Below are 72,089 nucleotides of genomic sequence, written 5' to 3'. Positions count from 1 at the left end.
TCTGTGTCTGCATGTTATTTTTATTGCATTTCTGTTATCACGTTTAATTTCTGTATGCATTGTTGTTCATTTTTTATAAAATTCAAAAATCTCACAAAAATCAAAAAATTTATAAATTCAAAAATATCACGTTTATTTTAGCATATAGTCGAGTCGAGTCAGAACGATGGATTTCTATGATGAAATTGCACTACATTTGTCCTTTTGCTTAAGCCTTGCACAAATTAATATCTTTTAGCATTGTCTTATTGCATATCTACGAGTTAATGTTAAAATTTAGCTGAACAAATAGACTTGACCTGAAATTTTAGCAAACTACTTATAATTTCTAAGATTTAGAGCCCTATAAACTGGTGATATTCATGACCGGTTCATGTAGGAATTGAGAGTAGTACTCCTTGCAAAACATGTTTCATCACTTTTGCACTTTTATGAAATTCGATTGATGTCACTTGCATACATTCGGGTTTGTGGTCGGTGTCACATGCAGGGAGGCGCTTACAATTTCCCTCTTCTTTGATTTTTACCCATTGAACTCCACATTAGCCAAATTTGCCTTTTTGACCCTTAACTACATCCAAATTTTAGCCTGCCTTGTCAAGCTAGTTTTGTGTATGTTTTTGCGGTATATTATTTATTGAGCCGAGTTTGGTTTATATTAGATTAACGGAGTTGGTAATTTATGAAGAAGAAGGAGAGTTGAAATGGAAAAAAAAAAAAAAAAAAAAAAAAAAAAAAAAAAAAAAACCATGAAAAAAAAGGAAAAAAAATCAGAAAAAGAACAAGAAACCGTGAAAAAGGAAAGGAGAAAAAAAATGGTTGGTTGTTGACGGTTTCACTCCCATGCTTTATTTATATCTATTGAGGAGTATGTTTGGTGAGTTTGAATGCCAAATATGGGCGTTGTGCTATTTTGATGGATTAGAAATGGATATGTTTCATTTGGTTCTGTTCAGGTGCTAGCTTGGCCGCCTATACCCTCATATTTCCAAAAATGTTTTGCCTTTTCTTACCCATTACCTCACTTTACCACACTTTTGTAAGCCCTCGGCTGTGACAGACATTGATTGGTTGGAATGTATGTGTGGTGATTAGAATTGTCTATCATATTAGCTGCATGCATGTTTATGTGGGTCGTAGTTTAGGTGAGCGGCTATTTTCTTTCTCTCTTACATTTAATTGCTTACCCTTTGCTTCATGAGAGAAGAGTGACCCGTGAGAGTCCATCATTAAAGGTCTTGCAAGGTCGACGGTTCAGCTTTATTATAAATATCTTACAACTCGTTTGCATTTGACAGTTTTTGCTATAAGTGTTAGTTTGTTGCATTAAATGGTTTAAGTAGACAATTTGTAGCTAGCTCTGAGTTTTCTTTTCTGTTCCATTAGTTTTACATATAGATTGCTTGGGGACAAGCAAATGTTTGGTTTGGGAAAGTTTGATGCGTACATTTTGTATAGACATTTTGTACCATATTTGTACGCATCTTTATGCATTTTGTGTAGTGTTTACCTACAAATGTCCCTCGAATTGGCTACTTGGGTTTGTCTTGTATTATTTGCAGGTATGAACTGAAAAGGAGTATAATCAAGCCTAAAACATGTCCCTATGCATGCATTTAGGAGATGAGTTGAGTCGGAGCTTGGAAATTATTAATTGCGATGCGCAAAGAAGTAAGATAGTTAGGCGAGCAAAGGAAGAACTTCAAATTACTAGTGCCTACTTTGAAGAGCCATATCTCGAGTTCTACAACTGATTTTCAGGTGATTCCAATTGGAGATGAAAGCTTGTCCTCTTAAATTTCCAACACCACCGAAACGCTCTGTTTGCCCAAGTAACGAAGAAATGGCAGCCGTTTGAAGTTCAGTGCGCGAAGCAGGAATTGTGCGATGGAAAGTACTCGATCAAGTACTATAGTGTTCGATCGACTCCTTTTTCTACTCGATCGAAAGTGCCTTTTTGATAAGTGTTCGATCGAGTATCTAAAGTACTCGATCGAGAGGTTTTAGCTTGGTTTGTTCGATCGAGTGATATAAAGTTACTCGATCGAGTGAATAGCTTATATACTCGGGATTTCTATTCCGTGTTAGGTTTATTTTATGTTAATAATGACTTCCCTATATAAAGGAAGTCGGGATTAGGTCATAAACACACTTTTTACATCTCTTATCACTTCTTAATTACGTTTTGCACACTCTTAATCTCTGGATCTTTTCTCTCCGGATTCAAACCTTGTAATCATTCTTTTCCCTTTAATCTTAATTCTTTGTTTGCTCCTATTAATTGTTCACTTAATTTAGTTTATGCTTTGTTCTTATTCCTTTATCATGTCTCTTATTAGCACGTCTTTTGTTGTTATTGTTAGCAGCCTTAATAACATGAGTAGCTAATTCTCTTTATGTTAGGACTAGGGAATCCTTGGGAGAATTGTGACGATGTAGTGAATAGACTAGACGATTTACATGTGAGAATCTGTCCCCATAGCAATATAACTGTAACACCAACTTAGTTGAATGCATGCTTCTAAATTATATTAATTTGGTTAACTTTGTTCATGGATCGGAAGATTGGAATAAACAGACCTGCTATGAATAGTAGACTACCCTAATGAGGACGAAAGTTAAGTTAGTGGAATTCTAGGGTGGATAGCGGACCGAAAGGACCTTTCCCATGCCCTTCTCACAGTAGATTATCTAGACTATTTACAACTAAGTCGATAAACTGCCATGGTGAACCGAAATCCTGACATACTCTATTTTATCTGATCGCTTATATCTTATTTTCTCACTTTACTGCTCTTACTTTATTTCTCTTGCCCTTAAACTTTTAGTAGTTTAGGAAACTAAACTAAAACCCCCATTTGTGACTTAGATAGACGGACTTCAAATAGATACCTTGCCTCCCTGTGGAGATCGACCCTACTTACTGCTAACTTCTGTTAGTAATACTTAGGTATTTATTTTTGGTACTGAAACGACGGTATCAGGTGAGGTGGTGATAGGGGTGGTCGGCATCGGGGTTAACGGAGGGTGGCTGTGAATGCTGCGTTGGTTTTTTTTTAAAAAAAAAAAATAATTTGTTTCTTCTTCATAAATTATAATAATTAGTTTGGAATTTTTTTCTGGCTATAATATTGCCGGAGTTGGTGAACGGAGGTGGTAAACGGAGTACGTGGTTGGTTGGTGTTAGTGACTTGGTGGTTAAGGGGGAATGAAGGAAGGGAGAGAAAACAAAATCAAATTGGGCGAGTGATGAAAAAAATGACAAGAGTAGTATGGTAAAAATCGTATGTGAAAGAGTAAAATTCGTATGTGAAAAAGTACGTCCCACAAATAAATGAAGTAAGAGGATTATCTTATGGGGTTATTTAATGACAATACTCCAGACTATTACCGTGCTTATTAAAATACTCCAAACTTTATTTTAACTATAAATATACCCAACTTTTACACCCTTTCTCTTGTATTAGAATAGGCAGACCGGTTACCTGCTAGGCAGGTAAAAATGTTTTAATCCCTCATTAACACCTGTTTTTTTCCTTTTTACTGTCATCTTTATTCTATCAACTCCATCAATACTCCCTCTCTCTTCTTCAACACCATTGTTGCTCCTTACCCACACGCCCAATTAATCTTCTCCTAATCTAATCTTCAGATTAATTCTTTACCTTGTCCTTCAATATTTTTCCCTAAGAAAAATCCAAAAACCTTATAAAAAATTAGCCGACAAAGAAAATCAATATTAGAGGCTACATATCAAAAACTGAAAGTGCGACCAATACTTAATTCATATTGAAATCAATTCCTAGCAATCCGATGAAATTTTGCCGTTAAAATCCAAAACCTTATCAAAAACTTGTTGAACAATGAAAATAATAAAGTTTACTCATTGAAACTGCGATTAATGCCTAATTCATATTAAAACCAATGAAAAGCAATATTAGTATGATGCTGAAAAACACTTGTTTATGAAGAAGAAAGAGGAGGGGATGATCTATATACAAATATAATACAAGAACCACTATACATGTAACTTGACACGTGTCAACTCCTCAGCAAATGTTTTCCCGCCCACCTACAAAACCCTAAAAAGTAAAAATACAATTTTCTACTGCCGTCATCAGTCCTCAATCGTCATTGTACTTCCCTTAACTGTTTTCTCACATCTTGCTCCATTTTCAATCAAAATTAAAATTATTGATTAAAATTATTGCATCATAATATACTCTATTAAACTAAACAACGAATTTTTCTATTGAATTGAAAACTCCTATCTTAATTTCTCACATATCCTTATAAAATTCTAGATAGTTCTCTCACGTATCTTGATCTATGCTTTTTTGTCTAATCTAAAGAAGATAGCAGGATGTACATGTGAAGAAAATCAGAAATTACTTCCTTGATTGAGATAGTGTAAGTCTATAGATCTTCTTCTTATGCTATCTATTTATATTTTTCTGCTATTTTTTACGTTTAAAAATAGATTTAAGTTTGATTATTGTTTAGATTTATGGCTTGCGGGATGAATATTGTTTGGATATGTATTTATGGGATGAATATTGTTTAGATTTATGGAATTCCGGATGAATATTGTTTCGATATGAGTATTGTTTGATGGAATGCAAGTCAATTTTGAAGTCATCTTTATCTTGCGATTCCTTCGTCTTGGGTTTGGTTCGATCTTGGAATGCAGTTGTTTGTTTTAGTTTTTATTGGTTCATCCTGAATCCGTATGTTGAAATTTTTCCAGAATCATTTTGTTTTTTTTTCTCTTAATTTTTGATTGGTCATAAAATTCTATTAATGATATTATTTACATTGCCTTTTAATTTTTTTAGAGGTGTTTTTTAAAATTAGAACTAATATTTTTAGGATGCAAACATATTATGAGTCCATGGAAAATGTTGACAATAAGTGGTGTCTTAAGATGGTTTACCGTTTCCATGGATTAGTGATTAGTGATGTACATGTATTTGTGCTGAATATACAATTTTTTATTGCTCTCAAAAGGGTTCTGATGCTTGTATTTATTTTGAATTATGAGTGAAGTTGGTAACAAAATGTTTATATGATACTATTCCCCGTCCCAATCATTTGTTTGTCTTTAATTAAATAGAAATTTTTATTATAGACAGGAGATATCTGTTTATTGTTATAAACGGGCCAAATATTCACCCACTCTAAGCGTAAGACAAGCAACAAGTTGCATGGTGGGGCCGAAAAATGTCTCCCTTTAAGTATATTTGACTCGCCTTTCACTTTAGACGGATATATTAATCTATAATGAGACTAATTGTTGATTAAAATAATCTCACAATGAACAAAAAAAAGCAAACAAATGAGACAAGGGTGAAATTTGTGTAGTCTCAGTTCAAACTTAGTTTGTCATTATGGCTGATCATGGTTATCGTGTTTGGAATGTGTTCGTACTGCTTCAAAATTCGGTTGTGATGTAATAATCCCAATCTCGATGGACCCTTGGCTAGAACAAACTCATAATCTTTCTGATTTATTTATTAACTATGCATTCTTCTTCTCATTTTCCTATAAAATAAATATTGTCGTATCTTAAGCTTCTCTTCTTTGGTATGCAGGTAACATACAAGTTTCATCTAGACTTTTGGTCTATGATTTAAGAGTCATCCTCAGCCGTATTCCTTTCATATGTTTGATTATTTGTAATTGGAAGGACGCATCACCATTAAGTGCGCAAACAAACGGGAAACACCTTTATTCAAGCTGTCCCGACTGAAAATTTTCAGTCCAATTGATCAGAATAAGATTGAGTTTAGCGACGCGGTTACCCGCTGGCAAATCCAAATCAATCCTCATACATTGATCAACAAAGTTACTTCCTGTTCGAGCAGATTCATTTTAATGTTCGTGATGAAAAGGTTGGCTGCTTTCATTAACTTCGTGGATAATTAGATTACGCGAGTCTGGTATCTTGGCTATCCACTTGCTTATTCTCGGCTTCTTGCTAATTGCCGACGCATCTTTTAATTTTAAAGTTCTTGCTGATTTGCTCAACAGAGTTTTGTATATCAACTTACATTTGATCTGGATAATTTTTTTCTTGATATGGAGTAATCGAGTATGAACATATATGGTTTATAATTCCAACTTTTTTTGTTCTATTCAAGTTGGTCTTCTTTTGGGGAAGGTTACTTGTGCTATCATTCAAAACCAATTTGCATGAGGAATAGCTATATGGGGTATTCACAAACCATTAATCCACATATATGTATATGTACGACTTGATTTTATGATAAGATTATCTTGATACGAAGTAATTATCTAACAATGATAATGAAAAACTGTGATTTATACCAATTGAGAATAAAGGATTAATTAGTCACGAAAGAATGCAACTGGCTATAAAAGTTACGAGTAATTTGTAATTTATTTATTTGGGTGCAAATTGGAGCGTCTACGGTCTTATAACAGTGAGCAACCCCTCATTACGGTCTTATAACAGTGAGCACCTCTAACTCTCTAAGTCAAGGGATGGGATAAGCAACTATCACAATCTAATCCAATTGATTTCAAATTTATAATTATCAGTAATTCAGCATGTTAGAACACATGTTATGTAATAAATCTGAGAAGAGTAAACGTGTCTTCATATGGCCGAGAGTGATGTACAAATTACAATAATAATAGTGTAATCATTTAAATATTTTAGTTATTATAGTTATTAAAGAAAATCATTTGCTTTTCACAATTAAAGCAATATTATGTTACATAAGTATTACGGAGTATGAATTTACTTTGCATTTATCCGCTACAGTTTGGGTCATTTGAGTACTTGGTTTCCATTCTCATGAGGTTGATTTAATAACAAGAGGTTGTACATAAAATTAATACAGTCTTTTCACTATAAGAATTAAAAAATTATTTATATCTACTATTTATATATACCCGTGCAATTTTGCACGGGTTCTAAACTAGTTGAGCAATATAGGAGCGTGAAAGCGAAGAAGCTTCGTTGCGGCGTCGATATCGCCAACCTCAATGAGTTGTTGGGGATATTTGCAGAAAGATTGAAAACGATAAGCGTGATTTAGGGCTCTTTATAATTTGTTTTTAAAGTAGTTGTTCCGATTTGATATTTTGGATTAGGTTAATTAGGGTTTTTGTGTGTTTTTGATTGATTTGTTGGTAATTAGAAGTGGGTTTTCTGGGTTTTTCTGGATTTTTAAGGGTAAGGAAGAGGAAGGAGATGAAGATCATCTATAAGGAGAAAAGGGTGATCTTGTTACCTGCTATTATAGGTTTAATAAAAGCCAATTCTATGAAGGGGTGCAATAGTTGATAATATTGGTAGTTAACTTATAGTTTGAAGTATTTTGAGAAGGACCCCAATAGTTTGGAGCATTCTCATTAAATAGTCATATCTTATACTCATGATTATATCTTTTAATCTGCGATCTTTTTAAAAGCCAACTTTGATAAGAAAAAAAAAAAGATGTTTGCATATGAGTGATCTTTATTTTTACTCAAATAAACATATTTTGTATCGTTTTCATAATTACACTTTAATCAAATCTTTTTCATTCACATACTATTTATTTGATTGAATATATAATATAATTATGTAATACCGTCGTTTATAGTAAAAAAAAAATCTTCCCATCTTTCATATATACTAGTTTGAAAGCCCGTACTTCGTACAGGTTAATGATCTTGATTATTTTAAAACTAAGTTATAGAACATTATCGAATAGGTGTTTCGAAGTTCAAATCCGGGTGTCACATAATTCTAAAAAAATGAAATATCCTAATCCTTTATGGTATCTTGATACGTAAATGATTCTAAGCATTACGTAGCCTCTAAAGTTTTGTTATCTCAAATTCTAGCAAAATTTATTAAAATAATCATCATAGGTGTAAGCCAATCGGGGCTCTTTGATAGCCCTTATGATTAATATAAAGATAGGTGTTTCGAAGTTCAAATCCGGGTGTCACATAATTCTAAAAAAAAATGAATTATCCTAATCTCTTATGGTCTCTTGATACGTACTTGATTCTAAGCATTAAGTAGCGCCTCTAAAGCTTTGCTATCTCGAATTATAGCAAAATTTATTAAGTACTAATCATCATAAGTGTAAGCCAATGGGGTCGCTTTTTTTTTTTGGGTGTTGACCAGGAGTATCCCCTACCGACAGCTGGGGCAATCTCCTTCGGGGTACTGAAGGCAATTTAATGGGTTGACCCCTCCCAAGTTTGGCTTTTTCATTCGCAAGAGTCAGGAATCGAACCCCTGACCAATTGTTTAAGAGATTAGAGCCCTTACCACTCACACCAGCCAACTTTGGTCCAATGGGGGCGCTTTGATAACCCTTATGATTAATACAAAGACATGTGTGAAATTAATGAATAGTTTACATTTGCTATATTTTGGTAGGGAGAATAAAGCAAAAGTAAACTATTGACTGGACGGAGGGAGTATATATTTTGTTTGAACCATATACCTACCCTTCAAATATAGACAATTTACTTACACATGTCATTCTTATAAGTTAGTCATTTCAAAATTTTTTGTTCAATTAATAAGACCGTCTCACATAATATATTAATAATAATTAATCTTCTAATTACTGATACATAGAGTTCATTTTATGTTCTTCTTTTACAAAGCACGTGTAATGTATACTCCTATGATCGTCTAATTAAGAAGACCATCTTACATAATAATAATAAGACCGCCTATGTTTTTGGCCACTACAAGCAAACATACAATTTAGTGACAACAAAATTATAGTTTGTTAAATTTTAATTTTAACCGTTAATAATATAAACTCTTAAAAGCTCTCTTTCACAATAGTTAAGTGACCCTCAAAATATTTTGGGTTGATTCCCAAGTTTCAAAGATGGCTTCTATTTATAATCATAAGTTCACCCTATCTTTTGCATGCTAATCTTTCAATGTGGGACAAATCTACTATTTATACGTAGTATATTCACAACACCTCAATTATTTTTCAATGTGGAACAAATAACGTACTAATAAATACACCATATTTCTCACACCTAGCTCGACATCCAACCCGAGTCCCGAAATATGGACAATTGCTACTCATTATATCTAATATTTGTTATATTTAATATTTAATAATATGAGCAAATACTATATGTTAATATTCGTACATTCAACATCCAATCCGATTAATAATGAGCAAATACCAACAAACTAATCTTATCTAGAGTCTAAAGTTTTTCTCACGTATAACATTTGTGCAATTTTATCTTATTGCGAACAAACTAATCTTATCTAAATTCCAAAGTTTTTCTTACGTATAAAATTAACATTTTTTCCTTATAAATATTAAGTAGTTTTTAAGGGTAGGACTCTTTTGATAATGAAAAAAATGTTAAAACTTGAAAAATTAACATTATGTAACGTTACTTTTAAAGTTCTTATATAATAAGAATACTACTAATGTATGTTCGTTATTTAAAAATTCAGCTTAAAAATTAAAAAATAAATAACTTGTTGCTAAACTACTAAATTTGAGTAGAAAAGGAGATGATATAACAATATATAATTATATAATTGTGAAACCACCAAAATCTAAAGTATAATACAAATAAATTTCACTATTGTGCAGGTAATGTTCCGGGTGTAATTCCAGAGCAGTTATTTGTTACCACCCGTGCTTGTAGAATGACGTCTTTGGTTGAATCCTCCTTTCGGTCTCCTGAAACAGTGAACAAACTGAGGGCTCGGCTTTGGACCGAGCGAACTCACTCCGACGCTCAAGTCAGTAAACTTAGAGAGATAAGTTGTTGTTACTTGGCGAAGTATATATTGTAGAGAGATAAGGAAGATATTACCAGATGAATAGTGATTCTTAGGTTAAATTGTGGATCGTTTCCTCAATGAGAGTTGAGGAGTATTTATAGACTTTCACCTTTTGTCACGTAGTGGCCAAGTGGCTAGCAGGTGGAAAGACTGATCTACCCTCGGCCGAGGGACCCATGGCAGGCCGGCGGGCCCTGTTGACTCGCCGCCGAGGGGTCTTGGATATGAGTTCGCGGATATGTGCCCTGGCTGGCTAGTTGCCGTGGCCGAGACCCAAGAGACAGGCCGACAGGCTGCGTCGGTTAGGCTGTCTAAGTTGTTGACTTGTTGTGGATATCTTTGACCTTGCTCAATGTGTTGACTTGGTCAGCGGGTGCAGAATATGCCCCATCAATTTGCCCCCAGCGTAGTCTATGCCGTGGTATGGGCTCCGATGTATGCTGAGCGTATATTCTACGCAAGTAAAAATTTTCAGCGGAGGGCTCGTCGGCCTCATACCGGCCCTCAACCAGGGTGAGTAGGGTCGGTGTGAGGCCCATCTTTGCCTGTTATGCTCCTGTTTTTAGAGCTTTGTTTTACTTCTTTCATGTAACCCTTGTTTGGTTTCTTGCAGACCGGTTTGGCCAGGATCTGTCTGAGAGGACCTTGAAGAGGTTAGGGCTTGACAAGGACGGGGAGGTCGTTCAGCGGCATCCTCAGGCTGACGCGCGTGATCGTAGACTAGCTCCCAACGAGCTCATGGACAAGCAGCTGAAGGCACTGGATCCGGCGGTGGCTCAAGCACGGGTTCTCGGAGGCGTGCCAAAAAGAAAACCAAAGGCAGCGTCCAGGTCGGCGACGGCGTCGATCCCAACTCCCTCTTCAACCCCAACGGTTCAGAAGGAGCATGTGGAGGTCATCGATGTCTCCGAGGAGGTGGTGACCGTTGCGAAGGGCCCTCCTCCTCCAAAGAAGAGAAAAGAGCCACGCTGCCGGCTTCTCTACCGTTCCGGGGAAAAGAATGATTCACCCGGTCCTCCATCTAAGAGGGTCCAGACTGGTACGGACCTAACTCGTGGTTCGAGACTTAGCTGGTTCATTATGCATTCCCGATGTGAGACTCTCGATGTGTCAATGAATGTTGACATGGATGCGTTGTGTGAATTTTTTGTAGATCCGCCGTCGGCAGCCGCCGTTCTCACCGAGCGGCGAGTTAGAGAAGCGACCTAAGAAGGCGGGTGATAGAAATGTCACCGTTGACTCCTTACTCAGAAGGTTCCCCCCGCCGAGCTTGTGGCAGAGGGGACGAGAATATACAAGAGGCTGGCGAAGTGGACTCAACTAGCCGGCTCCCACATTATGGAGCAAGAAAAGACCATGGCCCAGGCTGCGCCACTGATCGAACGGCTTAAGCTTGATCTTTCCGCTGCAAAGGGGGAAGCCGGGAAGGCTAAGCTGGACCTCCTTAACGCGCGAAAGCGTGCGGAGGAAGCCGAGAAGCGCTATTGGCCGAGAGGGCCAAAGTTGAGGCCGCTTGATGCCACCGCCGCCAAGTTCTTTGGAGGAGCGGGACAGTATAAGGCGATTCTGACGTCGTTGTTGCCAAGAGGGAAGAATGGAAGGAGCTGTACTTGTCTCAGTCGGAGGCACATAGGGACACAAGGGCTATCCTTGCCCAAAGGGAGAAAGATATTGAGATGCTTCAAACTGAGATCATCCCTAACATGTGCGCCCAATTCCGGGACCAGGCCGAGGAAGCGACCAGGGAGGCGATCAAGAAGCTCATTCCTGAAGGCTCCTTCCCGTGGCAAGAATTTGAGCAGACTTCGGATGAGATGGCCGATGCCGCGGAAAAAGCGGCTGCGGAGAAGGCGGAGGCGGCGAAGGCGGCTCAGATAGCTGAGGCAAAGGCGGCCTACGATGCAAAGGTGAAGGAGGCCAGAGAGGAGGCTGAGAGGCTAAAGGCACGTGAAAATGACGAGCCCTCCTCTGGCCCGGCCACCTGGAAGATGATCTTTGCTGCGATGATCTGCTGCTGCCGATGGAGGGCAGCAACAAGCATAGGGAGACGGGCGATCGTCACCAGACTCACCCGGCATCTCGGATAGCTGTAGTTGTTCGGGGGCCAACTATTGAGCCTTTCCTCCCTGCCATCTTTTGGCGCTTCAAATGATATGTCTGTAACCTTTTGCTTTTCTTTTCCTTGTTTTTGTAAAACTTTGGTAGGTTGCGTTTTGGCTTATCCCTATGGGGACGGCCGTCGTCTGTATTCTTCTCATTTGTAACCTGTTATCATTTTTAATAAGAGTTTGCTTATTTCGCCTCTGGCTTGGCCGAGGTCTTCTCTTGTCTTCTTGCGTTATTAATTGAGCGCTTTTTCATTTTCGCCTTCGGCTTGGCCGAGGCAGCTAGAATGCGTATCTCAACTGTGTTTAACGTCTTTTTCTTGAACATGTTAGCGTGTTGGTCGCTTCCTCTTTCACTCTCGGTCTAGCCGAGGCGTCGGAATTGCGCTTCCCAACCGCCGTTGTGGACATGTTAGCGTATCGACCGTTGTGTCCTCTGCCAGGCCTTCGGTTGGCCGAGGCGACTAGAGGTTACGGCGCGACAGCGTATGTTGGCGTATCGACCGTTGTGTCCCCTGCCAGGCCTTCGGTTGGCCGAGGCGACTAGGGGTTACGGCGCGACAGCGTATGTTGGCGTATCGACCGTTGTGTCCCCTGCCAGGCCTTCGGTTGGCCGAGGCGACTAGGGGTTACGGCGCGACAGCGTATGTTGGCGTATCGATCGTTGTGTCCCCAGCCAGGCCTTCGGTTGGCCGAGGCGACTAGGGGTTACTGGCGCGACAAGCGTATGTTGGCGTATCGACCGTTGTGTCCCCCGCCAGGCCTTCGGTTGGCCGAGGCGACTAGGGGTTACGGCGCGACAGCGTTCTTGGGGTATTTGCCGGCTTGGGCCGTGGCGTCTACCTCGATATGACTGCGGAGGGGATAAACACTTTGATGGAAAAATTGGGTGATTCTTCATTAGATGTAAACATGCGTCGGGGTGCCAACAATTGTTTTGGACACCTCCGCCGCTACACAAAGTATTTCCTGAGATTGTCAGTGTTCCAATGGCTCATCAAAGGCACACCTTCCATGTCGGTCAGCCGGTATGTACCCGGCCTCATTTCTTCAACCACTTTGTAGGGACCCTCCCAGTTGGCCGTTAGTTTACCATGAATGTTTCCTTTGTTGGTGGCAGCCGACTTTCTTAGGACTAGATCCCCTACTTTCAAATCCCTTTTGTGGACTCTCCGGTTATAAGCTCTTCTCATTCGGTTTTGGTATACTGCCAAGTTGAGGCGTGCTGTATCTCGGCTTTCTTCGACCAGGTCTAGGGAGGTTCTTAAGCCTTCCTCATTTTCAACCGGGTTAAAGGTGGCCGTTCTGAATGTCGGCATCGTTGCTTCAATTGGCAGGACTGCTTCGGACCCGTAGACTAAGTGGAATGGACTGTACCCCGTCGCTTATTTCTCCGTGGTTCGCAGGGACCACAGGACGCCGGGTAGTTCATCGGCCCATCTTCCCTTTAGGTCTTCAACTGTCTTCTTCAAACCGTTGAGGATTGTTTTATTGGCTGCCTCCACCTGTCCATTGCTCTGTGGGTGGCAGACAGAGGAGTATGCAAATTTGATACCAAGTTCCTCCAGCCAGCTCATTATTGTGTCACTCCAAAACTCTCGGCCGTGGTCGAATACCATGACTTGGGGTAACCCAAAACGAGTTATGACATTTTCCCAGATTACCTTTCTTACGGCCGCCGTCGTCTTCGCAGGTACTGCTACAGCTTCAACCCATTTGGTGAAGTAGTCCACGGCGACAATCAAGAACTTTCTTCACGGATGCCGTTGGAAATGGCCCTAGTAGATCCATCCCCCACTTGTGCAAAAGGAAGGGGACTAAGTACCGGCTGCGAGGTCTCGGGATGGCGCATGTATCACCGGAGCATGCATTTGACAATTGTTGCACTTTTTGGTTTTGGCTCTGGAATCCTCAAGCATGGTGGGCCGAAGTAGCCGGCCTCGGAGAGCTTTGTGGGCTAGTGTTCTTGCCCCCATGTGGTGGCCGCAGATGCCTTCGTGAATTTGTCGATATTAGCTCCGCGTCGGGGGCCGACACATTTCAAGAGTGGCCTCGTCACGGACCTCCTGTACAATTCCCCTTCAAACACCAAGTACCTTCTTTGCGATCCTCTTTATCTTCTGCGAGAGACTGCGGTCCTCCGGTAATTCATTTGTCAATTTGTATTTCATTATCGGAGTCATCCACGTCGTCTCGGTCTCTATGTTACCCACCATGCCGACGGCCTCAGTAATGCTCTTGGCATTCCTGATGTCCACCAAACACGGTTGGTGACATTCTTGATGGTTGAACTGGCAAGTTTCGAGAGAGCGTCGGCTCGGTTGTTCTCAGACCTGGGAATGCATTGTATCTGAAAAGATTTCAACTTTGAGGTGTCAGCTTTTACCCTTTCCAGGTATCTTACCATTCCGTCGTCTCGAGTCTCGTACTCTCCTCTGATTTGATTAGCCACTAAAAGTGAATCTGTTTTCAAAATGATGTGCTCCGCCCCGGCAGCCCTAGCTAGCTCGACTCCGGTTATCACCGCCTCGTATTCGGATTCGTTGTTTGAGGCCGAGAAGGTAAGTTTCAAGGCGTACTCAAACTCGTCCCCGTTTGGGCTGATGATAAGTATCTTGCGGCTCGATTTGTTTGCCGTGGAGGACCCGTCGGTGTACACTTCCCATACCCCGGGGTTTTGCTCTTCTTGATATGTGCACTCGGCTAGGAAATCTGCAAGTGCTTGTCCCTTTATCGAGGGCCTCGGCTTGTATTGAATGCCGGCGGATAGCTCTCTTGCCCATTTGATGAGCCTGCCGGATTGCTCAAATTTTTCCAATGCTTTCTCCAATGGTTGATCGGTTAAGACCGTCACGGGATGTGCGTCGAAGTAGGGTTTAAGTTTCCTTGCGGCGACGATGATGACAAGAAAGGCGCTTTTTCAATCGGCGGGTAATTTCTCTCGGCGGGCAACAATGTATGGCGACAAAGTAGATTGGGTCTGCTTTGATTGTCTCTTCTTCTCGACGATTACGGATCGACCGTGGCCGAGGTAATCGCTATGTACGAGATATAGCGTCTCCCCAAAGATCGGCCTGGACGGGGTTGGGAGAGTCGAAGATGAGCTTTCGTTGCTTGAAAGCCGTGCTCTGTTCCTCCCCAGTGAAGTCCTTATTCCCTTTCAACACTTTGAAGAACGGGGTGCTCTTGTCGGCTGACCGAGAGATGAAACGGGCTAGAGCCGCCATCCTCCCGGTCAGCATCATAACCTCTTTTTGATTCCTCGGCTCTGGCAGGTCTAGGATTGCTTGGACTTTGTCTGGGTTGGCATCAATTCCCCTGGCGCTGACAAGTACGCCGAGGAACTTACCTGCCCGGACACCGAAGTTGCATTTCATTGGGTTGAGCTTCATCTTGTATTTTCTTAGTGAACAAAATGTCTCGTGTAAATCGGCTAAGTGCTCGCTGTCAGACTTGCTTTTTACAATAGCATCGTCGACGTAAGCCTCAATGTTTCGCCCTTTTTGATTTTGGAACACTTTGTCCACCAGTCTTGTGTAAGTTACACCGGCGTTCTTCAAACCAAACGGCATTATTTTGTACATGTATGTGCCGTTAGCAGTGATGAATGCGCATTTAGGCATGTCTTCCTCGGCCATGAACACTGATGATACCCGAGAAGGCGTCCAAAGCAGCTCAAGCATAGTGTAGCCTGCCGTCGCGTCGATTAAACTATCTATTCGAGGCAAGGGATAGCAATCTTTGGGGCATGCTTTATTAAGATTGGTAAAATCTACACACATCCTCCATGCCCCCAATGATTTCCTCACCATTACAACATTAGCTAACCACTCAGGATAGGTACAAGGCATGATAAAGCCCGCCGCTAGTAATTTATCTACCTCGGCTTTGATGGCCTCATCCTTCTCAGCTGAGGAGTTCCTCATCCTTTGCTTGACAGGGCGAGCGGTGGGGAGTACGTTTAGCTTGTGAACAATTACCTCCCGGCTCACGCCTGGCATCTCGGCCGCTGAGTAGCCGAAGACATCTTTGTTCTTCCTCAGCAGGTCTAGGAGGGCGGCTCTAAATTTTGGCTCCAGGTTAACACCGATAGTTACGGTGCGGCCTGGGTCAATCTCCACCTCCTCGGTCTCCGCTCCTTCGACCATGCTGACGGTGGTATCCATGCGTTCGCCCTCCTGTTGCAAGGATGGGCTCTTCCCCTTCTCTGACTTCTTCGCCACTTTGAAGGATTGCATGTTGCACCCTCTGGCGGACACTTGGACATTGACCACTTCGTCCTTTTCGTTCTTTGAGACGAGCTTATGCGTTTCCCCCCAGTCCGAGACATACATCAATGTCAGAGCCCGGATGGACATTACTGCATCGGCCTCGCTCAGGGTGACTCGGCCTATGAGAACGTTGTAGGAAGACGAGCCGTCAATGACCACGAACTCAGACATAACATTCTTGGCCGCACTTCCCTCGCCGAACCTCACCGGCAGCCTGATTGACCCAAGGGGTACCAGGCCGGCCCCAGAAAAGCTGTACAACGGGTTGGTGCAGGGACTCAAGTCTTCAACCTTCAGACCGAGGTTGAGAAAGCATTCGCTATACATAATGTTTGTGTAGGCGCCTGTGTCAATCAGGCACCTCTTAACCAGGTGGTTGGCTATGTCCAAGTGGACTACGAGTGGGTCGCTGTGAGGGGCGATGACTCCCTCGTAGTCCTTCTTCCCAATAGTTATATCGGAGATGTTGGAAGCGGGAGCCGCTGTGTTGGGCACAAAGTTGATGGCCTGATACAGCTCGTTCAGGTGTCGTTTGTGCCCATGAGCGGACCCACCGTTCTCGTTGCCCCCGATAACAACATGGATCACTCATATCCGTTCAAAGACGGATTTCTTGTTTGAACCGCCGGCGTCAGTCTTTTGGCCTTTGGCAACATATTTGCCGAGGCTCCCCTTTTGGATCAGCTCTTCGATGGCATTCTTCAGATGCCGGCAGTTGTCAGTTAAGTGACCGGTGTGGCCGTGGTACTCACAGTACTGGCTCGTGTCACCGTCACTTCTCGGCCTGGGGGGCCTTTCCCACTTCTGACCCTCGTTTTTGCTTAGGGCGAAGACTTCGGCGGCCGATACGACCAGGGGGGTGTGATCTTTGTACCGCTTTTGGTAGTACGTTTCCGAACTCCCCCTGGCGCCCGCCGAGTTCTGTTTCCTGGCGGACCTGTCAGACCGTGACCTATTATTGTCACGGCGTCCTTCATCCGGGTTGTCCTCCCGGCGGCTCTTTCTCTCTGAGTGCCCGGCCTCGCTGGGGCCTACCCAGGTTTTGTGATAGTCCTCCACTTTTATGGCTTGATCGGCCATCTTCCTGGCGGACTCCAGGTTCAGGCCGCCGCACTTGATTTCATTTTTTAAGTCTCCTCTCGGGAGGCCTTTCATCAGCGCGAAGGCCGCCAGTTCGCTGTTCAGCTCACGAATCTGCTGAACCTTGGCGTCGAACCTCTTCACGTAACTCCGGAGAGACTCGCCCCCCTTCTGTCTGATAGTCAGGAGGTCCGATGTCTCAACGGCCCTCCTCTTATTGCAAGAATACTGGGCTAAAAATGTGTCCCTTAGGTCGGCATAACAGTATACCGACCCATCGGGTAGCTCCTTGTACCAACTTTGTGCCATCCCATGCAGGGTTGTTGGGAAGACTCGGCACCAAACCTCATCAGGTTGCTCCCAAACCGACATGTAAGACTCGAAAGCCTCGGTGTGGTCGGTTGGGTCGCCTTCTCTTTTGTATGCTATGGGTGGCAACTTCACTTAGTCGGCACCGGGGTCTCTAGGACGAGGCGCGAGGGGCTGTCGACCACGTGTCGAACGACACGCGGCGATCGGCTCCTCGCATCCCTAGTCCGGCTCCTCTCCCCGTGGCGGGAAGGGCTTCTTCTCCGACTACGGTAAGTCGGGCTTCTTCTCCGACTACGGTGAGTCGGACTTCTTTCACTCCTCCGGGGCGTGCCTCGTCGGCGCGCTGCGGGCGCGCCGTCCTCCCGCGAGTGCGGGAAGGACTAAGGTCTACCACTAGCGCTCCGGGCTCCCGGCGTCTTGACGGGGCCGACTTCCTCCGGTGCTCGTTCAAGTCTCTTGAAGTCACATTACAGGCCCTGGTCTCTCGGACGGGTTCCGCCGCTCTTGTCGGTGTGACGGTGTGAGCAGCGTGCGCCAATTAGGTCCGGGAGTAGCTTCGGTTTCTTTGCATCAACCACATGTCCCATGATGGTGACACTGGTCGGCGGGCGGCGGTGTATCGGTATTATTGGCATCCCGTACTCCGGTTGGATTACCCGCCGGTGGAGGGTCGCGCAACCCAGCAATTGTGAACGGTATCATCTTGGCGAGAAGTCGGTTTCGTCGATCACGAATACCTCTTGTTGTTTCGACATCTTCTTAGCTTTTTGGGTGGGTTTTTTGTTTTGTTTTTTTTTTTGTTTGGGAATGAATGTGACTAGCTTCTAGTATCTTTCCCCACAGACGGCGCCAATTGTTCCGGGTGTAATTCCAGAGCAGTTATTTGTTACCACCCGTGCTTGTAGAATGACGTCTTTGGTTGAATCCTCCTTTCGGTCTCCTGAAACAGTGAACAAACTGAGGGCTCGGCTTTGGACCGAGCGAACTCACTCCGACGCTCAAGTCAGTAAACTTAGAGAGATAAGTTGTTGTTACTTGGCGAAGTATATATTGTAGAGAGATAAGGAAGATATTACCAGATGAATAGTGATTCTTAGGTTAAATTGTGGATCGTTTCCTCAATGAGAGTTGAGGAATATTTATAGACTTTCACCTTTTGTCACGTAGTGGCCAAGTGGCTAGCAGGTGGAAAGACTGATCTACCCTCGACCGAGGGACCCATGGCAGGCCGGCGGGCCCTGTTGACTCGCCGCCGAGGGGTCTTGGATATGAGTTCGCGGATATGTGCCCCCCTTACCGGCTAGTTGCCGTGGCCGAGACCCAAGAGACAGCCGACATTGTCAGCGTGCGTCGGTTAAATTTGTCTAAGTCGTTGACTTGCTGTGGATATCTTTGACCTTGCTCAATGTGTTGACTTGGTCAGCGGGTGCAGAATATGCCCCATCAGGTAATAATACAAACTCTTATCAGAACTATCTAAGACAATATTTAAGAGACTCAAAAGATTTTGGATTGGTATTTAAATTCCAAGGAAAACTCATATTTATAATTGTAGGATCACACCCCACATTATGTTAATCTTTCGATGTGAGACAATTCTACTATTTATAATAGTAGAATCAGCACACCTTATGTTAATCTTTCGATGTGGGACAATTCTACTATTTATAAGAGAATGGCCACACCTTATGGTAATTTTCCGATGTGAGACAACTCTACTATTTATACGTAGTATGTTCACCACATCTTATTATTTTGCAATGTGTGACATATAATATACTAAGAATTACATCATCTTTTTGGCACCTAGTTCGACATCCAAATTGATTTAATAACATTTTGTTCTTTGGATTTTCGCCCTTAATAACTGATGTATGAACTCTTTTTGCAAGTCTTTTAATTTAAGTCCATATTTAAACAAAAAAAGGTTGAAGACAGATAATTCCGTCTTAAATAAAAATTCGCGGATAATAAAATACAAATAAATTTGGTATTAAGACTACATAAGCCGTTATGGCCTATGGATTTTTTAGGAAAATGTTTTTGTAACATTTTATTATGAGTGTGTTGACAGTTGCTATAGCTAATATGGTAGCTGAACCTTGAGCTCTTTGCTATACTTGGATTTCTTCAACTGTTGTCAGCTTAATTGTTTGACTAATATTCAGTGAGTTAGTCCCATTGTAATGAAATCATATATACCTAACTTATTTTTATATTCTCATTCTCATTAAATTGAATTAATCAATATTAATCGCTTTTAAGACTTATTAATTATGGAGATCATGCATACTTATTGTTACATTTGTTACTTAGTCTTATCGGTGTTCGATTGTTAGATTAAAGTATAATATAATTAGATAATTGAATCAAGAAAATCAAGGTCACTTGTATCAATTTAACTGTTATAGCACAACAAATGTAACATATAAGACAACTGTAACAAATAAGAGCTTTTTAAGACAATACTTAAGAGACTCAAAAGATTTTGGGTTAATATTTAAGTTTAAAGGATGACTCATATATATAATCATAGGATCATCACACCTTATGTTAATCTTTCGATGTGGATAATTCTATTATTTATAATTGGATGACCACACCTTATGCTAATTTTCCAATGTGGGACGATTCTATTATTTATACGTAGTATGTTCATCACACTTACATTATTTTTTCAATGGGTGATATATAACATACAAAGAAGCACGTCTTCTTTTTCTCGCCTATTTCGACATCTTATATTGTCTATTAATAATCGTACTTTTTTTTTCTTTTTTTTTGTGCAAATGATATGAAATTCATACTCTAATAATTTTCTTTTTTTTATCCCAAATCTAATTATATAATTTTTTTACGATAGTTTTTTATCAAATGAAATGTAAAATATTTTTTTATAAAAAATTATAAACATGACTTGGATATATAATATAGGAAATATATTATAATAATTAAATAATATCCACTTTATTTTTTATATCATATTGTGGATATATGATACAAACTTTTAAGAGCTCTTTAAGATAATAATTAAAAGACTCAAAAGATTTGGGTTAATAATACCTAAGTTTCAAGGATGCCTCATATTTATAATCATAGGATTAACCCACTTTGTTAATCTTTCGATGTGGGACAATTCTATTATTTATACGTAGTATATTCTCCACACCTACATTATTTTTCAATGTGGGACATATAATGTATTAAGAACTAAGAGGTACACTATCTTTAGTATGTGCAAATGATATAAAATTTATACTCTAATGATAGCATTTTTTATCACGAATCTAATTATATTATTTTCATAATTTTTTTAACAAAACTTTGTTGTCAAATGAAATGAAAAAGTTTTTAAATAAAAATTGGAAATATCACTTGAATATAATTTAGAAAATATATATATTATAATAATTAAAAGATTCTCCACTTTATTTTTTACATCAAAAATTATTATTTATGATACTTTCCTAAATTGATTTTTGGTGATGTGGACGCTTTAGAATCGCTCGAAAAAAGCCTCTTTTATAAATATACTAGATTTAATGCCCGTGCGATGCACGAGCCTTTTTGTAGTGTTCTATCATGTACTCCGTATAACGTAGTAAAAAAAACGTAATTGCTAAATCCAACACGCCATTTTACTCAATCCAACACATTTTGCCAGTTTTTTCCATTACTACCCTTTATTTAAAAAGAAGGGAAAAAAAAAGAAAAAGAAAAACACACAATTCCTAACCCCGCCAGCCCTCCCCACAACCCCAATCACCTTCCACCAACACCGACCGCCTACCCTCGACGCCGACCTACTGTCCCCCTCGCCGTCAACTCCATCCTAACCCTGCCGTCGATTCAACACCTTCGTCGCGGCTGAAGGTAGATCAATGACGACTGCGGCTGAGTTTAGGCAACGGACATGGTGCAAAGAGAGTGGTCGGTGCGGGTTTTGAGAGCGGGGAGCAGAGATCGGCGCACGTATAGGGCAGTGAAGGGTGGTCGACGGTGGTTGAGGTGGGGGAGGGGTTGTTTGTTGTTGGGTGATGGAGGTTTTCTTTGGGTTTTTGATTTATCGTTTGGTGAGAGTGAGGAATTAGGGTAAGAAATGGGAGGGATAAACTCGGAATAAGACAAGAAAATGTGCAAGATTTAATAAAATTGTGTGCGGGATTTAGCAAGTCCCTAAAAAAATGTTAGAAAGCGTATAATGTAAGAGGGGATGAGGTAGATGTTTGAAAGTGATCCGCAACATAGGATATTATTACAGTCATATGTAATCGCTTAAGTTATGATTCCATATAAGGCCGTTGTATATAAAACTAATTATTATAATGATATTTACGTAAACAGTTACATATGTGCACCCAAAAACGTGTATAAGTATAGATTAGTGTGACCGTGTCTAACCACTTATTTGGTTGCCAAGTTTATGAGTAGAAGAAATTCTCACGCGCTCTCTGTTCTACTCATTTGTTAGCCTTTAATTAATACTTTTACAAAAAATAAAAAAAGTTAAACAAATGATTGAGACAAAATAAAAAGGTATAATTTGAAGTTCATATTCAACCAAACAACATTTGATCAATTCACATAAATTACAAATTTATATTTGAATTTAATTTTCATAAACCTTTATTATTTCGTTTTTATGATAGGATGCAATTTATTTATAATTAGCCACATAATTATTTATGTAGTAGTCTTTGTAGAATAATTCTAATCAAAATTGAGCTTTTGCCAAACTATTCTCTGGCATATGACTAACTCTTTCTTAGTCCTAAATATATATTTACACAATGTATCATGAAAGCACAATAATTAATGATAAATATGGGTTCAATTCATTTACATTTCATAGTTGGTCCTAAAATTATATACAAAAAGTCGCACTCCTTTCATCCGATCGATTTAATTGCTACCTCACCGTTTTTAATTTATCTCGTATACTAATAATTAACAATCTCCTTTATCTCCTTTTTTGGAATGATTCGTCGGAGATTTCATACAAAACACCAAAATTTAAGTGAATCCCCGCTTAATTACCAGTTTGTTAATTAGATTTCAACCAAAAAAAATGACTGCAGCACTAAGATTTCAGAGGATTAAAATGATGAAAGCACTACACAATCAATTAAAAGGGGACTATGTTAATTAGGAAATAGTTGGATATCTGAGATGAAAAGGCGAAATATATAAAACGCAGTGTTGTAATTGTGTTAGAATTGTCTTCGCGTAATCTCAAGCTTTATTATTATTATTATTATTATTATTATTATTATTATTATTATTATTATTATTATTATTATTATTATTATTATTATTATTATTATTATTATTATTATTATTATTATTATTATTATTATTATTATTATTATTATTATTATTATTATTATTATTATTATTATTATTATTATTATTATTATTATTATTATTATTATTATTATTATTATTATTATTATTATTATTATTATTATTATTATTATTATTATTATTATTATTATTATTATTATTATTATTATTATTATTATTATTATTATTATTATTATTATTATTATTATTATTATTATTATTATTATTATTATTATTATTATTATTATTATTATTATTATTATTATTATTATTATTATTATTATTATTATTATTATTATTATTATTATTATTATTATTATTATTATTATTATTATTATTATTATTATTATTATTAATGATCAATTTCTTCTATTCTATGCTTATATAAACTCTAATAAGACCGTGATGGATGTGATACCTACCTTTTCCACTAATGTATACGAAGTATATCTAAGTAAATAGCTTCTAGGTTATTTCATTCAAGTATTAAAGTAATTTCAAAAGGTGGACTTGTGAATATGACTTAAAAAATCAAAATTTAATAAGTGTAAAGTCATAGATATGTCAACTGCCAAGTTCATTTATGGAGATTATTACTGCAAGTGAAAGGAAGTGTTTCCTGGCATTGACGTAGCCACTGCTAGGCCAGGCTAGGCCATGGCCCGAGTGGGGTTCTAAAAAATAAGTAAGATAACGTGTATTATAGAAGCTTGTTAATGTGTTTGGTAGAGTGGAAGCACAATGCTAAAAGGAGGTGTATGTGGTGTCTTGTGTTCGAGGCTTAATGTGGGCATTTTTTAGTCTAAATTAAACTTTTGCTTCTTTCTTCTTTTTGTTTTGATTTCTTAAAAACTCATAATTTAAAATTCTCGCTACAAAAAGTAGTGGGATTGATAAAGTTGGATTGGCATGAAAAAGTAGAACAATACAAATAATTTTATTGGGTTTATAATAGGCTCTTAAAACCACGTTTACATATCTTAATTTTCATAAATTTACATATGTAAAACCGACCCGTTACTATTATTTTATGGCACGTCCCTGAAATTCCTGGTCTAGTGCAAATAAAATATGTGACTTTTTTTTTAGTTTGCAAGTTATGTATATGCGGTGTTTTACTTCATACATATTAAAAATAGCATTTTCTCATCGTGTAAAAAAAGTATGTGATCTTTGAGAGTATAGCAAATTACTTTGCAATACATGTATTATTAATAATGTTGTATGTAATATTTTTGCTAACAACTTTCAAAGGGAGGCTTGCCTTACAACATGATCAGATTCTTACATATGATTGCTTATCGACACACATGCGGGAGAACCATAACACCAAATAAAGAGTCAGTAGATGACAAAACAAAATAAAAAATCATAATTAGCATACGTTAATAAGGAAATAATATAATGATGAACAATAATTGCCAGGGAATGGAATAAAACGATTTTGAGTTCATTCCTTATTTGGGAGTGGATTACTAAACTTTTATCCGAAAATTATCTACCGATGTAAGCCAAAATAGCAGAAAATTTTTCCAACTATTTTTTTTTTAAAAAAATACAACTAATTAATGGGCGCATGTATACAACCTCGTATACAGAGTAGTAACTATAACTTTATTATATATGAGTCCGAGTATTAAAACGTGAAGAAATTGTATTGATGCCAATAAATAACTAAATAAACATGTGAACCGTAAATTTTAAAAATACCTCTTTACTCATAGTTGGTACATAATTTCAAAGCTATCATCACCATAGCAAACTATCATTAGACCTGTAAATAATTTAACACAATTAAATTCAAGTAATGATAAATCAAATGAAAAATACATTCAAAGACATCGAGATATTATGCACACAAATCCATAATAATTATCACCATAAATAAAATAATAACACATTGTATACACACACATACATATCCAAAATAACTATCACTATAATAAACTAACACGCCTAGCAATTTTGACGGGGAATTGGGCATATATATACACAAATTGTGTTTTAGAGTTTGATTGCAATGAGAATATTGGTAGTAGAGTTTTACATTATCTTCGTCCCCGATACGTCGATAATATTATAATATATTTAATCGTCAAGGTTTTCATATATATTATATTATTTTTAAATTGTAAAGTCTTTCGTGAAAGTTGGACTCTCTGTAATCGTTCGAAAAAAGCTTCCTTTAATAATATAGATAGATAGATATAGATAGATTTTCTTAACATACTTAGGTTTTAATTTTTAAATTTTCGACATAAAAAATTCAAATGGTACATTAGATTGATGTGAGTCCATGATAAACCGATGAGCTATGATGTTTACAATCTCACAAAGTCACACAATACTCTTTTCTGCATGATCATTTGTTTTTCTATCTTACTTTTGAATGTCTCCATTATTTATTTACCTTTCTATTGTAAAAATTATTTAATTTAAAATGTCTAAATTGATCATTGACTTGTACCGGCATACTATCCACTTATCATTCATAACCTTTAGCAGAATCTATTACTACAAATCATCATCGGTATTAAAAAAAAAACTAGTTCCACAGCATTAAAACCGAAACTGCCTTTATAATTTTCGTTTCTAGAAACTAAAATCAAAATGCAATATTCAAAACTTTGAAATAATTAGTAGTAGTAAAAGAAGAAGAAAGGAAAAGTAGGAAAATTCCTAAAAACAGTGCGAGCAAGGTGCGCTGTCGTGCTCTCTGCCCAAATTTCTCTCGTATTATTACAACACCTCTTTGTGTCCTCTCAATCTCTTATTTCGTCCAATTTATCAACCTCGCCCTTTTGCGACCCACTTGATTAACAACTCAACGCTTTTCTTCCATTTCCTCCTTTTCTTCCATTTCCACTCAGATCTCATCTTCCTTTACTATTCATTCATTTAGGTTTCATCCTTTTTGCATTTATATATACGTTCTTGATTATGTTTAAAGATCTCAATTTTGTGTTTTGTTAATGTTGAATGTTATAAAAAAACTTTGACTTTATTATTGTTGTTATTTTTGTATGCAGGTTTTTCGGATTTTCAGCTGGGTTTTGATCTGCTGCTTTGGTATGATTTCTGGGTTTTCTTTGTTTGATCATTTTGATATTTGGGTTTTCATCACAAATTTTAATTGTAATTCGAATTCATATGATTGGTTCCCTCCAACCCTTTTGATTTCAGGCTCAATTGGGTTCTTAATCTGGGATTTTGATTTGATCATAATTAGGAATAATATGCTACTCCATTATTGTCAATGATCAGTTTTATGATTTGAAGTTGTGAGGCTATGGAGTTTGATTTTGGGTACGGATGTACAATGGGATATTGATTGTTGAGTTTTTTTTTCGTGATTACCGTTTTCGGATCATCACTGTTATTGCCTGACGGTCGTGATTATTGGTCAAGGGATGGGATATAAGTGAGGATCTTGATGGCTGTTACCTGATGGTCTTTATCGTAAATGTGGTTTCTATTGATTGAGGATTCGGCACTTTGTTTGCTAAATTGTGAACAATCCAAGCCTATGTGTCCCCCTTCAAGTTCTGCTTGCCGGTTCTCGTTTTGCAATGTTGTCTACTACATTGTGCCGTATAGAATGTCACTAATTTGGTTTTAAATAGTTAAAATTATGGATGTATTTCAGCTGTATCTAGCTAAAATGGATCATATCTTGATTTAATAGAGGTTTCATCATGAAACAGTTGATGACGAGGTTACAACATTAAGTTGAAGTAACAATAATTCCGCCTCAGGAGTATTACTTCGACTATCGTGCTACTCGATTTCTGTATTCACGAGGAGGCTAACTTTGTGCAATTGCTCTTAGATCGCATTTGACATGTTTTTGCCTAATTGCCCTTTTCTGGGTGCAATTCCTCTGAGGTGTCCTTCATGGGATATGTCGACTTTCCAGCAGTTTTTTATTCCTTTGTCATATGGTTTTATTCTTTCCATATTTCCAATGGAGCCAAAGACTCATTACTCTTTGGTTATGGATTATAATGGAATAAATCAAAATGGCTCACTAAAGTGGCTGCGCTTCTTTCTTTTGTGAAGTGGCGGTCCTTCGATGCGGTTCTCGACGCAATTTTCATCTTGGGTCATTCGGAAACAGCCTCTTTGTGTTGCTAACACAAGGGTAAGGCTGCGTACATCCGACCCCTCTTACCCCGCAATTTGCGGGAGCCATTGAGGCATTGGGGTAATGTTGTTGTTGTTTGTTGCATATGGTTTTATTCACTCATTGTACTTGTCATAGCTGCTTTTACAACTGTGAGCTGAAAAAGTCCTATTTACATGTAATCCTACTTTCAGTACAATCAATTTTTTATTACAGCTCCTGCCATTTTTTTTTAAATACAACGTAAAATTATGTTTCACCAAACTTTCTAGTTTTATATACTGCATGTCTGCATTACTGCCCGGTGCTCTCAAACTTTGCCTATATTAGTTGTGTTTTGCCGCTGTATGTTTCCCTTTTTCCACTGGGCTTTGTATGAGGTATTTTTGTCCTTTCAAACAATTTGTGTTTATGACTTTCTGCAGTGGGATTGAAAACGACGGTCTCGCAGTATGTCGATGAAGAAGGCGCTTGACCAAACACTTAGAGATATGTATGTTATACTAAAAACATCTACTTGATATCTGTTTAGATATTGAAAACTTTTGGAAGTAGTTTATTCTTTGTATGTGATCAGAAGGTTGTTTTGACTGTCATTTTTCTTGTAAGCAGTGCAATGTTCTATTTATTTCCACTTATGATAAATTTAATAATCAAGGTATGTAGCGCATACTAAATATTTTGGTTATATTGTTTGTGCCCACAGAAAAAGAGGGGTCAACAAGAAAGTCCTTAAAGTTCCATCAGTGGAGCAGAATGTAAGCTTTCTCCTTAAAAATTTGGGTGTCGTTTAATTATTAAAATAGAGTGTCTTTATTGTACATTTGCCCTGTCAATTTTCTGATTAACTCACATGTTGCCTGCCAGTCTTTGTTTTTCTCAAAGCGGGTTCTTTAGAAATACAAATTCAAAAGTGCTTGTCATCCGCAGGTTTTGGATGCTACAAGCAATGAGCCTTGGGGTCCTCATGGGTCTCTACTGTCAGATATCGCACAGGCTACAAGAAACTAGTTAGTCAAATTTACTGAAGAGTGATGCTCATTCCCCACCGATAGTTTCAGTTTTTCTAAGTTTGGTTATTTTTACCAATGTGCAGCCATGAATACCAAATGATCATGGCAATACTATGGAAGAGGATAAACGATACTGGCAAGAACTGGCGGCATGTGTATAAAGTGAGTGATTTTATTATTCGACTTGTCATTCAAGTATACTGCTTTAAAGTATGCTTTTACCTTCACATCCCCTAATATGTCTACGGCTACCTAATAACATCTATTGTTCTTTCCTAGAGCTCTTTATATCTGTTGATTGAAAATCAAATTTGCATCTCTTATAGGCTTTGACTGTTTTGGAATACTTGGTGGCTCATGGGTCGGAGCGTGTCATTGATGATATTAAAGAGCATGCTTACCAAATATCAGTTAAGATTCATCCTTCATTTAAGTTTTTAAGAATTATGATTTTACTTTTAACATTGCTTCGGTTTTCTGCACTTCCTGTAACCAACAAATAATTATATAGTATGACTAATGCTTAAATTATAATTATTCAGACACTATCAGATTTTCAGTACATCGACTCTAGTGGGAGAGATCAGGGAAATAATGTGCGGAGAAAATCTCAAAGCCTTGTGGCTTTGGTGAATGACAAAGAAAGGATTCAAGAAGTTCGACAAAAAGCTGCAAGCAATAGAGATAAGTGAGTATGCTCTTACACATTGTTAGGTGTTTGCTTTTGAACTGTCTTTAAGCTTATCCATTCATATGGTCCACTAAATTTCTGTCTAAGTTTTGTGTGCACTATACACCTCTGTATTGTTGCTGTTAGGCCACACATTTCTGTATAAGATCAACTCAGTAATTTTGTAGAGATGTCAAAATATTTTGTTTTTGAATAAGATGAAATTTGGCTGATATAGATCTTTCTGTATCCCTTGTAGCTGCTAGTAGATGTTTTGTTTTTTTAAAGTTGGTGCTTGATGCAATTCATGGGATTACAATTCTCATACGAGTATAATTTAGTGATTGATTATGTGGAGCTATCTATCACTCCAACCTGTTCCACAGCCTTGAATGGATTAATCACTGTACTAAGGCTTATGGAGGAAAAACTAGCAATTTGGAAATGCTGAATACTTTCATCATAACAGAGAGTGATTGTTACATTCTTTACTGTAAACTCAAGGGTGGTTGTTTGGCTGTTTCTCCTCCCTCTAAACCATGAAGTGATGTGAAGAGGTTAGTAGGGGAGAAGCCAGTTTTTGGAAACTGTAGTCAATCTGAGTACTTTTTTTTGTTGCGGTATGAAAAAGAAAATCTGTTTAACTCAGGATTGTTCAGTATTTAGCATTAGGGTTCTAGAAGTAGCATCAATTGAAGGTGCTTCCTCGGAACTAGTATTGGAGATCACTGTTTCTGCGGTTATGGAGTCTTTTATTGCTATTTTTAATTAGCTTCAAACAAAGTTGGATTTCATTGGGGATGTGAAAATCAATTTCACAGAATAGATGTTTACATTGTTAGTAACTTTAATCTTTCAACAGGTTCCGTAGCTCATCAGCAGTGGGTGGAATGTATAGGCCTGGTTCTGGTGGATATGGTGATGATCGCTATGAAGGTAGGTATGGTGGAAGAGACGATGACAGGAATGGTAATGGAAGAGAAAGAGATTGGGGCTACAGAGATGATGAAAAATATGGACGATATGGTGACTCAAATAGCCGAGAGGGAGATCGTTATGGTAGAGACTCGGAGGATAATTATGGCCGAGATAGTTATAGAGATGATGACTCTCGAGGAAGAAGTGTAGATGAATACCAGTATGGATCAAGGAGTAGGAGTGCTGACAGGGATGGAGATCGTGCCTATGATGAAGATGAGCGTCACTCATCACGGTAGGGCAGTGTTTACAATATCTTGAGCTATGAAAATCTTCTTAGAAACTGGCAAGTAAACAATTTTTTGTTTATTTTTTTTTTCTGCTGCAGAGGAAGCAGTGCGAAAGCAGATGATCAACATGATGGAAAGTAAGCTTTGTTGACTTATTGAATCATCAAGTAAATTCTGTAAATTGAATTCTGTTTCTATTTGCATTGTTTAAAACAATCACATGTTTTTGTTCTTGCTCCTTTTAATATCTTTTAGCCTTTAATTTTAATTTTATTTCCCCTTGTGGTGGTTGTTACCAGGCGGCTTGAGCGCAAGTTTTCTGAACAAAATCTTGGTGCTCCTCCTAGCTATGAAGATGCTGTTGGTGTATCTAGAAGCCCAACTTACAGTGAAAGGTACCGACCACTGAGTATCCACCACAGATTTTATTGCAATATTCTTATTGTCTTCTTTACCTTACCCTCTATCTCATGCAGGGATGGAGAAACACCTCCTGCAACAGCTGCTCAACTGTCCCCTCCTGCTGTTGGTGCTTCTGCTGAATCATCATCCCCCATTGCTAATGCTGCTCACTCATCACCTATCACTGATGCAACTCCACAACCATCTCCCGCCCAAAACAATGTTATTCCCAGTCAAAATTTGAATGTGCAGGCTGATTCTTTTGATGAATTTGACCCTCGCGGCTTTGTTTCAGGTTTGTTCCACAGCTAGATAATTGCAAAATATTGAGAACCCAGGGAATGGAGATTGACTGTTGGTATATCTCGTATTGTTTGGTTCAGTCTCAAATTTTCTTTTTGAAATTCAAATTTTATTACTGTAAATGGCAAGAAGACTTAACTATATTAAGATTGAAAGCAACTTTGAACTTTGAACAAATACCAAGGCGTTAGGGAGTAAGTTATTAACTGAACAATCCTACCTAAATGAGTATGGGGAGGTCATATTTAAGATTTCTAATGAAATATCATTTTTGCCTCTCGACTTATTAAAGTGGCTGTGCTTCTTTCTTTTGTGAAGTAGCGGTCCTTCGATGCAGTTCTCGACGCAATTTTCATCTTGGGTCATTCGGAAATAGCCTCTTTGTGTTGCTAACACAAGGGTAAGGCTGTGTACATCCGACCCCCCCTTACCCCGCAATTTGCGGGAGCCATTGAGGCACTGGGGTAATGTTGTTGTTGTTGGCTTACAAATTTACAAGTGTAGATGTCATTGTCTCTTCAGTAGGAGTGTCAATGAGATGTCAGGAGATATGCTGCTTAACTAGGGACAGGATGGAAAGTTCACTTTTTAGTTTATTTTACAACTTATAGAAAGGGGATACTTATTTTGGGATAGACCAGAAAGGAAATGAGTACAATATAAATATGTTATACGAGTAGTATCAAACTGATCCTTTTTATGTTTTATCTTCTTCTCATGTTTTCTCTCTTTTATCCTGAGTAGCTGCACCAAGTACATCACACAATGCAGAAATGGACCTGCTTGGCTCTCTTTCAGATGCATTTGCACCAGGCCCATTAGCTATTATGCCAGCCCCATCCGGGCCTGCCGACTTTGAAGTGGATACCATGAAGCCAGCTTCCAATCCCACGCAATCGGCAGTAACATCTGAGAATACTGTTTTGAATCAGGTAGGCAACTAATCGATTCTTGTATCTAACCGTCTTCCTCAGTTCAACTAACCATTGATTACTTCTGTAATGCGAATATTTTATACTTTTACGTACATAACGTAATTTTATGTAATTTATTTTAATTTATTTTAATATATTTTTATGCTGGAAAGAGTGGAAACTGCTAATACAAGCTGACAAGCATCATTCATCACTCGTCATTCATCATTCATCATTCATCATTCATCATTCATCATTCATCATTCATCATTCATCATTCATCGATACTCATAAATCATAAATCATAAATCATTAATCGTTAATCATTAATCATATGGGGAGATCATACATTGTTGAAGGCTTGCCTTTGATTTTCATACAAAGGATACACAAGCTAAGCTAGATTAACCCCTAATTCTACCCCTCTGCTTTCTGTAAGAAATTTGAACTTGTAGGATACTTAAAAACTCGACTCAAATACAAACCCAAGTCACCCAAATTTAACCAATTAAAACCCGTCACAAAAACACCCAACAACACCCAAATACACGGTTTAGAAACCGTGACCAACACCCCTCACAAAACCCACCAATCCCGACATCACAAACAACCACGGTCATCACGCAACCCGTCTACCTCCTCCCTGCACCACGACAGACCCAAACACCCACTGACCACCAGTCAAACCACCACCAACGGCCTAGAAACACGTGCCCTAACTCCCTTCTCTACCCGACATCAACAACCAAACCACCACCCTCCACCGTGTATAAAAGCTAGCACCACGACTCCACAACCACCATTACCACCTCTGGCCACCACTGTTGACTCCACTGTCCCAAGATGATTCCAGGGGTGGTCCCCTCTCCCTGATTGGTCAATAAACGAAGCCACGATGTTCGTTTTAAGGCGGTCACAATCCCGCTTCTATTTTCCCCTGTTTCGCCACCACCACCATCACCAACCACCACCTGCCACCACAAGAATCATAGCCTGAGGCTTTTTGATGTAATGAATACTGGTGTCTGAGAAAATTTTCTATCATATCCAGAAGACCAGATCCACAGATTAGTGAGTCTTTGGCTCTATTAGAAATGAAAACAAGGCATCAGATTACCATAGTTATTTTTCTATGGCGCCAATGCTAGATTTTTCTAACCCGTGGATACTTGTCAAGCAGTCTTGACTTGAGGGTGTAATGGATGGCAAAAGTGGAGGGAAAGGGAGGGGAGTGAAAGGAGGGAAGGGGAGTTTTCCTTCCAAATCTCTCCTTTGTGGGAAGGATTTTGATTAGGCTTGGAGGTGGGAAAATGGTTCCCTCCAAATCCGCCCCCCTCCATTTCCCTCATATCCCATATGTTATCCAAGCAAGGTATTTTGCATCTCCCCCTCCCCTCCCTTTCCCTCGGAAACCGTACATCCAAACAAGCCCTAATTGATTAGACAATGAGGGATAATCTATCTTCATCTGATTGACTAACCAATTCACTCTAATGTTGCTTGATTACAGTCTTTTGATGATCCATTTGGTGATTCACCTTTCAAGGCCATCCCATCTGATGACCTGGCTCAACCCCATAATTTTACACCCACCACCTCTTTCCAGCCTGCTGTGGCTACTTTGGAGCATACAGAGTCTGGAGCATCTAATCTGGAGTTCCCAAATGCTTTCCCAGGCTTAACATATAATCAAGCCAATGCGCCCAACACACAAAGTCCACCGAATCAACTTCTCCCGGGGGAACAGCAATCACTCCAGGAAAATGATATACTTGCTGGAATTTTACCACCCTCTGGCCCTTATGGCACAACCACACAAGTTTCTTTTCCTGCTTCAACTGGTCAGCCTCCAGCTGGCCTCGGTTTCGTACCTCAGTCTGCACCTCCAGCAACATCTTTTCACCACATGGCCGCCCAGAACTTGCCTGGGCAGGCTGACCAACTTACCCGCCACAATTCTCTTCCCTTTTCTGCTCTGCCTTCCAATTCAAGTTCGAATATGACAAGCCCTCAAAGCGATGATTTGTTGGGTGGGTTTCTTCCACAAGCCGGTGCTTCCCACTTAACTACTTCTCATTCAACGGGTTCACTTGCCCTTGTTCCTCACCAACCAGCAGAAAAGAAATTTGAGACCAAGTCAACAGTGTGGGCTGATACCTTGAACCGAGGCTTGGTTAACTTGAACATCTCTGGATGTAAGTATTCTCTTCTTACTCTTGCGCTGATTCTTGCCCTTGTCAATGATTTTCTTATTGATATTAATTTGCCCACATTTTGCAGCTAAAATTAATCCACTATCAGACATTGGAATTGATTTTGAATCTCTTAATCGCAAGGAAAAGAGGATGGAGAAGCCTAGTGCAACTCCAGCAACTTCCACTGTTTCTATGGGTAAGGCCATGGGATCTGGTTCTGGAATTGGTCGTGCTGGTGCCGGTGCGTTGAGGCCCGCACCAAACCAGATGATGGGACCCACCATGGGTGGAATGGGTATGGGAGGTGGACCTGGTGTTGGAATGGGGATGGGAAACTACGGGTCAGTGAATCAACAACAACCAATGGGCATGGGCATGGGCGGCATGGGAATGGGAATGGGAATGGGAATGGGTGGCACACCCATGGGAATGAATATGGGCATGGGGCAAGGAGTAGCAATGCAACCATCTATGGGTCAAGGAGTACCAATGCAACCATCTATGGGTCAAGGAGTGCCAATGCAACCACCTCATGGATTACCTCCTGGATCTAACATAAACAACTACCCGATGATGGGAAGAGGTGGCTATCCTCCTCAACAGACATATCAATATGGAGGTGGATATCGATGATCAATGGAAGCTCTACTTGTTTCCCGTCAAGTTGTAGGAGCTTCTGTAGCCTGTGAATGTTGGTCGATATGGAAACCTTATTTTTCCCCCAGATCTCATTGTTGCTGTCAGGAGCTGTATTCTTTTTTGGTCACGGCATATATAACTACTGGTTGGTTTGGTGAACCCAGCAATGTTAGAACGCCTATGTGAAATTCCGATTTATGCTTGATTGAGTATTTCTTTTTATTCTTGTTTATTGTCGATTTAGGCCCCCCTAATATCTTGTAATTTTGTTGTATTGTTGGATACTTGGATTACATAAAGCTTGTGGGTTTTTTGCTGAGGGCACAATTAACAGTATACTCCTTTATGAATTGCTTCTGTGAGCTTTTCATGTGTCCTCTTGTGTTAATATTTTGTTTTGGTTTCTATCTCATTTGTGGTCTCATGTCCCCATTAATCTGTCTTTAGAGAAACCCATTTTACACGGACCATGTAATCAAAGAAATTGGTTTTGCAAGCTATAGTTGACATGGAAAGTGCTCATTTTAGACATCTCATCCAAACTTAGTCTGGGAGACACGGTTGAAATTTTGGCCAAAATTCATTTGGTTCTGTATTCAGGCCGCTGTCCTCCTGAGCGACGTTAACTCAAGTCGTTAGCCTTCTAAGCAACTTGGGTTAAACTAGCATAGCCTAAATTTGATCTACTATTAATTAACAACCAGGATATAGTAGGGATGACAATTATGACCCAAACCGAACCGAAGGAAAAAATTCGATCCAAACCCACCTTTTTAAAACCCATAGCCGATCCATTATTTAAAAACCCATATGCAAATCCACTATCGGAAAACTCGAACCAAATCTAAACCCGATTCAATCAAATATTTTTGAAAATTTAGACTTTATTCAACTTTAATTTCAATTTTATCATATAAGATTAAATTTTTAAATAGTCAAATCAAGTTTCAGATTGGATTTTGGATTATTTGGTGGATCAGGTATGGATTTGAAAAAAAGTATAATGGGTCGGGTATGGATTTAAAAAATTGGATATGGACCGGATTTGGATATGGATCTGTGATCCAATAAGTAAGTGGATCGGGTTTGGATTTTGCAAAACCCGATCCAACCCGACCCATTGCCATCCCTACTTAGGTGGAGAGCGACTCCAATTTGAGCTTGGCTTCGGTGCTTACATGGACCCATTTTGGGTAAACTTTGAAAAAACACATTTTAATTATATTTGTTTGATTTTGAGTCCTATTATGACAAAAAAAACGTATCCCTGATGCTGGTTCCATTTGGTTTTCCATTCATCGTCGACAGAATAGGCCACGTCGTAGCTTCTCTTCGACAACTCCATGAACGAGGAAAAGGAAAAGTATATCATCAACTCATCACACATTAGCCCTTTTAATGTTCGCATAAAGAAGTTATGTTTTAATCTTGCAGCAATTCTCCCTTGTGACGGTCACAATTTGCGACGGGCAAATATGACCACTTTTTGATTAAATATAACCACTCAAGTACTGTTCATAAAATGTCAACTATAAAAAAATGGTCACATTTTCTCATAAACTGGTCACATTTAGCCCGTCGCAAATGTGAACAGTGCTTTTGACGGAATAGTACCGTCACAACTAGTCTAAGTTGTTTTAATAACACTCTTTTAATGTTGTAATAGTTCACTTTTGTAGTTCGGATCTACAGATCGTTGTCAAAACGTACACCTTTTATGCTGAAACTGATAGATGAACCATCTCAACCAAAACCTTAAGGTGATGGTTGAGGCTCAACTATTATATTTATTTCTATTACGCCCTCTTTCTCGAGTGCCCATTGGGCTCGAAGAGTGGTTAGTGCACTGATAGATGAACCATCTCAACCAAAACTAAGGTGATGGTTAAGGCCAACTATTATATTTATTCCTATTACGCCCCTCACTTGAGTGCCAATTGGACTCTTAAGGTGATGGTTGAGGCCAACTATTATATTTATTTCTATTACGCCCCCTCACTCGAGTGCCAATTGGGCTCGAAGAGTTGTTAGTGGACAGGCCCCCTCATACCATGTACTGAATTTTCACTTCTCGTGAGTTATTGGAGGCTGCCAGGATTTGAATCTGTGACATTCGGTTACGTTGGGTCTGATACGATAATAGATGAATCATGTCAACCAAAACCTTGAGTTGATGATTAATGTCCAACTATTATATTTATTACTATTACAATGATTCGAATGGTGAAAGCATTCATTCATTTACTATTCAACGATAAATTCAATTAATTCATTAAATTCTGATACAACTATATTTCACCTAATCATTTTTAATCTCTTATTTTTAAGCACTTGAAATACAAGTCTCATGTCTCACCTTCAACTTCTCCCATATATAATTATTTTCACACATTACTATCACCTTCAACTTCTCCCATATATCATTATTTTGACACATTAGTAGTAGATAGATAGATAGAAGCAAGTTCTAAAAATGGTGAATATATTGACATTGATAACAGGATATCCAGGCCCAACTGGGTTTGGATCTTCTTCTACTGCTGAACAAGTCACTCAAGGAGTTGATGCTACTCACCTTACTGTTCTTATCACTGGTTTGCTTTCTTTCCCATCTCTTTTTTTTCCTTTGCACCATACCCCCCAAAAAAAAAGTGTGTTTGAGAACAAAATCATATACACAGTCTTAACTCTTAACCTAAGACGACTACCTTGAGTTTTAGTAGTATACATTATACATTTATACGTACCATTCCTCTCCATTTTTGAAGTGAACCAAGCAAAAGCCTTAATCCAATGCAGTTTGTATGAGACGGTCTTACATACTATAGATCAACTCAAAACCTGCCTTACATTTTCCTTAAACTTGATGCTATTTCGTAAAAGCTTTTGTAAATTGTGTTTTGCTGCATGACTTGTAAGATTGGTCTTAATACCTTAATCCTCCTCATTCATCCATAAGAACAGAATGGATTGATCTAAAATGAGAGGTATATATATTATTATTGTATCATTCAAGTGCTTTAATTAAGCTTCAGTTACTTTTCTACGGAGTATATATGATCATGGATATAACTGCGAAATAAAGTGCAGGAGGAGCAAGTGGAATAGGATTAGAGACAGCAAGAGTGTTGGCTGTTCGAAACGCCAACGTTTTCATTGCTGCAAGAAACACCAAGGCTGCCAATCAAGCAAAAGAACTCATTCTCAAGGACAATCCTTGTGCTCGACTTCACCTTCTCCAACTTGATCTATGTTCTTTCAAGTCTATCAAAGATTTCGCCGACAACTTTCTTGCTCTTAAAATTCCTCTTAATATTCTAATGTACTACCCTTATGTTCCAAAAATACCTCATCTCTCTTATCAAATACATGTACATTTTGTGGTGGTGGTCTGCATTTAAATCTGTTGTACAGTCAATAGGACTAGTGGTCCTAATACTCTCTTTGTCGCGGTCATTTTGTTTACTTATTCCTTTTGGCCACATCTCATTTATTTGCTAACATTCTCTATTGAGTATTGAGGCATGTTTTTTGGGTTAATTATAAATATTTCTACCCTAATTTCATGTATCTGCATATAACGAGTCTAAAATCAATAGTAAATAAATGAACGAGACATATCAAGTACTTCTTTTGTAAGAACTTTCTTCTCTCTACTCCACACTCTTTATGCTTAAAGTCATTATCGTATTAATAAGGCTTTATTTGTTAGTGTTTTTGTTGTCCTCGTCGAAGTCACTGTTGTAGTTTCAGTTTCGGTTGGATCAGCTCCTTAGGTCTGATTTAATATCTCTTCCCTTTGATTTCAGAAACAATGCTGGTATAATGTTCTGTCCATATCAGCTTTCTGAAGATGGTATAGAGCTTCAATTCGCAACAAATCATATAGGCAAGTGTGTACATTTAAAAACTAGTTAAATGAATGTCGTACTTAATTGTTTTAGTGAGGTCAATTTTAAATTAAGGTAAACAAATGATTAAAACAGTAATTACTCAAGGTCAAGTATTGTAAAAACGAAATTTGATCTCCTATTTCCTCTGTTTTTTTATAGGTCATTTTTTGCTAACGAATCTACTACTTGACAAGATGAAGGAAACCTCCAAAGCTACCGGAATCGAAGGAAGGATTGTGAATTTATCATCCATAGCACACGTTCATACTTATAAGAGAGGAATTCGATTCAATAAAATTAATGAAAAAAAAGGGTATGTTAGATTTCTTACTACTGTTTTCTGATAGGGACTGAACTAGTTATAGTCCAACCATGGAATCTTGCAGACTTGCAGCTGTAGGTACCCTCGTGTTACGACGTTATGTTGTAACTACTTATCTTACCCAATAGTTTACAACATTCCCAGTGCCTAAAAAGCTTTCCGTCTCTTGTATGTACTAGTATAGGTATAGGTAAATAAATGTACAACATTAGCAGTGTCAAAAGCCAAGATGATTTTTGTTAGATATTGAGTATGCACGAAATAGAATTGACAATAAAACCGCACCAAATCGACTCCGCTTTCCTAATAGAATAATTCGACCCTTATTAGTGCCTGGGTGAAACCGAATTTCTTATTGAGATAAGACGGTGCCCGCACAAAAATCAGAGACGTAATATAGAAATATTTTGTGTAGAATGTTATATCGTTATTTTGATGATGCACTAGAAGATTATGTTTTTCTGTGTGTCCTTTTCTTCTCATCCTTTATCTATTTATATAGAAAGGATTTGGGAAACAGGGAAACATGGAGATGTATTTCTGAAGGGTAGCGAGACCCCGTCATAGTTATTCGAACGAAAACTATTCCGCAATCCCGTAAATAATTATACAAGTGTACACTCCGTATTTCCCGAACTCGCATTATATTATTTAGAAATTACCCATCAATGAACCGACCTTAATTACGCCAAATGAACCGGTAATTACTCTTAAATCACCAACAATTTTCTGAATGACTCATAACAAATTAGTTTAAGGTTAGATCAAATTGTATCCAACATTCCAACCCCTTGTAAATTTATAGGACAAATAAAAAGCATATTTGAATAACCTTCATTGCTGCATGCTGCTGCGACTAATTATGTTTAATTTACTTCAGATATTCAGACAAGAGAGCTTATGGACAATCTAAGTTAGCAAACATATTACACGCAAACGAATTGTCTCGTCGCCTCAAGGTTAGCCTTTTCTAATCCATCTTATGGAGTATTAAAGGTTCTTATTCCTCATGTTTACTGTAAAATTTGTAGGTGTGTTAAATTCTAAAAAATAAGTCCTAGATATGAAGTAAAAACTTGTAAAGTTAAAACAGATTGTTTGACATTTTGTTGTAACTTGTAGGAGGAAGGGGCAAACATTACTGTAAACTCGGTACACCCGGGAATCATCATGACAAATCTAATGAGACACTCTTACTTCCTAATGCGTAAGCTCTTTGGTTCTTTCCTCGTACTTCCAATAAAGAAATAAAGTAAAGTGTAACGATGTACATTGGCTTGATTTATGTACAACAGGATGTCTAAATATACTGACAGGGTTGTTCATTTGGAAGAATGTACCTCAGGTAACTCAGCAACATATACAATTGTTCCTTACTATAATATGAATAATGTTATTGATTACTAGTGTTAGGAATTAAAATCCTCTAGAATTCTCTTTTTAAGTACTCAATACGTATCAGTTTCGTATGTAGTAGAATTACAAGCACTAACATTGAAATTGAAATTGAAATGTATACTACCTTTGAATTCTGACAAAGTTGAATTTGAGCATGCAATTTCTCAGGGAGCAGCGACAACATGTTATGTTGCCCTCAATCCAAAAATGAAAGGCATAACCGCAAAGTATTTCGTGGACTGCAATGAGACAAAACCGAGTCGAATGGCCAGAGATGAGGTGTTGGCTAAGAAATTGTGGGATTTTAGTGATAAGTTGATTGCCTCAGCAGAGTCTTCCGCAGTTCAGCAGTAGCACCCTCTTTAATCTAATTACCAATCAAAGATCCTCCTGTCCACTTTTCTCTCCATTATAAGACTTTCTACAATGTCTACGTCTCAATCATTTGTTTACTTTTTTTTTTTTTTTTATATATCGCTCAAATTAAGTTGATCTAGTGCTCAGCTGATTGTGTATGTGTGTGGAAGCTAGAATTGAAACCCCAGGAAACATTATTAAACCTTATTAACATTTAACATGGTGGTATTGTAGCACACTATCCTTCGTAGTAATGCATCATATTCAAATGCTTATTGACAAGTAAAACAGTTCAAGTCCTTACAGTGTCAACTCCAACGAACAGAAGAATTTTTAATTTAAAGACAATTGATTTGTTTCGAGTCCGGCCATCTCAATAAATGGGACATGTGTATGAGTTATTTGTCAAACAGTGTCTAAAGCTACTCATTCCCATCTAGACCTGTCAAACGGGTCGGATCATCCGCGGGTTGCAGGTCGGGTTAGGGTTAAAATACGGGTCAAAATGGGTTGGGTTAGGGTTGAAACAAATGACCCGTTTATGTAATTGGGTCGGGTTAGGGTTAGAGTAGTGGTGACCCGTTTAATATTGACACGAACACAACACAACTTGATCTGTTTGCCAGATCTAGGCAGTTGCACTGGAGGAAAGTGTCACGAAAGGAGTATACTTCCCATAACAAGAAGCGGCAACAATTCGCAATGGGAAAGGAGTGGCGAAATTTGGGTTTACTTGATTGATTTGAAATTGATTTGGGAACTGATTTGTTTAGGGTTTATGTTTTGATTTGGGATTTATTGATTAAGTAGATGATTGAATGAATGAGTGTGTTTGTTGGATGGGTACGGTAGTGTTATGAGTAAGGTAAGGGTAGTTTATGTATATTACATAAGTTTAAGTTGTAATATCGTATATAGATCGGATTTTATTAAAATCGTTAGAGTAATCAACATTAGGGGGTAATTTTTAGGATTGTGATATTTAAGGGGGTTATTTGTAAAAATGGATTTAAAAGAGAATTATTTGTAAACGGTACATAAAAGGGAGTTATATACAAAATTCACATTTATTATGAAAACTTGGACATTTGATTTATTAAATGGAAGGAGTAATTTGATTGGAATGTCCCAAATAGAAGGTAGGTAGTTAGTTTGGAATGGGTATTGGGTAGAAGGTTAGCTACTCTTTTTTGTAAGAAACTCAAACTAACTACGAGTAGTTTTCTTTCTACTCTTGCATAGTACGGAGTACTTTCAAACTACCTTTCCATTTTCTCCAAAATTACCTTATGGTTGACCGTTGTCATCCATCCCCCACCTTTATTTTTGGAGAATAAGTTTAGGAGCATTACCATATAATACGATAAAGTTAGAGTCAAACGTTATTATTCCCTCCATTTTTCTCATTTTGCTCTATAAATCTAATTTTCTCCTTATAAAAAGTAGGCCAATGAAACAAATTGGAAAAAATGAAACGAGTTTATAGATAAATCAACGCTGATTTTAAGTTTTTTTCTATCTGAATATTGACTTTGTTAGTGTTTAACAAAAGAATTACAAATCCTGTGTTAGATAGCATTTGACAAAAATTGTAACTTAAGATATTTTTTTTCCAAAGTTAATTACCTATACATAGTTTTTGATAGAAAACTTCCAAATATATGTATTATTAATCATAAGAGAATACTCCGTAATAAAGTATTTTTTAAATTGTATTTTAATCAAATGATAAAATTTACTCCTGTGCCCGGTCATTTGTTTGTTTTTTGGTTTTGGCATAAAGAGCAAGGTGAAAGAGGGAGACCAATTATTAGATGACAATTAATTGTGAAAGATTCAATAGCTTATCAAAGGGAATTCTAAAATAGAAAGACAAATAAATAACCGAGACACACTAAAGTAAAATTAGTAGGTAAACAAATGACCGAAATAGAGGGAGTATTAAATGTATCAATTTACATTGTCTGATTCTTCCATAATACAAATGGAAAAGTTTATCATGAATTGACCACTAAATTACTCCTACTAATAATGCATAAAGACGTGACCACATGTTCTTGTCCATGAACTATGACAATTTCCTTCTTTTATTTTTCTTTTCAATCAACAAAGAAATTCTCATCTTAATTCTTGCCAAAGGAACATCAATTATTAATTTATTAATGACAATAATAACAGTAATTAAAAATCAAATATAGGTTCCATTTCTTAACGTCAATCATCCAATCACCCCCTTTTTTTCCTCCCTTCCACAACCCAAACAAAAAAAAAAAAAAAAAAAAAAAAAGATGATCATGTCTTTCTTCTTACATTATTTTCCTAAACAAAAGTCGCCATCTAACGTAAAAAATTGGGTTTAATTTAACATACATTCATCAAATGAACATAGTAGATTATAATAAACACAATTTGAATAATAACATCAACCATATTTGTAGTATAAGAAATAACTGTGGTCAACAAAATGGAAATGAAACGTACAATGACGATGAATTGGGACGGTCTAGGATCCCACGACGACGACGACGACAATTTCTTCGATTCCAACAATCGGATATCCGCAGTTGTACCCATGGATTTATTAGCAGCAATGGCGTCCTCAGAAGACTCGTCAGATGACGAGTTTGAGGACCCACGTATGTCATTTGCTACCGACGTTGGTGGACGTTTATCCACCGTGTCAATAATGCAAATGCCACCCCTACCACTTCCTCCACAGTCGGATCAGGAGCAAGATTATGATGTTTGGATGGCGGCTCCATCTTCAATACAAGAGCGTCGAAAAAGGTTGCTGCAGGGGATGGGGTTGAACAGCAGTAAGGAGCTTATTAGGTTACGTACAATGGCCATGTCAAAGAAGGTCATGGGTATGAATGCTCCTCCTTTGCCACCGTCTGCACAAGGCGGCAGCAAAGGCATTAAGAAAACTGAGTCAAACAAGGTTGAGAACACCGATAATGTGACTGATGGTGGTGTTGATAATTCAGGTTCTCCCTCAGGGGAGACCCCTGATACGGACACGGATGACCACCCGTTTGTTTTAATACGGTCACGGTCGGATGGGGATATCTTCCCATTTTCGATAGAGACTAAAAAGAGGAAGGAACAGTTGATCGGGAAGGTTTCCAAACAGAGGTTGACCAGGACTTTGTCTACCTTGGTGCCATTTGCTCGATTATGTAAGCTGAACTATGATTCAACCACAACCGGTAATAATAACGGTGGAAATGCGAAAGAGAAAAACGGGAAAAAAGGGAGGGCAAAGGCAAGGACGAATCATAAAAAGAACAGCACGGGTGGGGAACAGCTTGGAGCGTTTTTTTTAATAAAGAATTTGGATACGGGAAAGGAGTTTATAGTCAAGGAATTTAATGAAGATGGTATGTGGAATAAGTTTAGTGATCTTCAAACAGGACGGCAGTTGACTATGGAGGAATTCGAACAATCTGTAGGGTATTCTCCTGTGGTTAAGGAGTTGATGAGGAGAGAAAATGTGAGTCTAAACGGTGGAGCAGGTGGTGGCGGTCTTGAGAGGAAAACCAGTGTTAATGCTTATCTGTCCAAGAGTTTTCGGTACAGCAAACGCAGGGGAGTTTCTCTGCTCAAAAATATTAACAAGGTGGCCAATTCTGTGACCGGTCTAGGGACCGGTCACGAGAAAGACCACCCGGATGTGCCAGCTGTTCCATCTGTACCGACTCAAGTCACTGAACCGCCACAGAAAGGCGGGAAAGGGAATATTAATAATAGTAATAATAATAACCCTCCGAGTAGTGAGTGGGTGAGGGTTAGATCACAAGGGAAGGTATACAAGGATTTGACAGCATTGAGGTTATGTCAGGAAATACAAGCTCATGAAGGGTCTATTTGGGCTATGAAGTTTAGTGTGGATGGAAGGTACCTAGCAAGTGCTGGGGAGGATAAGGTGATCCATATTTGGGAGGTTCAAGAGTGTGAGATTGCATCGTTAAAGCCCCCTGACGATGCTGGCAATTCAACCCCATTGCACCCCATGTTTTGCCCCTCCCCTGACCGAGACAAGCCTCCTTTGGCTCCTGACTTGTCTGCCCTTGATAAGAAGAAGAAAGGCAAGTCTGCTAGCCGCAAAGGGGGTCTCATGCCAGATTATGTTAAGTTGCCTGACACTGTGTTTTCGCTTTCCAATGACCCGCTTTGTTCCTTTATAGGTCACTTGGATGATGTGTTAGACCTTTCTTGGTCTTCTAAGGTAGTAGAACCAACTTATCATTTTCATTCTTATGATATAAATAGGTACTCGAATTATTATTAGATTTTGATTTTGGGTTTCAAATTTATAGAATCATTTACTTTCCTCTTCAATGGACAAGACTGTGAGATTGTGGGATGTAAAAACAAAGGCTTGTCTGAAATTGTTTGCCCACAACGACTACGGTGAGTTAATCTTAATGACATGAAATTGAGACTTGTGCTCGATCTTTACTTGAAAATGAAGCTGACCTTTGTGTTTGATTTCCAGTTACTTGTATACAATTCAATCCTGTAAATGACGATTATTTCATCAGCGGCTCACTTGATGCTAAGGTCCGGGTTTGGAACGTGTCTGGAAGACGGGTTGTTGATTGGACTGACCTCCATGAAATGGTTACTGCTGCTTGTTATACTCCAGATGGCCAGGTTCAGTCACTTGTTACTTCTCTTTTCTGACACATGTTAGCAATTCAGAAGAATGATTGTCTGCCATATCCGTCCTGTGGTTTCTGAAAAGATTTCCCGAATGATGGAATTTTCTATTCTGGAACTGATTGAAATGTAAATAAACCAATACTCCATTTATATGTTCGACACTAGACATTTGGACACATTTAGTATTTTGATACTTGATTAAAATTGGAAGGATTTTTGATAAGATAGCTGATAAGACAGGAAGACATGAACTTGAGTCGGATACCCGTAACTAAAAGCAAAGTTCTTTGTGCAGGGTGCTGCTGTTGGCTCTCACAAAGGGAACTGCCGGATGTATAGCATAACAGGTATGAGTTTCGTGTCTGACAAAAGAGTGTGATAGAAAACAGGACAGGCTTTCTAATTCTACAAACTGTAACATGCGTTTCAATTTTATGATGCAGATGGGAAACTTAATCAATTAAGCCAGTTTGATGTCCAGAACAAGAAGAAAGCTGCTCCAAAGAAGATAACTGGCTTTCAGGTACTTCTCCTATATGTTTCAGCATGCTCAATTTAATTTTTATGATGAAGATGGGAAACTTAATCAATTAAATCTTCACATTTTTACGCAGTTTATGCCAGAAAACCCTACTGAAGTCCTTGTAACTTCTGCTGACTCGAGGATACGGATATTTGATGGTTCAGATGTACTCCAGAAGTTCCGAGGTACAAAAGCACACCACCGTTCCATATAATGTAGTCATATAATGCAATGAGTCATTCTGCTAAACTGATTCATGAATAGCTGCGTACTAATGATATTTGCATTTAAAATGCAACAGGATTTCGGAATACAAGCAGTCAAATAGCAGCGTCGTTCAGCCCGGATGGGAAATATGTAATTTGTGGGAGTGAAGATTCCAACGTATATGTTTGGAAACGAGAGGAGCCAAAAAATACCAAAACCAAGACCACAATCGACACAAAATCATACGAGCATTTCCCTTGTAAGGACGTGTCAGTCGCCATTCCATGGCCCGGGAGCCTAAAGTTTGAGCCACCTACAATACAGTTACACCCTAAGAAGAACACCAAAAAACCAACAACTACGAGCTCGCCTAGGAAAGACGACCCCAACAAAAACAGCAAGAGGCATCTACCTCCCTTGCCTAACAAAAAGAAGACCGACAACGAAAACAACAATGGTGATGAGAATGTGGATGGTGATAAGGCTCCGGAAAGTCCGGTATCATCAGATCCTTCAGGGATAACCCGGACAGAATCAGGGATAGGAGAGTCGTTTGACTCCACAGGAGGGGCGTCAATAAGATACGGGGATTCACCTTCAATATCATCAAACAATGCTGCATCGGCATCGTGGTCATCAGGGTGGTCATGGTTTGATGGAGGAGGGAGCCATGGAGGTGATACAATGCAAGCAAGAGCGTGGGGGTTGGTCATTGTCACTGCAGGTTTTGGTGGTGAGATTAGAGCGTACCAGAATTTTGGTGTTCCTTTAAGGGTAGGACGTCAGACTAATCTCTTTTGAGGCTTGCTTCTGAATTTGTAGTGAATTTTTTGTTTGAAAACATGGTTCCATTTCGATTCTCATGTAGAGTTACTGTGAAAATGTTGATTTATTTTTCTGTTGGAGTTTAAATGATAGGGTTTTAAATCATGTAGACACAGATAAAGTGAATATTGTTTGCAAAATAGGTGTAAAATATGGTTTTTTCGGGGGAGAAGTAAATTATTGGTTTACATTAGGCGTAAGTTATTGTACAACAACAACAACAACAACATTATCTTCGTTGATGTAGTGTGTTTTCTAGTTATTAAGATTGGCGATTTAAGCTGGATTTGGGAGTTATATTGGTGGAATTTACGTGATAATCGTGTTGATATTGTTTCGTTAAGTGAATGTGTTTTGTGTGAAGGGTTGGGTTTAGTAAGAATTAAGTTGAAGTGGCTAAGAGTTAGGAGAACAACCCATTATTGAAGCCCAAGATGCATAGACACGGAGGAGATCAGGCGAGCCATGGGAGAGTCGCCTTGGAGTTCAGCAGGAGGATCGCAAAGCAGCAAGCCGCCTTGACGCTACAGACGGAGTTCTTTTTCTCGCTTGTATGTTTACTTAGTGTTAAGAAAGACTTATTGTTGTTTTACTTAGTTTTTGTTGTAAATACCTCGTTTCTACACCTTTTGCCAAACACCCAGTGTTGGGTCGCATGTTTAGCATACGTTGCGATTTTATGACATTTCATAAATCCATCGACAAGTGGTAGCTAAAACATTCATGGCAACCCCTTGGGCGTCATTTACGTGCCGATACGGTCGTTTTGACAGTAACCGTCTTCATTTTCTAAAACCGTCCGAGTCGGAATATTCTGAAAATGTGTGCTAAGTTTTATATTATTATTAATTTCTACGAAATATCTTGCCTTGCAGAGTAAAGAAGTCCTATATCTTCCCTATTTTCTAACTCAAGCTGCGTAAATCTTTCTTGCTGAGGAGGAAAAGCCTCAAGAGAGGACGCAGTGGCTGCTGCGCCTCTTGGAAAGGTCGCAACACTTGTTGCGCCTTCTTCTGGGCTGTTCTCCACCAGTTTCAGATATTTTCTGGATCTATTTTCCTAAACCTACTCTTCGTGATTAGTATAAATTGAGGTCTTCAGCCTCCCTTTTTTTCACGCAAGTGTCCGCCCTTCTCTTCGCCCTTTCTATTCTAAGTCCGCGCTCTTTGCTACCGACATCTACGTGCTTGATCTACTCGACCAATGTATCACCACCTTCTTACCCGACCAAGGTAATGGGAGGATGTAATACCCGGCCTTTGTGGGACTCGTACTTAGACCTTGGGACGCGTGAAAGGAGGTTTAGACCGATAAGAGAGCACTCGGAAGGAAAGGATAGCCCTACACTAGACTTGAGCCTAGACCGTGTGGTGTTGCAGTGGATCGAGTGGGTTTACTCAGTCGAGTGAAAGGTACACTCTACCGAGTGAGTGGAGTGCTACTCGGCCGAATGAGTTCACTCGACCGAGTGGACTCGGCACTCGGTCGAGTGCCGCTGCTTTCAGAACATGGGATTAATCCCCTTTCTCCCCTAACCCTAAAATCATTTCCACCTTTCTCCTTATCTCTCCAAACTCCCTCCACTCTCTCTAAAACCCTCACAACCACCTTTCACTTTGGATTTAAGCTTGGATTAGAAGATCTACCACGATCTCTCCTTTTCTAGTCTTTAAACCCTAACTTTTGGGGGGAATTCGTCATGGGTAATTAATTAGTGATTAGTATGTGTATTTGGGGTAATTAAGGGGTAGTAGTAAGGGGCTTTGTAGTGTATATTAGTATAGGATGTATTGTGATAGTTATTATGTGATTTGTATAGTATGAGACAGTTCCTTGAGACGGTTTCGGTCCGAATTCGAGTAGCTTGAGGAGATTGCTAAAAGTAGGTTAATCCTACTCGGTTTCAATAATGTTGATGTTGTTGTTAGTTTTGCATAATTAGGGCATTTGCATTATAACATGTTTAGTGGTAATTGCATCATTAAGAGAATAATTATGATATGTTGTCTATGGTTCATGTATTGGTCGTTATCATATGTTGGAGGATTTGTTGTTGTTATCGTTATATTGTTGTCATTGTTGTTAATTTGGAGACGTAAGACGGTTGGGAGACCGTCTTACGCTTAAGTCGCCTCTTGGAGCTTCTCACTTCAAGAGGGATGTGCACATTAATGGCTTGAGTTACGGAGGGACTCGTGTGGTTGAGACACGACGTCTGGCAGGGGATCCGGTTGGCTTCAGGACCCGGTATGTCTGGGCGTGTCCCGATACCTGTTTGCGGTTGTTGGTATGTCTGGGCGTGTCCCGGTACCCGTGTGGTTGTCGGTATGCCTGGGCGTGTCCCGGTACCGTAGTGGTGGTGGTTTGATAGTATCTCATTCACATTAGTAGTCGTGTTGCATGTTCACACTTGAGTCATGTCATCTTTTGTTTGTCTATTGAAACTGATGTTTGTTTTGTCTGTGCTTTGTCACCTGTCTATCTCGGGGTGGCCTGTGTTGATCCATATGATGTCCTTTGGTCATATGGGGAACAGGTTAGATACAGGTTGGTTGGAAAGTACGCGGGAGATCAGATGGGACGAGCTTGATGAGTCACGAGATGTGTATAGTTAGTTAGATGAGCATAGTAGCTGCGAGTTGTATTTTATTCATTAGTTAATGGTTTATGTAATCGCTAAACTAGTTGTTTATAATAAATTTTTTCTCTATCGTACCTCCGATTTACCGCCTCGGGAAATCGAGATGGTAATATCTCCCAATTACCTTGGCCGGGTAAGAAGGGGGTGTTACAAAGTGGTATCAGAGTGACGATTTTGGAACCTAAACAAATAAACCAAAATGAACATAGGTGTGTCGAATAAAATGAACCCGACTTGAGTATGATAGAAGATCGGTTTTTGATGAGTGGGCGCCCTCATATCAAAACTAGTGCCTATTGTCTCGGTTGGTCACTAGGTGGGTGATTAAAAGTATGGGAGAACGCTATGTGGGAAGTTGTATAGTTGTATTCTTGCATGAATGTATGATTTACGTTAAGTTCTTGTATGATATAGTGCTTGCCATTATGCATGAAAGTGTGGGGAAGTTGAATGCTAGGTTGTTAGGAGTACTATGTTTAGAAATAGTAGTATATGTTTATACGAATACTGACGTGGCTTTTGAATTTTTACACCGTGTGCTAAATGAATGCATGTTAGTGTAATTGTCGTATATGATTGGTGAATGATGTTGGTAGAGTAGTTATTAGTACTACGATATTATACAAAAGACGGTAAAATGGGATGACGTATGAGCTAACTCGGGTGAGTCACCGAAATCCGGTGGACTCCCGAACCTTCTCTTTGTGTTGCAGGGATTTCATCGTTCTCATTCGACTCGAAATTTCCAACCATAAGCAACCACTCTACCGAGTACGACTTCGCACCCGACCGAGTAACCTCTCACTCGACCGAGTGGACTATTTCCCAGAAGGTGGAAACATCCTGGAAAATAGGGCACTCGACCGAGTGAACTAGGCCACTCGACCGAGTGAAAAACTCACTCGACCGAGTGAACTCGCCACTCGACCGAGTGGAGCTGGGATGGGATTTACACGGGTTTGATTCCCTTTTTCTTCATTCCGTATCTTCTTCATATCTCATTTTCACCTCATTCCAACAACACCAAAATTCCTCTAAAAATAATTCTAAAACTCCGTTTTTGGTGATTTGCTTACTTGGCTAAGTTTTCCACTCACAATTTCTGTCTGAAATCTCTCCTAATTAGCAATGTAAGTAGACCATTCTTCTTCTTATTCCTCCATCTTGAATTTATTAGATCTACACTAATGTGCTTGAGGTGTGTCAATTAATTTCATGTTTTTTTGCTTAATTCATAGTAATAAATAGCTTTCTACATTATAGTTGTTGCTAAAAATCAAACTTTGTGTCAAAAATTTCGGTCATCATCAAGGAAAACGAGATTTTGATGATGAATTTATATGTATATTTTGGTGATTGTTGTTATAATTGGACAACAAAGGCTTAACCTTTGTTGTTATGGATGGATTTTGTTTGAATATGTGAAAATTTCGCCTTGAAACTTCTTCTTAGATTTTCTAATTTTAGACAAGTCATGCCCAAATTTTGATTTTTCTTGAGTAAAAGTTGGTTTAATTGTCTTGTAAGACTACCATTCTAATTGGTAATACGGTATGTGGTCTCAAAATAAAATTTTCCATCTTAAAAAGCTTCCTAAGTATCCATGAACAACTTTGAGTTTGTCTTGAAAATGGTTTGAGAAGTGTTTATAAGTTAAGAATTTGATGGTTATTGACACGGTTGTCGCAACCCTATTAAAAATAAAACCAACCGGCTCTAACTAATGCAACAGAGGCAAGTCGGGTATCGTATCCACAGGGAGATGGGAATAATGTAAGCTAAACTAAGTTCGTCTGAGTAACCGTTTCTTGGGGTTTTGATTATTTTGGTTCTAAACTACGAAGATATAAGGGAAGAGAGCAAAGAGGGAACAAGGACTAAACTTTAAGGAAATTGACAAATAGAGAGAAATAGCTAGGACAGTCGGTTCACCATGGTTTTCTAGGGGTCCAATCTAGGGTCTTTGGTCAGCATAAACTCGGTCTGCAGGGTAATCAAAAGGTCCTCTTAGTCCGCTATTCGCCCTAAAACATTACTAACTTAGCTTTCACCCTCATTAGAATGCCGTAATGTTCATTGCAAGTCTTACCCCTTCCAATCTCTAGATCTAGGTCAAGGTGTACCAATTCAATTAGCTAATGCGTCGACTCAAGCAACTAATCGCTATCAAATGCAATGATTAACAACACAGAACCAATTTGTGCCAAGCCCTAATCACCTATTCATAATCTCCCTAATTACCATGGCTCCCCTATGTCCTAGCATAGAAGATTAGTTACGCATAAAGAGATTTGAGAAATTAATAACAATAAAAGAGACAGTTATATTGAACATTCTAATTACTATTAGAATCAACAATTAATGTAGAAGAAAGAAGAGATGATAAATAAGAAATAAGTGCAATAGAATAAAGATTAAAATTAAAGAACGACAATACCGAATACAACGAGTTCCAAAAGTGCCAAATTCTAAGTCTCAAGAGTAGAGAATAAAGATGAGAGAGAAAAAGTTTCTGATCCAAAAGTATGAGGTAAAAAAAGAGATGTCTTGTTCTACTGCCGTCATCCTATTTATTCTAAGATGGAAAATAAAATATACTTGCGTAAAAATATCCTCACGGCAGAAACTACTCGATCGAGCAGAATGAAACCACTCGATCGAGTAAAATCAAGATCAAACAACTCGATCGAGGACAATAAGTGCTCGATCGAGGAACCTAGAAAACGCCCTTCTCGATCGAGTACAGTAGTTACTCGATCGAGAATCTTCAGCAGATAAAGCATTCGATCGACCAGTTTTCAGCAGCCAACTTAGTCGATCGAGCTGTGTTAGCGTGGATGAACTCAAAACACCTTCCGAAGCCACTTCACACATCTCTAAGTAACAGATTCCAAGCTCTGATTCTTCCTTCTCCAAAATGCATGCAATTGGGACAGGTTCAGGCTCGATTTTGCTCCTTTCCGGTTCATACCTGCAAATAATACAAGACAAACCAAAGTAGACTATTCGGGGGACATTTGTAGCTAGATGCCACATAAATAACATAGAAATGCGTGTAATTGTAGGGTAAAACCTTATATAAAATACACGCATCAAACCTCCCCAAACCAAACCTTTGCTTTCCCCCAAGCAAACTATAAATGCAACTAGGAACAACTAGTGGAACAGGACCAACTTACCAGCTACAAATTGTTCACCCAAGCCTATTTAATGTAACAAATAACAAAGTAGCAAAAGGTCAAGTGTAAGCGAGTTAAATCAATGTTTTAAACTACTGAACCGTCGACCTTGCAAGACTCATATATATCGGACTCTCACGGGTCGCTCATTACACAAATTAAGCACAAGGTGAGTATAATTGTATGAGATAGAAAGACGTAAAGATGCTCACCTAACTCAACCTATAAGAACATGCACGCAGCTAACATGAAACTGATTTCTACTGACCGTACATATACATTCCAACCAATCAGGACCAAGACACACGCCGAGGACTTACATATAATGTGAGGTGAGGTAATTGGGTAAGAAGGGGAAAAATAAATTTGGATAAGTGGAGGAAAGCCAAGCTAGTACAACCATAACCAAATAGTAAACTCATTCCGGTTCACTACTCAATACAAAACGTAAAATCGTGCCATTGTGGTAAAACATCAGTCACACCAACAAAAGACTCCTCATGAGAAATAATGATAAGCATGGGAGTCATAATCAGTAAAATTTCACCTGATTCTTTTTTTGTCTTCTTTTGCCTTCTTCCGATTTTCTCTTTTTCTTTCGCATTTCTTTTTCATTTCAATTTTCGTCTTTTTCAATTCATACTACCAACTTCAAATCTTTTAAAGCGAGCCAAATTGACATGGATAATAGCATACCCACAGAAAAACACTAAACTAGCTTGACAGGGCAGGCTAAATTTTAGGGTGTAGTTAGGGGGTCAAAAGGCAAATTTGGCTAATGTGAAGTTAATGGGTAGTAATGAAAGAAGGGTTGCAAGTTACCTCTCCACATGTGTCACCACCGCAAACCGAATGCATACAGGTACCGAGAAAAGAGCGTCATATTAGTGCAAATTGATGTTACATGTCCTATAGAGAGTACTACTCACATCCTAAATGAAACTGGTCATGAATGTCACCAGTTTATCAAGCTCTAAATCTTAAAATGTATATGTAGCTTGCCAATATTAGAGTCAAGTCTATTCGTTCAGTTGAGTTTAAACAAAAACTCGTAGATTATACAAATGACTATGTCATTAGAAATGTTAAAATATGTGCAAGGCAAGGGTAAAGGACTCAAAGTAGCACAGAAGTCTCAACGTTCCGACTCAACCTATATGCAAAATTTAACGTGGAATTTTGGAATTTTTTATGAGATTTTGGAATAAAATAACAGTGCATGTGAAAATAAACGTGCAAACTAAAATGCAATAAAAACAACATGCAGACACAGATATGGATGCATACCCTCCCCAAACCAAACCGTACAATGCCCTTATTGTACTCAAAAACAGGGAAATGGAATGCTGAAGAGAAGAGAAGAGTGTAAGCTCGAAAAACTTACAAGATGACGCAAAATAACGACCTCCCCAAACCAGCCAGCAACATGGGAGGTCGTAAACAGTCCCATAATAACCTCACAGGACACGAGTCAAAGCAGCAGTACTCGATCGAGGTAAATGCCATTCGATCGAGTGGATTAGAATTGCGGAAGTGCTCGATCGAAGAAATGAGGCTCTCGATCGAGATGTCGGCTTTTGGTAGTACTCGATCGATAAATAGGGGTGTTCGATTGAGTAGATTGGGCAGCAAAAGGGCTCGATCGAGAACATAAAGTACTCGATCGAGCAGTCCACTTGAGATTCCTGCAAAGACGCAACAAACAGTCCGCGGAACTAACAAAACAAGCTCAAACGTTTAGTCTATCGTTTCTAGAACTAAAAACTAAAGCACGCAAAATTAACTAAAAGTTTTAACAAAAGTACAACAAATTACAAGCCGAGTTGCCTCCCGGATAGCGCAGGGTTAAGAGGTCTCGCACGACCTTTTGACTTCAATTATCTGGCTCATCTGGATTGTCGAAGTAGAAAACTTCGACCTTGCCAACCAAGTCATTTGCTCCATAGTAATGCTTCACATATTGGCCATTCACTTTAAATCGTTCGCCCGCGGAATCCTCTAATTCAACGGACCCAAATTTGGTGACAGCAGTCACTGTATAAGGGCCACTCCACCTGGACTTCAGCTTACCAGGGAACAATCGTAGTCGGGCATTAAACAGCAATACTTTCTGCCCGACATGTAATTCTTGCGGTATGATTATTTTGTCGTGCCATCTCTTCGTTTTCTCTTTGTAGATGCGCGAGCTACCAAAGGCATTTAGCCTAAAATCTTCCAGCTCATCTAGCTGCAATAAACAGGAGTTCTGACCACACAACTTAGGATCATAATTTAATTCACGAATAGCCCACCAAGCCTTACACTCTAATTCAACAGGTAAATGACAAGACTTTCCATAAACCAACCGATATGGTGATGCACCAATCGGTGTTTTAAAGGCAGTCCAATATGCACATAATGTGTCGTCTAATTTAAGACTCCGATCTTTCCGTTATTTAGAGACAACTTTAGCTAAAATCTCTTTTAGTTCCCTATTAAAGACCTCAACCAGCCCACTAGTTTGGGGATGGTACGCCAAACCTCTGCGATGTTGGACATCGACTTTAGACAGAATAGCTGTGAGTTTCTTTTCTTTAAAATGCATCCCCCCATCACTAATGACGACCCTAGGGACACCAAATCGGGGAAATATAATCTTTTTAAACATTTTGATCACGGTCCTGGCATCACAGTTAGGTGAAGCAATAGTGATACGTGCAATTTATATAGTCTTTTTAGCCTTTTATTGCACGCATTTCTATGCCTTTTTGTATCGTTATGTATTGCAATATGCCCCGAATTGGCTACTTTGGTTTGTTTTGTCTAATTTGCAGAAATGAGCCTGAAAGTAGTAAAACCGCGCCCTATTCGTCCTATTCAGCATGCATTGTAAGGAGACGGGAATATTGGAGCAAGAGACGTGCCTTGGAGTGCATGAAGGAAGATCAAGGGAGCTGCCAAGACGAGTTAGAGGCTGATTTGATGGAAAAGCACTCGATCGAGAAGAATTGAGGGTCGATCGAGTGGTTTGGCTGACACGAGTGGTCGATCGAGTGATTCTGTTGGCTCGATCGAAATGGTGATTACTGGAGTTCCTCGATCGAGAGTCTTAATTGCTCGATCGAGAGGAATTGCTGAAGAAGACCTTGATCGAGTGGTCTGAATCTGCTCGATCGAGAAGTTTACTAGTTTACACGGGTTGACTTATTCCGTGATAGGTTTAGTTTTGTTAATTATCGCTCCCCTATATAAGGGAGTCGTAATTAGGTGATTTATATATCTTTCATATACTTTTCATACTTTACTTCTGAACTTAATGCTTAATCTCTAAACACTCTTTACTCTTAATCTCGTACTTTGCTTTTGTGGATTAATCTTTACGCCGGATTCTTATTGATTGTAATCATTCTTTCCTCCTTAATCCTAATACCTTGTTTGGTTTAATTCTTGTTCTCCTATTATTACTTTTGCCTTAATCTCGTTTATGCTTTATTGTTATTATTTCATTATGTCTTTCATTAACATGCTTATTATTATTATTATTGTTGACATCATTAATAACATGAGTAGCTAATTCTCTTTATGTTAAGATTAGGGAATCCATGGTAGGATTGTGACGATATAGCGAATAGACTAGATAATTTACATGTCCGAATCTGTCCCCATAGCAATTTAACTGTAACATCAATTTAGTTGAGTGCACGCTTCTAAATTACATTAATCTGGTTAACTTTACGCCTAGATCGGAAGATTGGAATAAATAGACCTGCTATGAACAGTAGACTACCCTAATGAGGACGGAAATTAAGTTAGTGGGAATCTAGGATAGAAAGTGGACCGGAAGGACCTTTCACTTATCCTTCTCACAGTAGATTGTCTAGGCTATTTGCAACTGAGTCGATAGACTACCATGGTGAACCGAAATCCTAGCATACTTTCTCTTATTTGATCACTCCTATCGTATTTTCTCACTTTTATTGCTCTCATTTTATTTCTCTTTCCCTTAAACTTTAGTAGTTTAGAAATCAAATTCAAACCCCCCATATTGTGACTTAGATAGACAAACCTTTAGACAGATATCTTGCCTCCCTGTGGAGAATCGACCCTACTTATCACTAGCTTCCGTTAGTATATTTAGGTTTATTTTTGGTACACAAACGACAGTATCAAATTTTGGCGCCATTGTCGGGGAAGCAATAGCCCTATCTGCCTTTTGTTTCGTTTATTTTTATCCGTCTCAGGGAATTTTTATTCCTTGAAACAGTTCTCACTTATTTCTTTCAGTGTTGTGTATGCCCAGGTCAAACATGTCAGAATTAGTCCCAGCTGATCCTGAGCCAGAGAGATCTTTTCGGCATAGACTCAGTCTGCAAAGAAAGATTCGAAAGGAAGACTTGAGTACCTTCGAACCCGAGCTACAACACTTTCTTTTTGCAGAAGACTCGTCTTGTGAAGAAGACAATTCTATTTCTGCTATCAAGCTAGTAAAGATGCCTAACATTGCGAGTCACTCAGAGCCCATAGCTGCCTTGATTCCTAAGGGTTTCAAGCTCGCGACAGAGGATGGTAACACTTTCGATATCCGTCCGTCCTATATAAATTTGGTCGAAAGAAATCTTTATCGAGGTGTGGCGGGTGAAGATCCGCGAAAACATATGGAGGTCTTTACTGACTACTGCTCTACCATTCCCGCCACTAAGGGAGTGACCCAAGACAAGATAAAGGAAGTCTTATTTCTTTTTTCATTGACTGACGGAGCCAGGGAGTGGCTCACCGTTCTTGATCGCACTGCAGCTGGTATTACCAACTGGGAAACTCTTGCTCTCGCCTTCTATAAAAGGTACTTTCCTCCCCAACGTACTAATCAGCTGAGAGGAAAGATTACGAGTTTCAAACAGGCACCTGATGAGAATTTCTATGAGGCTTGGTGTCGGTTCAAGAAGTTGGTGAGGTCTCTTCCTCACCATGGATTTAATCAGTGGTTTTTGTGCAACCAATTCTATAATGGGTTATATGATGACCACCGTACTATACTTGATGCCTCATCTAATGGGAGATTCTAAAAGAACATTGATGATGATAAGCGATGGGGCATTATTGAGGAGATGGCGACCCATTGTGCTGAGTATGGGAACCCGAGGGACGGTATTCGGACAGTACATTCGATCGACAATGCAGTTGTGGCTCAACTGGAAGCCATGAATGCTCGTTTTGATAGATTGGAGTTGCAGCAAGCTGGTGATCAACAGACGGTTCATCTCTTGACTAGACAAGAAACTGTCACTTGTGAGAGATGTGGGAGCAATGACGGTCACACTGCTATTGACTGTCTGACAGAAAAGGAACAAGTCCTTGCCTTTCAGCAATATAGGCAAGGAGGAGGTTCCTATTACAATAACCAAGGGGCAGTCCATCCCAATTTGAGGTGGACCAGTCAAAATGTTCTTAATCCTACTCCTCCACCGCAGCAGCAACAACCCTATGTCCCTCCTCATAAAGCTCAACAAGGCTTTGTAAAGCCTCTATCTTTTCCACCGCCGCATCAAGGAGCTTCCTCAAGTGGAGTTAGTGAATTGGGTGAGTTAAAGTCGATGATTCAATCATTGACTAAGCAGCTGCAAATGAGTGACCAACAAAAGGAAGCTTCGATTAAGTCACTTGAAACTCAAGTTGCTCAGTTGGCCGCGAGCCAATCCACGAGGAAATCGGGTCATTTACCGTCTCAAGCCGAGAAGAATCCACACGAGACGATAAATTTAATTAACTTGCGAAGTGGTCGTTCCTATGAAGGACCAAAATTGTCAGCTGTTGAGGACATATTAGACCCGAGGAGCATTATTATCGATGGTGAACAGTCGTCTAATACTGAAAACATGCCTAGCACGAAGAATGTACTCGATCGACTGATTTCTGGTGGTCGATCGAGTAGAAAGGTTGAAGAAAATACTCGATCGAGAGGTTCTGAAGGTTGATCGAGTAAAATGGATATTGAAGGAATCGATCGAGAGGTTGAAACCACTCGATCGAGTGGAAATTCTGAAGAAACTATTCGATCGAGTGGAATTGTGCCTCGATCGAACACTGTTGATATTGAGGAACTCGATCGAGAAGCTGATAATGCTCGATCGAGTGAAAAGTTTCTTGAAAGGCCTCGATCGAGAGGTAAAAAGGCTCAATCGAGCAAAGATGAGTTTGAACCCACTGAGACTTTAGAAGAAAGGAATAAAGGGCTCGAAATTCCTATCACCGTGCCCTTTCCAAGGTGATTGCAGACCAACAAAGCTAATCAACAGTTCGGGAAATTTGCCGAGCTCTTGAAAAGTTTACATGTTAACGTTCCATTCGCCGAGCTGCTTACTCAGGTACCCTGTTATATGAAATTCATGAAAGAAATTTTATCGCGTAAGAGGCATATAAATGATCATGAGACGGTTGCTTTGACTGAATTAGGGACTGCCTTAGTTCAAAATAAGTTACCACCCAAACAGACTGACCCGGGTAGCTTTTCAATTCCTTGTCACATAGGTACCCATTTGATTGATAATGCGCTATGCGATCTAGGTGCTAGCGTGAGCGTCTTTCCCTTGTCTCTCGCTAGGAGACTCGGTTTGACCAAATTTAATTGCACTAACATGAGCGTTCAGATGGCCGACCGTAGTATATCACGGCCACTAGGAGTTATAGAGGACATACCTGTCAAGATCGGGAGATTCTTTATTCCCGTAGACTTTGTAGTGCTTGACATCCTCGAGGACACTCACACCCCTATCATTTTAGGGAGACCATTTTTATTCACTGCTCGTGCAGTGATCGACGTTGGGGGAAAGACACTCACATTTCAGGGAGGAGATGAAGAATTGATTTTTCATCAGTCTAAATCTCGTAGGGCTCCCATGCAAGTTCAACCTTGCAATGCCCTATCGTCTATTGACTCAGATAAAGAGACTCCAGCTGAGAATGTTGAATTTTGTGCTGCTATTATAACACCCCAGCCTCAGACTGAGAGCGAAAAAGAGGAACATTCTTCTGTTTTCCTTGCTGCAGGTACAGATAAAGTGGATGTTGGAGTCAATGACGGTCAAGGTGCAATTAAAGTCAATCAAAGTGCTGGGAAAGAAGCCAATATTGATGGGAATATCAAGAAGAAGAAGAAAGTTCGCGCGTACATGGATGCCAACTATTCTCCTTCTATCAGTTCAAATTCAAATTCATGGCGCTCGAAGAGGACGGTCAAAGATGCTGAAGGGACCTCCTCCAGTCAGAAGCCCTCTTGTGGGCTATTGAGGTGTTTTAGGAAGTAAGCGGGGAATGCCCCGTGTAACAACTTGTAAAATTTGAATTTCCTTTGGATTTCTTTATTGCGTTTTTAGAATTGCTAGACATTAGTTTAATTAGCTTAGCGAATATCGACTATAGACTGCCTATTTTGTGATTTGGTATTGTCGGGATATGTTTTTGCGTGTTTTTATGCAGGTTTGGGGAAATTATATTGCATTGGGATGTGTTCCATGAGAAAACAACTCGATCGAGTACTTTTTGTACTCGATCGAGAGGATTGCCCTGCTCATCTGTTCGATCGAGTGGTTTCAAACACTCGATCGAAATGCAAAAAAGGAGGACTGTTCGATCGAGAAGAATTATGTTTGATCGATCAGACTTGCTGCTAAAGTCCTCGATCGAGTAATTTCAAATCACTCGATCGAGTGAATATGGTTATAACACGCATGGAGACTTCCTTTTCTCCCTCTATTTTTCATTCTAAGTTTATTTCCTCTTGTTTATGCGATAACTTTGGCGATTTCTCCCAAATTTCCCCCATAATCCTTTCTCTCTACCAAATCTAATTCCCACAATATTTTCCTTGTTTTTAAATCGACTAAAGCCTCACTTTTCCCCTTAAATTTAGTTTTGGTTGTGTTTGATTTCGGACAATTAGGGTTTTTCGATTAAAATCCGTCCTTTGCTGCAATTTGTGTCGATTTCTTGCTTATATTTGTGGGTCATTCATCAAGTAAGTACTCTCTATAACTCTTTTGGTTGTTTATTTGCTTATTTTGAATTATATCGAGTAATAAGGGTTTAGGGTTTTAGCGATTTATTCAAAAACCCGTCTGAAATTAGGGGATTTCGAGCTTTATTGTTTAATTGATTGTATTCCCCCACTGTTAACTTGATTAGGATGGAAAGTAGTACATTGCCTTCGACTAGCTCGACCGTTGTTCCATCCTCGACTGAGACGGTGGTCCCTGCTGTTACCACCGTCACTCCGACTGTTAGTACCGCTGTTTCCTCTCCTGTTTTTCTTCGTTATTCGCTTTGGTACTACTACTCTGCTGTTGCTAGCTCAGCTCCGCTTCATTCTTTGCTAGCTTTGTTTTGACCTCCACGGCTTCAAGCTAGCATTCTTTGCTAGCTCATTTTCGCTTCCTCTACTAGTACAATTTTGCTCCTTTTCTTCTTTGGTACCGTGTCTACTCCGGTGACGACCCCTGCTGCGTCGTCACTAGCTGCCTACCGGGCTGCTTTATTATCTCGCCCCGCTACTGGACGGGCTTCTTCCTCAGGTAATAGAGGACGGGGTCGCGGACGAACCACACCCGCTGCTGGCCGGGTCACGATCCGTGTCGATGAGTCTCTTGACCTGCACCCCGACTACCCCGAGGTACGTTTTGTTAACACTATACATCGTATCGTTTTTATGCTTTAGAGAGTTGTGATTTTGCTTCAACAAAGTTTTTGTGTCGTAAGTCGCTTGAGAGGTTAGGTATTTACGAGCCCGTAGTTGAGATACTGAATAGGACGGGGATGGCTAGACTAATTACCAAGAGTGCCACGACCTACATGGAGCTGATCCTCGAGTTTTTCAGCTCCTTCACTTTTTCTGCAGCCGCGTACGCCACTGACCAGGGTAGTTCTTATATTTTCTTCCGGTTATTTAACCGGACCACGACTTGGACCCTAGAGGAGTTTGGCAGTAGGTTAGGTTTGTCTTCTACTAGTGACTGGGACCCTCCTAGGAAGGTCCTACGCATCTTGTGGCGGACCTTGGCACAAACACCTTATGAGGAGCGCAAGCTCGCTCATATCCACCTTCCCCCGGCCCGTTACTTCTTGCGTCTCATTGGTGGGATCATTTTTGGCCGTAAAGAACCAAATAATGTGAACAACATTGAGTTGTCTATTCTTGGGGGCTATCTGAACATCGATAGCGAGGGCCCCTTTGTGCTTAACATTGCTTACTTGACTGCTCAGTATTTTCATACTGTGGGGCAGAAGACTTCGGGCACCATTGTCTGCGGTGGCATAGCCACTTTTCTTGCCCGATCTATCTTCCCCGCCTTTCCTTGTGACTTACAGCACCTAGACACTGATAGGTACCTTGACCTGGCAGCTATGTTGTCTATGACTTGGCTTGCTTCTGACCAGCGGACTTGGAAGATATGTGGTTCCTTGTCTGAGGTCTTAACTTGCACCACCCTACTCCGTCTTGTCCCTTTACCTACTGTTAGGGGTAGGTTGCCACCACCAGTACCCTTTTTCCACCTCACACTTGACCCACCTCCTACCATTTCCGCTTCTAAGAAGCGGAAGAGACCAGAGACCGGAGAGGGATCCACACCTTCTACGGGTGGCCAGACTTCCACGGCCATTCCTACCCCGATCCCTACTCCTACTCCTACTCCTGAGCAGACACAGCCGGTCTATCCGGCTAAGTTTGTTCCACCTCCACCTTTTGAGGCGTTCGCGATCCTCGACCAAGGGTGCTGTGACGGTTTGCTTCTTGAGCTTCTTACTAGGCAGGCTCGTATGGAGCAGGACATTGCACTCGCTTTGTTCCCTCTATACGAGTATCACATGCGGAGAGGACGTCCTTGTTGGAATATGTGTCCTCCGACAATAATGCGATCATAACTGTTGATCCTAATGATCACATGTTTAAATCTCATTTTAAGAATACATGTGGGATGTAATATTTTACAGTCAACTGGTCCACACATATCGGTAATGATTGGCTGACTAGAGTTTGACATTCTTTGTCGTGCGGACGGTGGTGATCAGTTGATCCCCTTAGGTCATACCTATAGGGAAATACTCTTAATTGATTATTTAATTAATCGTATGCCGATATGAGTTAATTAAATTGCTTAAAATTGACGGGTGATTTGTGAGCTAAGTTTACGTGTCTTATTGTAATTTTATTAAATGAGATACGGTCTAAGTAATCGAATTGTTTTATTACTTGGATAAAATTATTGTTTACGTAACAATTGATATTGAATTGAGATTGAATGAATGATTTATTATAAATACAAGATGTTGTGATTTATAATTGATAAACCGTTTTGGTACAAGTAATTACGAATTACTAGTCGATTTTGTAAATGACATATTTTATGAGTATGTTGATTTTTAATATGTTAAAAATACATTACAATTTCATAAGACAAGTAACATGTCACATATGTCACAATTGACAAATGACAAAATAAAATGGACCATCCATTTTATGTTAAAAATGCCGAAATAGTGGAGGGAGTATTATGTTTAAATTGTGTTAAATATTTAAGTGGAAAACAATATGATTACACACCTACTTGTAGCCTTGCATGCCTATTCTTCTTGGGTAGAAAAACAAGCTCATGCATTGGGTTATACTCTCTCCTCCAACCGGTTTTTCCAAGTGAAAAACATAGAGTTTTCATCATTCATTCATTCACTTCTTCAACATATTTTTTCTAGTGTAAGAAATGATATACTCTCTACAATATGTGAAAATTCTAGAGAAATAAACTCATATAATTACTCCCTCTTAAACCAATTTTTCAAGAGCAAAATTATAAATTTGTGTCAATTTTATAGTAAGACTTATATTATTTCTAGTACAAAATAATATTAGTTATTAAGAGATTTCCTTGGGTATATGCTTTTGGGAGAGATTCTAAACTTGAATCTTGTTCATCCATTATTGGAAAGCTCAAGAACTAACAAGAAGGAGATCTTGTTGGTGCCCATAAAACCGAAATTATCATAGTAAGGGTTGATGATTTCTTCTCTTTTAATTTAAGTATGCATGCATAAGATTTGCAATTTATTTTATGACTAAATAAATTTTAACATATATCAATATGTATATTAATGAGATATAGATTTCTAACAAGCGGTATCATGAGCCTTAGGTTGTTTGCATGCAAATCGGTTATAGTTTTTCCGAGTTATACGATTAACAAACAAAACTTATAAATTTGTGTTTATTATGATATATCACGAAATCAATTATGCATGTTAAAGTTTATGGTCCTAAAATGTATTTAGGATATTTTGGTTAATTTATGGATTTTTATTGTTCATTTTATATAATAATGGCATTAAAATGTGATTTTATGATAAAAATGTCATTTTGGACTAAAATTAGCTAAACTTCGTTTTTTCCAGTGGTTTTTGGATTTGTTTTCACATATATTATATTTAGATGACCTGTAAATTATCATAATTTTATGAGTTTTTATGCTCGAAATATGGATTTTTCATGATAAAAATCGAATTTAAATGAAAAATAGGTTAATATGAGTAATATTTCGAATCTGGTCATAAAAATTTAGTATGTTGTCACATGCAATTTTACAAAATGTGTGTAAAATAATTGGCTATAATGAAGTCTTTATGCATGATTTATGAATTTTTGATGAAAACTAACATAAATAGTGACTTTAATTAGTATAAATTGCTAAAACATACTTCATGACTAAGGAAAAACATCACATGTTGAATTTTATCTTATTTTTCAGATATAAAAGTGAAAAGTTAATAAAAATAATTTTTATCATATTTTTATGGTAATAATTGATAAATTCGATAAACCGCAACATTGTTTTTCTCGATAATTTTCGAAATTTTTAACCTATGTTTTTGAGCATTATGAGTGTCATGGTATTTTTCCAGAATGTTCATGAGTTTAAAATTTAAAATTTTGAATTTATTTGAAATTTTTATGTTTTATTTGAAGTTTATGGCATTATTTTGTAGTTTTAAGTCCTTTTATGAACAATATTAAGAAATATAAGTTAATTATTGTCAAATGTTAGTGGAGACTAATTTTGAGTCCTAAGTTGGTTAGGGTAATTAACTTGTACATAAATATGAATTTATGTAATTATAGTGATTATAAATGGTTAAATCACGCAAATCCGTAAAAACCGATTAATATACGATATTGGCTCCTTAAAGGCGATTTAGCATAAAATTGGGCATGTTCATACATATTATAATGCTGCATTTTATTTATGATTGTCATAATTTTATTTTATGTAATTTTTGAATTATGTAATTTTACTTAGTATGGCCTTAGTTTTTAATTGGTATTACCCGAAATGTATGGGAATATCGATTCGGTTGTAATTTTTTGTGATCTCGTATCACCGTTTTGTAATTTAATAGATTTATTTTTATTTTAATTACAAATGTATAATAGGAAATTATGTAATTTGTTATGTAATTTATTTATTCCGGAGATCCTTGAAGACGGTGCCACTTAAGAAGGCGATTCATTAAAGACGGTGTTACCTCGAGATGCGTGCCAAAACCGAAGTTCAAGGGACCAATGGCGTTGGTTTCCGAATATGTAATAGTTTATTAGATTTACTATTTTTAGGATGGCCATACTAGGATTTAATTTATGCTTTGCATTTTATTTATATGTTGCATGCATCGCTAAATCGCCATAACTAAAACATGCATTATCATTTGATCGAGTATTTCGACCGTGTCAATTACAATTATCGTATTTCACCGCTTTAGTTCACTTAAAACGTGATAGATAATAAATTGACATGACCTCTCGCTAAAATAAACAATTGAGGCATAGCCTTACCAAAAAGTAGAAACCATGAAAACCTATTTCGTGAGGGAGTGCACTCGGCTTTACCGGGGTACAAACCTTGTTACGTAGGGGAAGTGGGTGATAAATGTCTACCCACCGAATTTATAAAGATGAGGGTTGTTTTCGGCTTTACCGATGCCCAAGTTGATGTAAATTTGGATCATGGACACATTTATTCGAAATTTGGGTTGAACTCAACGAAAGTATTCTCGACGGTTGCCGGATGTGTTTCGGGCTAAAGATAAATATTAATGTAATTTTATCGACCAAGAGTTCTAAAAGTAGAATCGATTAAATCGTTAATCCACCGAGTTATATTGATAAGAGTTGTATTCGGCTTTACCGATGCCTAAGTTAATATGAATTTGGGTCTTGCAATCATTTATAATAGTTGGGTAGAGGTCACTATATAAATGTTCATATCTTGTTAAATTTATTTACAAGTATTATTATAACGATGAATGTGTTGTTTTCATTATTCCGTTATCGTATTGTTCTATTTCTTTACCTCAAATTATACGATATCATTTCGATTTTTAGTTCAAATCTCCATTAAAACATCGTAACTAAAGACAAAATTTGAATTTTTCTTCTAAAAACCTCGTATTATCCATTGTAATGATCTCTTGTGAAGAGTATAGATGAAAGTTATTCGTGATCAAAAGGGTTTTTGATTTTCGACTAACATATCTACTTACAATGAATGGTTTCTCATGTGCTTAATTGAGTTAAGTATTTTGAAACGTTAAATCATTTTGGTGACTAGATTTGTTAGAAATTGTAATAGACCAAAATACCTCAACCACTTCAATGAAAGTTTTAAGACTAAACAAACGAATGAAGAGTAGTCTTCATGAATATAATTTTGCTTCTCAAAGCAAAGACTCATTGAAATGAGTGGGAGCATTCTCTTAAACCGTTAAGAAAAGGATAAGGTTTTAAAGAAGTAAAATTTGAATGGAATTGATACAAGGTAATGTTAAAAGTGAAGTTATTGAGAATAACGATACTAAACCTATCAATCCCGACCGATAAAGTTTCAATTGTCTTAATTGTTGGACGCTAGAAAGGAAACTACCCCAAATTATTGAAGAATCAACAAGTTAGTTGTGGGACATCTAATGGGACCTTCTTATTTAAATGTTTTCATCATTTACTTCGTCAATATTAGAAACCAATGGAGGTTTTCATCATTGTATTTGATACATAGAATGCTTAGAATATGACGACTAGCAACAATGATGTTGAGAGATAAAGTCATTGTGAACTCAATCTAGTTTTTGAGTTTAGAGTTGTACTTAATTGTGACTATTAAGTACATAAACTCTAAATAAGAATATAAACTTGTTAAGATACAAAAGAAGTTTCACTTTTGTGACCCTATACACCATGATTTGATGTATGGCTAACCCATTATCAAGGTGATTATATTCTAAACCAAACTAGAATGACACATCATGTAGATGATGTAAGACTCAAATTGGTAACCCAAGATTAAACCTTAAATTCTGGAATGATAAACGCAAAGAGTTATCGAGTACTCTTGAAACCATTAGATTGTTAATCTTATGGTATATGCGTATCTTGTATTCAAAGCAAGATGTCTCGTGCCTTTTGGTTGAAAAGGAGATCGAGGTTGTAAATCATTGATCCAAAATAGGTTGATCATTTTCTTTTACCAACGATTTAAGTTGACGCTAATATGTTCATTTAATAAGATAAATAGAGAAATCTTTGAAGAAGTTCAAGAGTTCAAAGAATCACGATAGAGTCGATGAGATTATCAAAGCGAAGACTTTGATATAAGCCAAATGAACTGTGATATAGTATCACAAGTTAATCTCTCTTAGCACGCATTATGGGATAATGTGTGGTTGGATAAGAAATCAAACGCTATTCGATATGGTTTGGACTTCAATCAAGTTACTTTGAGTTACTTGATCCTTTTGGGGATTTTATCATTTTGTCTAAATTATTTTTCCACTAAATCTAAAACGATTCATATGAGATATGAAATGGTAGGGTACCATACTTGTAAGTTTTCAAAAGAAACAAATGCTCATTTTTCTTACTATAATCATGAGTTCAACGGGATTGTGGCTCGTGAAGCTGTCTTTCTAAAATACAAGTTTATTTCTAGAAGACAGAGTGGGAGAAAATATTCAAGAGCCACAAATTGTATTGTGTCAAAGGATGTTATGTCACAAGAAACTGGTCTTTCTTGGCTACATGAGACGTTTTGTGTAAAACGTTGTTTCTTCAAAACCTAGGAAGTTAAAGTCGTCACTTGTTGAAGATGATGAATTCATGTTACTTGTAAGAAAGTAAAAGAGCTTACAACTTACAATGAAATTGTTTGATTCAAGTTGATTACTTCTGGAAAGTAATGAACATTTGACTTACATGAGAGTGTTTAAGTCACAACTCAATACAAGGCTTAGAGCCATGAAAATCCGAAATAAAAGGCTTGATTAGTTGCAAAGGGTTTTGAACTAGTTGAAATGCTTAAGTCTATTTGGATTTTCTTAGGAATTGTGTTTCATTATGAGATATATATAGCGAGTGAATCTAAAACCCACTTCTTCATAGAAGGAATGTATTCGATACATGTTATGAGTTTTGTAGATTATTACAATCCTAAGATAATGTTAAACTTAAGAGAGGGTCTTAAGTAGGACATCAATGAGTTGGAATGAATGTTTTAATCATGTTATAAAACTTTTCTCGATAAGTCGAGAAGTTGTGTTTATGCATGAGGTTTAGTGGGAGTTACGGAAATTTTAATTAGTCTAATATGTGGATGACATATTGATCATTGAGAATGATTTAAGACTTTTGGAGTAATATAATACATCTTTAATATCCAGATTTATGTAGATAAATCCACATGACATTAGCGTCAAATAAGAAGTCTTATGTTGATAAGATTCATGACTAGTTCAATCAAGTTGAACATATTTGATTGATTCCATTTGCTTCCGCTGCCGGATCAATTAAATGAGTAATGATGTATAACATTTCATATACCTTGAGTATGATGAATTGTTTCAAATCGAATTTAAGTAATAGTTACCAAGCAAGCCATAAAGATTACCCTTAAGTGCTTGCAGAAGCATTAAGGATGTAATGCAAAGTGTTTTTGATGCAATTAACTAATTTGTGTAAGGGTATTACACAAATGACAATTGAGATTGCGAAAGGTTTCAGACAAAACCATATTCAAAACATGTGAAGATGGTTAAGGAACCATTGTGGCTATGTTATTTAAGAAATAGATTTGCTAGAATCGTTCTAGGCAATAAAGAACAATGAGAGATATTTACAACGGAAATTGAGTACACTTGCAATCATGAGATGTGCAAGAGAATGGATCCCGCACACTGTGAAAACAGTGGGAGCTATTCTAAGGCTAGAGAGCTTATGTCTAGATTGGATCTAGACACGTACTCAGAAAATTTTGTAATGCAAATGTATACATTACAAAGGAAAACGAGTATGTAGTAAGGTTGAGTAAGGTACAAGAAGTTGAAAAAACCTACTAACCAAAGCCTTCTCATAGGCTTAACATGATGAGTCATGTCATTTCAATTGGATTGAGATGGACAACTACATACATGATGAAAATGGATTATAAAAATATGAAGTAGTAATCAGGTATTGACTATTCATATGTGATAATCACATTTGTCGTTCGAGTTTTTAAATCTAAAAACTCCTTTTATACCTTGTTACATCCAAACAGGTTGTAGAGACAATATTGAACCCCGTTAAAGTGAACCCGGATTAACATGGTATTTGCCCATAGTCACTTGTATGAGGTGACGTCTCGAAGTGACTAGAGTGTGATGCAATTGATGGCAAGTTCAAATGCCATAGAGGCATGTGAGATGACTAGTCGATCACATAGGCAGACTGTTAGGAACACTTTGTCGGGCCTTATGACCGCTTATAGAGTTCTGGCAAATTTATATAGCCTGGTCATGGCGAGAGCTACTATAGTATTCTATTGAGTCGATTCTTTTGACTAAAGACTGTTCGCCTAAGGTGGCACAGTTTCAGATTAACTTTGATTTGTGTTACTACGACCTTCGTAAATGGGGTCAAATGGGCATATTTTGGGTTATGATGGCTGTGTCTAGTCGAAGGGAATAAGTGCGATAGGAATTGTCCACCCCTTGTCAGGGTTATAACAATATCTCAGGGCCACTCGAGGAGTAATGAACTGGAAATGCGTGGCCACGCTCGGAAGGTATCTATTGTAGATAATTCCGGTCAATCAGTTATTCTCCAGATCGAGGAAACCACTCTAGATATGATCACTTGCAAGTACGACCTTAAAGACACCTTGCATTGAGTGGGAGATAGTAATAGGACAAGAGAATTGGTGACGCACACTTGTTGAGGACAAGTGGGAGATTGTTGGAATATGTGTCCTCCGACAATAATGCGATCACAACTGTTGATCCTAATGATCACATGTTTAAATCTCATTTTAAGAATACATGTGGGATGTAATATTTTACAGTCAACTGGTCCACACATATCGGTAATGATTGGCTGACTAGAGTTTGACATTACTGTCGTGCGACGGTGGTGATCAGTTGATCCCCTTAGGTCATACCTATAGGGAAATACTCTTAATTGATTATTTAATTATTTAATTAATCGTATGCCGATATGAGTTAATTAAATTGCTTAAAATTGACGGGTGATTTGTGAGTTAAGTTTACGTGTCTTATTGTAATTTTATTAAATAAGATACGGTCTAAGTAATCGAATTGTTTTATTACTTGGATAAAATTATTGTTTACGAAACAATTGATATTGAATTGAGATTGAATGAATGATTTATTATAATTATAATTGATAAACCGTTTTGGTACAAGTAATTATGAATTACTAGTCGATTTTGTAAATGACATATTTTATGAGTATGTTGATTTTTAATATGTTAAAAATACATTACAATTTCATAAGACAAGTAACATGTCACATATGTCACAATTGACAAATGACAAAATAAAATGGACCATCCATTTTATGTTAAAAATGACGAAATAGTGGAGGAAGTATTATGTTTAAATTGTGTTAAATATTTAAGTGGAAAACAATATGATTACACACCTACTTGTAGCCTTGCATGCCTATTCTTCTTGGGTAGAAAAACAAGCTCATGCATTGGGTTATACTCTCTCCTCCAACCGGTTTTTCCAAGTGAAAAACATAGAGTTTTCATCATTCATTCATTCACTTCTTCAACATATTTTTTCTAGTGTAAGAAATGATATACTCTCTACAATATGTGAAAATTCTAGAGAAATAAACTCATATAATTACTCCCGCTTAAACCGATTTTTCAAGAGCAAAATTATAATTTTGTGTCAATATTATAGTAAGACTTATATTATTTCTAGTACAAAATAATATTAGTTATTAAGAGATTTCCTTGGGTATATGCTTTTGGGAGAGATTCTAAACTTGAATCTTGTTCATCCATTATTGGAAAGCTCAAGAACTAACAAGAAGGAGATCTCGTTGGTGCCCATAAAACCGAAATTATCATAGTAAGGGTTGATGATTTCTTCTCTTTTAATTTAAGTTTGCATGCATAAGATTTGCAATTTATTTTATGACTAAATAAATTTTAACATATATCAATATGTATATTAATGAGATATATATTTCTAACAGTCCTGTCCCTGAGGGCTGACAACACCCGTCTTTCTACCGGTACCCGACGGAGGGGTACCCACAGCCACCCAGCGAGGCAGACACCGCTGAGGAGGAAGAGAGAGTACGAGCTGAGGAGACGAGGAGGAGGGAGCAGGAGGTGGACCTAGATTCATGGTAGAGGACGTGGAGGACGGCGGTGACGAGTAGCTACTGGTCTACTCACTTCCCCAGTTTTCTGGCTGGTTTGGGGAAGTTCGTGTTTTTTATGTACATTCTTGCTCTTTTATTTATTTTTGTCTCCTTTTTATTTATTGTTTTTCATGCATTTATTGGTTGTTTTTCCCCGTTCCCATTATATATCTGCTGGTGTATGCTGAAGGACAACGAGGGCGTTGTCCGTTTTGGTTTGCGGAGGGTAATGCATCCTTTGAGTCTGCATTTTTGCATTGTTTTTGCATTCACGTTTACTTTTTCTGCTTGCATTGTATTTATTTCTTTTAAAAATCATAAAAATCAAAAAAAAAAAAAAAAATTTAGAAAATTCAAAAAATCAAAAAATATTCATGTTTCATTTTGCATATAGGTTGAGTCGGAACGGTAGATTTCCGTGATGAAATTGCACTTTAACTTGTCATTTTTACTTGAGCCTTGCATTTAATTGACAGTTATTAGTTTAGTCTTATGCATATCTACGAGTTAATGTCAAAAATATAGCTGACTGTGTAGACTTGACCTGATAAATTGACAACCTACTTTACAATTTCTGAGATTTAGAGCCATATAACTGGTGACATTCATGATCAGTTCATTAGAAATTGAGAGTAGTACTCCTTGCATAACATGTTCATCACTTTTGCATATTTATGAAATTCGATTTCTTGTCAAATGCATACATTCGGGTTTGTGGTCGGTGTCACATGCAGGGAGGTGCTTGTAATTTTTCCCGTTCTTTCATTTTCACCCATTTAGCTCCACTTTAGCCAAATATAGCCTTTTTGACCCATTAACTACACCCAAAATTCAGCCTGCCTTGTCAAGCTAGTTTAGTGTGACTTTTTGTGGTATGTTCATCCCTGTGCGAGTTTGGTATGTTTTCATTGTTTGGAGTTGGTAGAAAAATGAGAAGGAATGAGAAAAAAAAAGACGTGAAAAAGAAAAAAAAGAGAAAAG

At 38.3% G+C, this 72,089-nt stretch overlaps 3 protein-coding genes and 1 non-coding gene across 4 annotated transcripts; 3 read left to right on the top strand and 1 right to left on the bottom strand.

The window, feature by feature from the left end:
- Positions 1–25,583: 25,583 nt before the first annotated feature.
- On the top strand, positions 25,584–34,754 carry LOC141611385 (clathrin interactor EPSIN 3-like). Its single transcript, XM_074429913.1, has 15 exons — positions 25,584–25,815; positions 25,943–25,982; positions 27,462–27,529; positions 27,743–27,794; positions 27,967–28,046; positions 28,133–28,211; positions 28,376–28,459; positions 28,592–28,737; positions 29,582–29,932; positions 30,026–30,064; positions 30,227–30,322; positions 30,404–30,624; positions 31,377–31,564; positions 33,057–33,741; positions 33,827–34,754. The coding sequence occupies exons 3-15, from the start codon at positions 27,489–27,491 to the stop codon at positions 34,372–34,374; spliced, it is 2,610 nt and encodes an 869-aa protein (XP_074286014.1). The 5' UTR covers positions 25,584–25,815; positions 25,943–25,982; positions 27,462–27,488; the 3' UTR covers positions 34,375–34,754.
- Positions 34,755–36,681: 1,927 nt separating this feature from the next.
- Positions 36,682–40,625, top strand: LOC141611377 (short-chain dehydrogenase TIC 32 B, chloroplastic-like). The gene is made up of 8 exons (XM_074429902.1): positions 36,682–36,974; positions 37,471–37,702; positions 38,190–38,269; positions 38,433–38,586; positions 39,476–39,554; positions 39,718–39,802; positions 39,891–39,940; positions 40,162–40,625. The coding sequence occupies exons 1-8, from the start codon at positions 36,854–36,856 to the stop codon at positions 40,345–40,347; spliced, it is 987 nt and encodes a 328-aa protein (XP_074286003.1). The 5' UTR covers positions 36,682–36,853; the 3' UTR covers positions 40,348–40,625.
- Positions 40,626–42,566: 1,941 nt separating this feature from the next.
- On the top strand, positions 42,567–46,757 carry LOC141611366 (uncharacterized). The gene is made up of 7 exons (XM_074429894.1): positions 42,567–44,578; positions 44,670–44,763; positions 44,849–45,006; positions 45,311–45,362; positions 45,459–45,538; positions 45,630–45,723; positions 45,840–46,757. The coding sequence occupies exons 1-7, from the start codon at positions 42,815–42,817 to the stop codon at positions 46,544–46,546; spliced, it is 2,949 nt and encodes a 982-aa protein (XP_074285995.1). The 5' UTR covers positions 42,567–42,814; the 3' UTR covers positions 46,547–46,757.
- Positions 46,758–57,235: 10,478 nt separating this feature from the next.
- LOC141620580 (small nucleolar RNA R71) lies at positions 57,236–57,341 on the bottom strand. The gene has a single exon (XR_012531997.1). It is a non-coding gene; the product is annotated as a small nucleolar RNA R71 (small nucleolar RNA).
- Between the last annotated feature and the right edge of the window lie 14,748 nt (positions 57,342–72,089).

This window comes from Silene latifolia, chromosome 1 (genome assembly GCF_048544455.1).
Source record: "Silene latifolia isolate original U9 population chromosome 1, ASM4854445v1, whole genome shotgun sequence".
Taxonomy (NCBI): Eukaryota; Viridiplantae; Streptophyta; class Magnoliopsida; order Caryophyllales; family Caryophyllaceae; genus Silene; species Silene latifolia.
The sequence above is the reverse complement of the archived record's forward strand: the minus strand, read 5'-3'. Positions and strand labels throughout refer to the sequence as shown.

Excerpts from the sequence above, each read along its gene's own strand:
- LOC141611366 (XM_074429894.1), top strand. The coding sequence starts at position 42,815 with ATGGAAATGAAACGTACAATGACGATGAATTGGGACGGTCTAGGATCC. Across the intron at positions 45,007-45,310 it reads GTTATACTCCAGATGGCCAG|GGTGCTGCTGTTGGCTCTCA; the intron begins GTTCAGTCACTT and ends TTCTTTGTGCAG. Across the intron at positions 45,363-45,458 it reads CCGGATGTATAGCATAACAG|ATGGGAAACTTAATCAATTA; the intron begins GTATGAGTTTCG and ends TTTATGATGCAG.
- LOC141611385 (XM_074429913.1), top strand. The coding sequence starts at position 27,489 with ATGTCGATGAAGAAGGCGCTTGACCAAACACTTAGAGATAT. Across the intron at positions 28,047-28,132 it reads GCACAGGCTACAAGAAACTA|CCATGAATACCAAATGATCA; the intron begins GTTAGTCAAATT and ends ACCAATGTGCAG. Across the intron at positions 28,460-28,591 it reads AGCATGCTTACCAAATATCA|ACACTATCAGATTTTCAGTA; the intron begins GTTAAGATTCAT and ends ATAATTATTCAG.
- LOC141611377 (XM_074429902.1), top strand. The coding sequence starts at position 36,854 with ATGGTGAATATATTGACATTGATAACAGGATATCCAGGCCCAACTGGG. Across the intron at positions 37,703-38,189 it reads ATTCCTCTTAATATTCTAAT|AAACAATGCTGGTATAATGT; the intron begins GTACTACCCTTA and ends CTTTGATTTCAG. Across the intron at positions 38,270-38,432 it reads ATTCGCAACAAATCATATAG|GTCATTTTTTGCTAACGAAT; the intron begins GCAAGTGTGTAC and ends GTTTTTTTATAG.